The sequence below is a fragment of the Paralichthys olivaceus genome, chromosome 8 (genome assembly GCF_024713975.1).
Source record: "Paralichthys olivaceus isolate ysfri-2021 chromosome 8, ASM2471397v2, whole genome shotgun sequence".
Taxonomy (NCBI): domain Eukaryota; kingdom Metazoa; phylum Chordata; class Actinopteri; order Pleuronectiformes; family Paralichthyidae; genus Paralichthys; species Paralichthys olivaceus.
In genome coordinates, this window is record NC_091100.1 from 905,158 (window position 1) to 977,246 (window position 72,089).

At 44.4% G+C, this 72,089-nt stretch overlaps 3 protein-coding genes across 11 annotated transcripts in view; all 3 read right to left on the minus strand.

Annotated features, from left to right (window-relative positions):
* The window catches only part of LOC109644380 (UTP--glucose-1-phosphate uridylyltransferase-like), a 9,421-nt gene extending 4,002 nt beyond the window's left edge, over positions 1-5,419 (minus strand). Inside the window, exons 1-3 of one of the 7 annotated variants that reach the window (XM_069529397.1) lie at positions 5,284-5,419; positions 1,651-1,766; positions 600-707 (exon numbers count right to left, since the gene is read on the minus strand). In XM_069529397.1, coding sequence (XP_069385498.1) covers positions 600-707; positions 1,651-1,749 — 207 coding nt within the window. In that variant the 5' untranslated portion in view covers positions 1,750-1,766; positions 5,284-5,419. Of the gene's footprint in view, positions 1-599; positions 708-1,650; positions 1,767-3,124; positions 3,463-4,855 lie in introns of those variants that run through there. The other 6 variants (XM_069529399.1, XM_069529402.1, XM_069529403.1 and 3 more) reach the window with 6 other exon arrangements.
* Positions 5,420-6,955: 1,536 nt separating this feature from the next.
* LOC109644381 (malate dehydrogenase, cytoplasmic-like) lies at positions 6,956-18,293 on the minus strand. 2 transcript variants are annotated; one of them, XM_069529407.1, is made up of 9 exons: positions 18,053-18,293; positions 11,976-12,074; positions 11,429-11,525; positions 10,147-10,322; positions 9,100-9,222; positions 8,752-8,928; positions 8,385-8,498; positions 8,136-8,225; positions 6,956-7,399 (listed from the first exon to the last, which is right to left on the minus strand). In XM_069529407.1, the coding sequence occupies exons 1-9, from the start codon at positions 18,104-18,106 to the stop codon at positions 7,277-7,279; spliced, it is 1,053 nt and encodes a 350-aa protein (XP_069385508.1). In that variant the 5' UTR covers positions 18,107-18,293; the 3' UTR covers positions 6,956-7,276. The 2 variants fall into 2 exon arrangements, with proteins under 2 accessions (XP_069385508.1, XP_019965299.1); XM_020109740.2 differs by lacking the exon at positions 18,053-18,293 and adding an exon at positions 13,291-13,512.
* Positions 18,294-38,722: 20,429 nt separating this feature from the next.
* LOC109641730 (homeobox protein OTX1 B-like) lies at positions 38,723-47,511 on the minus strand. Of its 2 annotated transcripts, none has more exons than XM_069530759.1 (4): positions 47,133-47,511; positions 43,756-43,970; positions 41,991-42,142; positions 38,723-40,030 (listed from the first exon to the last, which is right to left on the minus strand). In XM_069530759.1, the coding sequence occupies exons 1-4, from the start codon at positions 47,150-47,152 to the stop codon at positions 39,248-39,250; spliced, it is 1,170 nt and encodes a 389-aa protein (XP_069386860.1). In that variant the 5' UTR covers positions 47,153-47,511; the 3' UTR covers positions 38,723-39,247. The 2 variants fall into 2 exon arrangements, with proteins under 2 accessions (XP_069386860.1, XP_069386861.1); XM_069530760.1 differs by lacking the exon at positions 47,133-47,511 and adding an exon at positions 45,558-45,778.
* Positions 47,512-72,089: the final 24,578 nt, after the last annotated feature.

Here is a 72,089-nt window from a genome sequence, read left to right on the forward strand (position 1 = left end):
GTCTGTGTGTGTGTGTGTGTGTGTGTGTGTGTCTGTGTGTGTGTGTGTGTGTCCAGCAGTGTCCAGAGTCCCACAGGATATAAATGTCACCTCCCTAAAACAAGACTTCGAATGCTGCTGCGGTCAAACTATTCTTAGTCCTTAACCTTCACTGAGCCTGAGAATGTGTGTGTGTGTGTGTGTGTGTGTGTGTTTTGTGTACGCGTGTGTGTGTGTGTGTGTGTGCGTACGTGTGTGTTGTGTACGTGCTGATAAATAGTTCTCTCTGACCTCAGGTCTGGTTACGTTGGCTTGTTTCTGTCGCTCGTCTCCGCAGCAGCTGATCATTTAAAGGAGCAGTCCGAGGAAACGCTCGTTTGAAAGTCACACGGCGACGGATCAGTTTCACCGCAGTGACGGTGCAGGGTGTGTTTACAAAGACTGGAATCCTGAGGAAACCTAGTGTTCAGCTACAAACTTGATTTCCATGTTTTACTTCCTGCAGTCAGCCGGGTCACGTCCTCGACGGAGAGGACTTAAGAGACGGTTGTTCTGAGGTTTGAACACAACGTCTTCATGAACCTCGGAGAAGCTCAGACAACTGCAACATGGCTTCTTACCGACTCCTCTGGCGGCCGGTTGATCTTGGCCCAGTCGACCCCGGGACCTTTGACCTGAAGGAATCTGTGGAAGAGCTTCTTGAATCCATCAAATTCTTTTCTGGAGATCTGCAACAGAAAAAAAAAAATCAGCTGCTTCTTCAGAAAACCTGCTGAGAAGATTATCTTATCTCCAGTTATTAAATACACACACTGAGACAACAGCATCAAAATATTATGTTGGTATCAGCCCCAAAAGATCTGTATCTGTAAAGTGTTCTTTTTAGAATCCATAAAATAATGAATCATCATTAATGTCACTTTGACTCAGTTATAAAATAAAGATGAACATGAGTCGGACGATTCGCAGAGAAGTTTGAAATCATGTGTGTGTGTGTGTGTGTGAGTGTTTCCCTGCAGGACCTCTGGGTCATTCACCTCATGTTCTACCAGCAAGATAATACTCTCCTCCAGCAGAGTGTGAGTCTGTGTGTGTGAGTGTGAGTCTGTGTGAGTGTGAGTCTGTGTGTGAGTGTGTGTGTGAGTGTGAGTCTGTGTGTGTGAGTCTGTGTGTGAGTGTGTGTGTTCAGATAACATGATGAACTCTGGTGACAAATATTTGTTGTACGGGTGAAAACAGTTTATCTGTGGAAAGTGACGAAAACAAAGCTTCTGCTGTGATGAATGTTCTGAGGCTGCGTCTCATTTCTAAACCAGAAGAATCTCCGTCAACACTTACGTTGGATATTTGCTCGCATGTTTGCGTAAACCATCGTGTGTATAATTCTACGTCCTGCGCGTGTTACTGCAGTATTCCACTAGGGGGCACACCAGAGGACTCAAACTGTAGCAAACGCTCAGATTTGCATTCTGTAAATAAAAAACATGGCGACCTTTAAATCGATGACAGTGGCGAGAACACGGCCCCCGCTGTTGAAGTGTTCATTTCTATAAACGTGCACGCCTGAAATCACGTCATGTGACCGTTAACGATTTGAACCACGTGGCTGAGACTTTGTTCAAATAGCTGATAAATGAGCTGAATGAATCTGTGGCGTCGCTGCTCTCTCACCTCCGCCTCCGTCTTATTGGCGGAGACGAGCAGCGCCTCCAGCTCACGGTGCATCAACTCCTCGTGCTGCTGCCGGAGCTTCTCCTGGAACTCCGTCATCACTCCTCTGGTCAGGACTGCAACACAGACGTTTGAACACAGACGTTTGAACACAGACGTCAACTCAGCGACGACGAAACAGCAAAACCAAGCCGATCAATTAAAACTGAATAAAATAAGCGGTTAAATCTACAACATTTAAATAAAAGCCAGATATAAAAAGTAAAATATTTATTTCAGTTCTTCTGTATCTGAGTAAAGTAAGTACTTAAAAGTATTACCAAAAACAGACAAACAAAAACCAGTACAACACACACCAGTTACTTTATTCTGAAATCCATAAATATCACTTCTAGATATTCGACAGTGACCTTGAACTGACCTTTAACGGCCTCGATCAGATGAAACTAACATGAAAACACACGCTGCGGTTTTTTGGGCTAAAATCTTAGTAGGTTTAAAATTTCAATCTCTCATGTAAACAGAACAACACGGAGGAAAACTACAGACAACGAACAACAGTCCAGTGAAAACTAAACTGATAAACCAGTTTCATTTATATTACATTATATTAATTATAGAATTTATTTTTTCTGCATATTTTCATTCTTTCGTTTCACAAATTCAAAACATTAGAATTTCTTTAAATTGAATCAGATCAAAGGATTTTCAAAGTACATTGTAAGGCTGAAGACATGACAACAAATGTTTGATTTAATTAATTTACACGCGAAGACGACATGTGGATGTATTTATTTATTGTGCAAGTTTAGCTTCGAGATTAGTTACGTTAGATTCTGTTTTTACTTCTTAGTGTTGTGTTACGTTTGTAAACGTTTGTTAACTGTCGTCAGTAAAGTGTTTGTCGTGTTTTGTCGATAAACACGGATTGAAAGCAACAACTGAACGACTCACGGATTTGACAATTTGCACGATAAATATCGATACTGACTGATTATTTTTGACATTAACATTTTTGGCCACTATCAGTTACATCATTATATTAAACGAAGGCGTCTCCGAGTTAGACGTTAGCGTAGCTGTTTGCACGCAGTCGACCTGGGTTCGTTTCCAGGCCAATGCAAATGTTTCCTACATTTGCCTTATGATCAGTTAAGTATCTCACGATCTATATCTATATATCTATATATATATATAATATATATAATATATTATAGATAGATATCTATATATCTACTTATCTATCGTTCTGATTAATCTGCATATTGAACACTTTCCTCATTTTCTGAAGACGGTGTCTTTCTTGTGTTGTATGATACATTTATTTTGATAGGTTTTTCGTAAAATGTCCGAATGTTTTGAAGTCGACGATCAACGCTAATCAGAAAATTACTTGTTAGCACTCGGGAGACGACAAATGCCGAAATCGAATAAATGTAAATATAACAGAAGTGTCATGAATCTGTTCACTTACCAGCTTCAAGTAAAGACATTTTATCGCAGTTAAAAAAAACCCTGAACAGTAAATTATAAGATCTGAGGACAGGAAGCGGCAGGCGGGCGATGGCGGCAGATTTGTCGTCTCACAGCGAGTGCACGAGTTTGAAATGAGAATAAAAAAGTTAAAATGGTCCCAAAGATAAAGACTAAAGTCGTCAAACCGTCAGAGAACAACAGACGTCCTCTTCATCCTCAGCTCAGAGGAAGGTCACAGATCTGCAGCTCCGAGTCGGAGCTCGACACAAGGCCTGCCACACACACACACACACACACACACACACACACACACACACACACACACACACACACACACACACTGAGGGCGTGTGTGATTGGTGTGTGTGACCTGTGTCAGTCCTGCCCACTCAGTGTTGTGACACTTCACTCCAGAGGTTTTTTTTAAACCACGAGACACAATTTAAAACATCAATCAATCAATCGATAACTTTTATCACAAAAAAGTTCCCAAACTTTAATTCAGAGCTGAAACTGAAACTATTCGATGTTTAATCAATTACATGTCACTTGTTCTTTCACTTTTTATTCCAAATTCTAACTTTCAGTTTAACCTCTTTATATACAGTCTATGAGTTTAACGCAGGCGCATCAGACGAAGGAGTTGACCTCGGGATCCAGCAGAGGGCGCTCAATATCAACCTGACCTGTTGCACGCCCCTCTGAACTTTAGGAGGTCGGTAAGTTTAGCAGGACGCTAGCAGGCAAAGTCCTCCTGAGCCAAATAACCACGACAACGAAAATGAGTTTGAGAAGCGGAGTGTGGACGAGTGTGAACAGTAAAGTTACGAACTAAGATGAGACTTCATGTAGCTCTGTCCGACTTCATCCTGATGCATGCTGGTCCGAACACTGTGCATGGTCACATGACCTTAAAGCACCATGTTCTCCAGAGACAGAACTACACAGTAAAACTAAATATCAAATATTCTCTTTAGTTTAAAACAACTACGATGAACAAAGAACTGGAATGAATGAAGATCATCAGAGACACAAAGAGACACACACAGACACACACAGAGACACACACAGACACACACAGAGACATACACAGAGAGACACACAGAGACACACACAGAGAGACACACAGAGACACACACAGACACAGAGAGACACACAGAGACACACACAGACACAGAGAGACACACAGAGACACACACACAGACACAGAGAGACACACAGAGACACACACACAGAGAGACACACAGAGACACACAGAGAGAGACACACACAGACACAGAGAGACACACACAGAGACACACAGAGACACACACCGAGACACACCGAGACACACACACACACACACAGTGATTCAATACTTTTATATTATATAGAGTAAAGTTTTCAAACCTCATTTTATTTATATATTCATATATAATATATATTATATTATATTATATTATATTATTTATTATATTATATTATATTATATTATATTATTTATTATATTATATTATATTGTATTATATTATATTATATTATTTATTATATTATATTATATTATATTATATTATATTGTATTGTATTGTATTATATTATATTATATTATATTATATTATATTATTTATTATATTATATTATATTATATTGTATTATATTATATTATATTATATTATATTATTTATTATATTATATTATATTATATTATATTATATTATATTATATTATATTATATTTTCTGGTCTCTCACCTCAAAGCTCCGGGACTCGACACATCGTCCACAGGGACACACTCCATCCGGGGACAGAGACACTCTTACTGGGGACATAGACAGACTCTTACCGGGGACAGACAGACTCTTACCGGGGACAGAGACACTCTTACCGGGGACAGAGACACTCTTACCGGGGACAGACAGACTCTTACCGGGGACAGAGACACTGTTACCGGGGACAGAGACACTCTTACCGGGGACAGACAGACTCTTACCGGGGACAGAGACACTCTTACCGGGGACAGAGACACTCTTACCGGGGACAGACAGACTCTTACCGGGGACAGAGACACTGTTACCGGGGACAGAGACACTCTTACCGGGGACAGACAGACTCTCACCGGGGACAGAGACACTCTCACCGGGGACAGAGACAGTCTTACCGGGGACAGAGACAGTCTTACCGGGGACAGCCTGTTACTGGGACAACCTCCCGTTCAGTTCAAACCGGAAGCTCAGGGACGTTGTGAGCGCGTGCTGCTGACGGACAGACGAACCTGCTGCCGCCCCGCCTCCAAACACTTGTGACGTAACGTATAATAAACCCAGCCGAGAACGATGATTGGTCTAAAGCACCTGTCAATCAACGTAGGACCCGCCCGCCTCACCTGTCGCTTCGTTTCAGTTTTTAGTTTAAAGTAAATTATTCTTATTTTATTTTCACCAAGTTTTTTATATTTCTTCATGTTTTGAGTTTTTCTTGATTTTACACCAGTTTTATGTCATTTTCAACATTTAGTTTAGTTCAGTTTTTATTAATTTAACTGATTTAATTCTTGGATAAATTATAAGTTTAAGTTATTATTAAGTAAAAGCTTTTGGCCCTTTAATCAAACTTTACACTGGAACACATTTGACATTTACTTTAGTTTATATTAGTCGCTTGTTTTAAATCTTATCCCTGTTAAAAGACATTTTAATTCATATCAATATTAATATTATGTGTCTCTGACATCTCTCAGTCGTCTCTGTTTAATAAAAGAATTTCAGTTTCCTTGTTGTTAAAACTTCCTATAGAATCATGAACTTTTCTTTCCAATAACCATATTCATATAATGACTGTTCAAAAAGTTTAAGCAGTTCTTATACAATAAGTTTTATAATGGCTGGATCTTTCATTTTATTTTAAATCGTTGAATTCTCTTGTTTATGTAAACATTTTAATACTCACACGAAATTCCGCTATATTGTACAGAATGTTAAATAAATATTATTCATGAGCCTTTGTATAAATATATATATATTTTATTTATATATATTTATGTGTGTGTGAGAATGATGTACTGTAGATTCTGTATAAACTTATTCTGAAAAGCACTACTGGTAACTATCAACAAATGTAGTGGAGTAGACATTTATATAAAAAGAACCTGTAAATTGTACTTAGGTAAAGTATTTGAGTAAATGTACTAAGTTACAGCACCACTGTTTGATATTTCATAAATAAATAACTGGACGAATAAGAATCCAACACAAAGCTTCTGGTTCAGACTGTTGCTGCCTCCATGTGGCTCAAATGATCCCAACAGAAACGAACCTGTCGAAATCTCATCATTCAGAATCTGACTTCAGGTTTAAAACGAAGATGATGAGCAAACTCCTTCATACTCTGTCTCCTTCACTTTAAAAGCTTGTGTTTCATCTTGTTTGTGATGGTTTTTCATCAAATATAAAAATCTGAGGACATTTAATCACATTTTTGAAAGACTGTTTTATTGCTCTGATTTGTTTTTATAATTTTTAGTGTGTTTTTACTCATGGTTTTTATTAGAGAATGTTTTGAATGTGCTATATTAATTATTATTGATTAGTTTTAACAGCTGATCATCTCTTCAGTTTAATCAAACATCCTGTAAAACCGTTGGTCAGATGTGGATAAATAATAAAACTGAAACTACACAAGAATATTTCAGACTGTGTCACAGCCTCTTCATCCTGTGAACCGGTCTGTGGTTCGACCGTGACGTGCTGTACGAGAACTTCACTGACCACTTCCTGTCGCCCTGTGTTGAACTGACGTACGATACCGACTATTCTGAACATGGGCACAGCACAGAAGAGACCCGATTCTGGTTCTGTCAGTTTCTGTGTGGTTTTATTGGTGACAACATATCGTTACAGTTCCTGGACGGCTAATGTGCGTTATCATCGTTATCATCTACAGACACAGACGTTCTCTCTCTGCGGTGCAGGCGGAGGAGGCCAGGGTGTGGTCATTAAAATGGTTTTCTGAAAACCCGGAGAAGTGGCCAACACACACAGACAAAAAGGAAACACACAGACAGCAGCTGGGACGGTTATAATGTCGGAGGGGCTTTGTCTTCAGAGCCGTGAACAGCAAGTCTTCAGGGGGCTGAAGTGCTGCTGCTGCTGCTGTTGACCAGCAGGGGGAGACAGTCACTGGGACAGGAAGTCCATGGCGGTGTCCCGCTCCTCCACAAGCTCGGCCGCTGTGGCGTCCATCTTGGCTCGGGAGAAGTCGTTGATGGAGAGACCGTCAACCACCTTCCAGGTCTTGTTCTGTGGAGGACGACACATCAAGCTTCTTCATTATTTCTGCACAAACACGTCCGTCATTGAACCACGTTTACGTTCTTCATTCAGATTATAAATAATAATGACAAACATAACAAACAACATGTGTTCACCACGAGGAGAGTGCAGACTCATTCCACAGATACTCCCTCTCTCAGGTTACAGATTAAGGACCAACCAGCCGTACATTGTGTCCACGCTCAGGGACGTTCATATCTAACTCAGATGCTCAGACAGAGACACCATCTCCAATCCTTTACTGTATTTCACCAGTGGCGAGACGTAAAGGACACGTGATTTAGGAATGTTTGAAAGGGTGACGCAGGTGAGGGAGATAAATTTGGAGACTGCTGCGGGAGAGACATCTTCCCACTTGAGGGTTGACGATTGCTCAGGTTACTCTGTTAACGTTTCTATTGTTTCATCCCGGGTCTCTGATGGACATCTCTTCTGTCTGAGACTCAGCTGCTGCCTGAGTTCTCCTTTCAGCAGCTTCCAGAAAACTTCCATCACAATGAGAAACTGTTTCCAGAAGAGAAACTGTCTCTGGCTGCAGGTCGACTTCATATTCAACAGGATCACTGACTTCAGTTTGTTGTCTGATCGTCTGCAGAGGTTTTTCATGGAGGAATGAAAACAAAATGGTGGACTAAAAAGGGTCTGATATAAAAAGAAAGGGGGCATATGAAGCCTGATTGGCTGAACACGATGACGGACTCACCTTGATCTGGATGGGGAAGGAGTAGATGAGGTCCTCTGGGATTCCGTAGGGGTTCCCAGCAGCGTAAACGCCCATGGAGATGAACTCGCCCTGTCGACAGGAAGCACGAGAAAAATAATGTGAGAGAAAAAACATTAAAAAAAAAAAACATGACCTGCAGAGAACTGAGAGGAAACCTGACCCCACATTCATTTTCATTGAATCACTGATAAAGATTCTCGTTCTCTAACGTCGGCCTTCACCACTGACCTCCTTGGTGCCGAACCAGATGTCCCTCATGTGGTCACAGATGGCCTTGGCAGCGGACATGGCGCTGGACAGCTTCCTGGCCTTGATGACAGCGGCACCGCGCTGCTGCACCGTCTGCAGTAGGAAGAGGGGGGGGGGTTGAAAGAGGAACAAGAATTAAAAAAAAAACTTTTAGAATTAGAAAAAGCAGAAACAGGGGGCGTGTGTGGTCAGCAGGGGGCGTGTGTGGCCAGCAGGGGGCGTGTGTGGCCAGCAGGGGGCGTGTGTGGCCAGCAGGGGGCGTGTGTGGTCAGCAGGGGGCGTGTGTGGCCAGCAGGGGGCGTGTGTGGCCAGCAGGGGGCGTGTGTGGCCAGCAGGGGGCGCTCACAGAGATGAAGTCTCCTCTGAGCCACGCTTCGTCCTTGATGGCGTCGTAGGCGCCAATCTCCGAACCGTGGACGTTGACCTTGGCGTGGTGGACGTCGGGGTACTGAGTGGAGGAGTGGTTCCCCCAGATGATGACGTTCTTCACGTTGTCAGAGGACACGCTGCAACGCATCGCCACCTACAGGTGAGGCAGGAACACAGCGAATTATTTAATGTGAAGGAATTCTGTCGGTGACGCATCAGAGAAAAAAACTGACTTTAATCTGCGCGTGTGTGTGTGTGTGTGTGTGTGTGTGTGTGTGTGTGCGTGTGTGTGTGTGTGTGTGTGTGTGTGTGTGTGTGTGTGTACCTGGGAGGAGGCTCTGTTGTGGTCCAGGCGTGTGAGGCAGGAGAAGTTCTCTTTGGGGATGGATGGAGCAGATTTGGAGGCGATCAGACAGTTGGTGTTTGCCGGATTTCCAACGACCAAAACCTGGAAAACAAGTTAAAAAAAAAAAAACCTCCATCAGGGTCGGGTTTATCGTGCAGTGACACAGTCGAGCAGCTACGTGACACTAAAGCTAGCTAGCAAGGTCGTTAGCTCCGACACAGCCGCACAATGAATCCCGGGATACGTTGTGCGGCAGAGTCGGAGCTAACGAGCTAGCTAGCTAGGTGGCTGAGCTGAAGTAGGTGGAACATTTCGAGCTGTATCTGCAGCTACAGATTTATTAAAATGGTGGTCGAGATAAACAATGAAGTACTCGACCAATTAGGCATCTTCTGAGGTCAGTATTTACTCAAAGTCTCACAGATTAGTTGCAGGTTAGACTTTGACCTTTGACCTCAGTAAACACTGAGGTTCTTTCGTCACGCTGACGTCCGCTGGGCCTCACTGACGACTTTTGGAGATTCCAGGTCGTGCACGGTTCAAACTACAAGTTACACTAAACAGAGGGATTTTGCCACCTCGTCCTCTGAGGCTTCATCAGAAACCTGAAGTTAACGAGACCCGAGACAGGAAAGAGTTTCGTCTGGAGAAAACAGGAAGTGCATAACCTCTAAAATTCATCATCTGAAGTCGACATCACTGATCGTCTGCAGCTTCTAAAAGTTCATGTGAGATTTGTCAATTTCTAAAACCACCAGGAATCAAACTTGATGTCTGTGTCACAGTCACTGTGACTAAAGTCTGAGAGACACCAGAACAGGATTATTTACAGAATGAGTTTCTCTGCTTCCCAGTAAGAATTATTCACGGCCTGGACACGTTGATGGATGAGTGATAATCATTGAAGGTCAGAGCTCTGGAACACCAGACAACCACTGGAAACGGAAGCTTGTTAAAGTGTTTTCAAGTGTGAAGTTCTGACTTCCCCGATAAATGAATGAATACATAAACAAACTGCAGCGTCACCTTGACCGTCTTCTTGGCGTACTTGTCCAACGCGCTGCCCTGCGTCTTGAAAATGGCGACGTTGGCCTTCAGCAGGTCCTTCCTCTCCATGCCCTCCTTCCTGGGCATGGATCCCACCAGGATGGCGGCATCCAGGTCCTTGAAGCCCACCTCCACTTTGTCAGTGGGGATCACCTCTGTCAGGGGGGAGAGAGGGGGGGGGGGGAGGTCAGCCTGTACTCAATGTACAATACATCGCCTCTAATGCTGTTCAGATACATATATATATAAATAAACAAGGGGGATCTGTTTCACTGGGTCACTGTAAAGAGTTCTAAGTAAACATGTATGAACAAAGTTAGAGTAACATGTTACTAATCATTGAGTCTAATCATTAACCTGTTATCGGTTCAGGACAAAGACCTGCGCTGCTCAACATATTGATAAGGACAACGTGATGCATTGTGTTTTAAACATTAACAGCGTCTCTGTTCACAGCTCCGTCATGTTGCTCACATGTTCGTTTACAGAACTCGTCGTGTTTTCAAATCAAATCAACTTCTTGATTTTTTCTTTCTCCTGCAGATTAAACATCTGGGAATCTTTCGGTGTCCCTCTTTGATTCGACGCGTCAGATAAATTCCTGCCGCTTCATCTGATCCTCACGATAAGATCAGACCCTGGTTATCACTGGACTTCAGTCAGCTCACGTCATTGTCGTCCCACCACAGCTCTGATTGGCTGCTGGTGGAGGCAGTGCAGCAGCCAATCAGAAGCCCTCTGTCTGACACTCCTTCCTCCTCCCCTGCAGCAGCAGCAACACTACACACACTACACACACTACACACACTACACACACTACACACACTACACACACTACACACAGGAGGTGCAGGGAATGTGTTCCAGACGGAGGAGAAGGTGAAGCTCAGGCTGCTTCAGGGGAAATGATGAAACACTGTGAATCAGCACTTTAACCATCATGGATTTATTAACCAATCAGACAACACTAACTGTATTATAACTAGTTCAGGGTTTGTTCATTTATTATTAGTTATCAGAGTTAAGATATAAACTTTGATTTGAATCAAAACCAGAACAAGAAGCAGAATTCATTTCTTGGCTGCTGAACTTTATCTGGTTGAAAAACCTGTTCTGTGTTTGACGTGGTCGTTAAATGACGACATGTGATTTAGTGTCATGTGAAGGAAACCACATGTTTTTAACCCAGTAAGAGAAAAAAACATGTGTGAGTCACTCAGTCTAAAGATATGAAATTAAAACAGACAGACAGAAGCCTCACCCCTCAGCAGTGGGAGGGCACAGTCCTGCAGCTCCATGACGACTCCGTCCAGCACCGGCAGCATGGGGGGGATGTCCAGCAGGACCAAGATGATTGGCTGATGAGACGACAGAAACAGAATTGAAAACATTGAATGAGAAGAGAACAAACAGTCGAGCAGCATAGCATGACTTTGCATATTAGCATGAACGACTACAACATTCAACCTGATGTTACTTTTACTTCAGAATTCGATGACAAGGTTTAATTTGACAAACATTACAAATAGAAAGCAGCAAATTTCATTCAAGGACACTTCCTGACAAACACAGCCGGATCTGTCAGTGGCGCCCCCTATGGACCAGTGGTTTCATAAGGAGACTGTTGGCCGTTGGTTGAGATGGTTTCATTTCCTCCATCCAAAACCAATCTGGACCAATAACGTGAAGGCGTCCCACCATTAAAACCATTATGTAACGAGCTGCAGAGCATGGTCCAGCTGTCGGTGCAGTAATCAGCCTGGGGAGGTGGGGGTGGTTATGTAACCAGAGCTCAGCCTCAGTCCTACCTGGTCCTGGCCGAACACATCTCCCTTGGCGATGCTGTAGAGCAGAGAGTAAGCGATCTGACCGGCAGCGCCAGTCACCAGAACACGGATTGGTTCAGGCTGCGGGGAAACAAAACAGAGGTCGTGTCAATCACTGAGATAAACAGCTGGATCAGATGCATCACACACAGACTTCAACATGGTGGAACTGTATTAAAAAGACTTCTCGCCAAACGCCATAAACAAAACTGGGAATTGTACAATGACCTTGTATTTTTATCGGCCGTAGCTATGACGATCATTCAAATGAAATTGTTTATGTCGCTCTTTAGCTCCTCCTCTGTGTAGAATGACCCTTCATTCTAAAAGATGGAGGCTGTGATCTCTTTAATTCTGCACATTTAACATCAACCAAACAAACATCCAGCTTTTCTGATCGGTTCACACTCTCCTCCTGTGGGAGGCTGCTGTCTATTTGAAGTCGTCTCACCAAACTCCTATAAGAAGATCGTGAGTTGTAGACTGACCTTGAATTTTAGCAATGGTGGCAATGACATCAAGTTTAATTTTGCATTTGTTCTTAAGTATTTTATGTCGCTGTGTAATTCGGCAGGTATAAAGATTTGCTGATGGCTTCAATCACTCCTCCTCTGGAACTCTGTCCTTGGCAAAAAAAAGACTTCTCACCAAACTCCATAGAGAATCCAGATAATTTTACGATGACTTTGCATTTTAACAACAGACGCTATGACGTTCACTTTCCTTTTTCACGTTTTCTGGAAAAGTTGATTTCACTCTTTAATTCGGCTTCTTTATAAACCCACCAAACAAACGTCCGGCTCCTATGGATGGTTCACACATCAACGTTGCTGACCACAGAATGAATGGACTCAGAGAGAGAACAGGACAGTTTTACAGACGCCGAAGTGGAGGTTGACTCCAGCTCAGTCAGAATCAACAGCTCCATCACATTCCGACCTGACTGTTTCTGTGCGTGCAGCGACGCATCGTTAAATCACAACGTTTCTGAACCGACATTCGTCCGGACGAGTCCCCTGCTCTGATTGGCTCCAGAGGATGAACAAGAGAAGCGCTGACGTCACGTGACGCTGATGTCGCGGGCCTCGTCTCTCGATGAATGAAAGAAAGAACTGCGCATTTTATTTTCACTCACATGCGTTAAAACTGCGCAACAAACTAGCGTCACGCACGAGCAACACGCGGGGAAGTTTAGACGCCGAGCGACTGTTCACGCAACGTTAACGCATCGGTGCGCGCACACAGAGATGAAGCAGATCTTTGAGTGTGCGGGGCCGCGCAGGACCCTCCATCTTACCATGTCGTCAGCGGCTGAGGATGCGGTGAAGCTGCGGGTCTGTGCGGGATGTGCGGGGCCTGATCTTCCTGCTCGGACTCGAACTAACGCGCAGGGTCACCTCTGTCCTCCTCCTTTACAGTCAGGCGGTGACACCACACGTCCCGCACGAACCACGGGACTTGTAGTTCTTTAAAACACACCGAAGCTGCCACCGCCGAGGAGGGGAACACGGTCTCCCATGATGCACCGCTCTGCTCAAACCGCGCCCACCTGTCCCACATTGTGTGAAAAAAAATCTCATTTTTGAAAAAAAAAAAGGAAGCGAGACTTTGGCGACACCTCGTGGCGAGTGGCAGAAGTGCAGCGGTCTGTTTCCAGAGGGATGTTCATTACAAAGAGAAACAGAGACACCAGAGAAACAACAACAGAACCAGACCTTCCCCCTTCACTCGTGTCTGAAGGTGAAGTCCAGTCAGGACCAGAGCGAGGACACCTGACCTGAGCCCTTCTGGACCCGTCAGAACCAGACATTCTCCTTAAGGCCCCTGGAGGCTCCACAACAACCACACACCCACTCTGGATCCACGTCATCGTCAATCCTGACAAACGTCTCTAGAGAAACAACCTCTGGAAACTTCTCAGAACCAGTAGAACCACTGTGACCCCCCTGAAACCCTCCGGAACATTGAGTCCAAACCTCTGAGGGAGCTGTGGTCGGCTGCGGCTCAGATCCTAGAGCAGCTTCTGATCAGACGGTTCAGAGGTTTTGAAAACCTGAAGCTCAAACATGTGAGTGAATGAGTGAATGTGACCTGTGGTGCAAAGTGAAGAGAAGAAGAAACTCATCAGTGAACCTTGGAATCTCTTCATGAACCAGTGGGACCTCGAAGTTCTGCTGGAACTCCAGAACAGAACGGAGAGAACTCGGATCCAAAAACCTTTAAAACACTTGAAGAGCCCCCCCCCCCCCCCCCCAAAACAACATACCGGATGCAACAGCGCCCTCTGCAGCTAACTTCTGTTGATTGAGTGATGAAGTGGTTGTCATGCAGAGAACAAAGTGTCAGTGTGTTGAGCAGAACTCTGGAAACCAAATCCACCGTCTGTTTAGAATTCTTAAACTTACACCTTCACTCTTTAACTAGCTGGACTCTGACAGAGGGAGCTGTGGTCATGTTCTAAAGAAGTGTTGACCTGGTCCAAGAGAAACCTTCAGTGATTCATCAAACCTCCTCACAGACTCTGGAAGCTCCACCACTGATATTCAGCATCTCAACCACACATAAGAAAAACCTGAACTCATGAAGGATCCGTGGAATCTCCTGAAGGTCTCTGCTGCTAGAACTCTTTCCAGAGCTGATGGAGCTGCAGCGTCCTTCAAGAACGCTGAAAGTCCTCAACACAAACACAACAGCTCGTTTCCTTTGTTTCGACCGAACAGTTTCAGTTGTTCATCACGACGTCGATCACGTGATCTTCGGTGATTGAATGAGAACAGTGAGAACATTCATCTGCAGGAACGTAATCAGCTTCACTTAACGATCCTTTAAGTCACTTAAAGGTCCCGTGAGATAGAGAGTGTTTGGTACATGTTGTTACCAAGTGTAATCCTGTATAACTGTATTCTATTCTATCCATATATATATATATCTATAGATAGATATATAGATGTAAATTGGAAAAAGAAAATACATATTTGTTCAAAAATATATAATAAAATGTTTTTCTGAAGGATCTTATGAAGTATTTAGGAATTTGGACTCATGAGCTCAGGTTTTTCTGAAACCCCCCGACCCTCCAGATTATAAAACTTGTGTAATGTTACACACATTACATCATAAGTATTTCATTTATTCATAACAACAGTAATATTTTCTGTGGCAGAGGAAGGTCAATAGAAACTGATCATTTATGGTATTTAAAGCAATAAAAACAAAGGTGGTGACAAACCAAACAAGAAAAATATTTTTTAAAACGCAGCAGGGTGCGAGGATTATTCTACGTGACCTCTTTTCAAATTAGGGTCGAATGTGAAAGGTCGGCTGAGGTCACGTTCACGGCCCAGACGACAGGAAGTCACTGGGTTCAGCTGCCAGCGTGTTATCTGCGACCTGGCAGGAGGTGAATCTGAGCAGAGCGGAGCCGTCTGAGCCGCTGACGCTTATAGACACGAACATCGCCACGGTTACAAACAACCGTCAGGAGGTGATGTCATCGCGTGTTCACATGTGCTGCAAAAAATAGTTGGATGAAGCCGTGGTACCGAGGTCTTAGTGATCCACACACGCCCGACCAATCAGGAGTCAGTCTCAGCTGTCAGTCATGTTTTAATATCTTGAACAAACACCAGAGAGATGAGAACGAGCTGAAACGACACAAACATGTTTAACCAATATTTATTTAACGTCTTGTTTGGTCCATGACTCATCTGCTAACATGGTGGAGGCGGGGTTGTATGCAGCCCCTAACCCTACACTGTTCGGTTTTTGACTGTTCATTATGGGATGTTGAGAGTAGATTAAAGATTTCATCATCAGGCTGCAGCAGAAGGACGACTGCGTCCTCATTCTTTGTCTCATCAGCTGCTTCCTGACGGATGAGAAGCAGAACGTACGGAGAGAAAACGCAGCGAGACGGTTTCAGCCTCTCCAGGTTTTTAGTTACAACCTTCAGCCGCTCAAGGACAGCAGCGGCCATGTTGGATCTCGGCAGCCATGTTGGATCTGGCTGCGGTTCGCTGGGTTCAGTTTGGTGAAGCTGCGGCTTCCTCTGAGCATGGTGCTGATAATCTGCTGCACCAAGGCAGCGGCAAGCAACCAGCGTTATTCACCTTTCAAAATAAAACCATTCAAACAACTGTCGCTCAGAGAAATACGAGAGTTAAATATTTCATGTTTCAAGCACATTAACAAAGGTGCTTTGTTTTTCAAAGTATACACACAGTACCTTATATTTCTATAATACTTTTTGTACTTTTTATCTGAAATGCATCACTATGGTGAATTTCTAGAGAAATGTTAGAGAACTTTTTTCAAGTCATTTAGTTTTTTCTGATAAAACATTCTGCATTTTTCATCAGACGTTTGTACATTAAGACATATGGATTCATTGATCCTCAACCCCCTGATCTTGTTGCCTCAGATCAGAGTTTTTAATGCTGTACTTTAACTTTATTAACTTGATTATTTTGTGTTTCTTTGGGAACATTGCATATTTTTTTATCAGTGTTGTTTGTCTTTGTTCAAAGTTATAGAACTAGAAGTAAACAATGAATGACTTACTGATTTATATGGACGCATCATTGGCCCCTCTGTGTAAATTGTGGCCCTTTTATGGCCCCTGATGTAGAAAAACCCCTGAGCTGCCACTGGCTTTTTCAAATAGGTCGACTTTTATTATTTATCATTTCATCGTACTGTTTCAATTTGAATGTCTTTTTTCTCGTGGTCCTTTTTGCTGCTTTCGTCACTGATACTGAATTTGATAAAAGAAACATTTCTCTCAAACAGAAGCAGATCAGTGTTGACCGCAGGTGTGTGGGTGTAAATGTTTGTCTGTGATTCGCTGGCGTCCGCTCCGTCGCTCTGTCAGACATTTTAATTTGTATATAAACTTTAAACACTGACACACACGAGTTACACGTGGTCTTTTGAGATCTTCACTCTGACTCTTCCTGAACTTTATGTCTTTTTTATTATTTTCTTCTCGTAGTCTTTAAGAACAGAGGATGTCGTTAACAACTTTGTAAATATATGTTGGGCTGTACAAATACAATTCGATCACTCGACTGATCGATTGATTGAATACGGTTTGAAAAAAACTAAATGAAATGATAAGTTGGAGCTTTTGTTTTGAAGAGTCGAGCAGGAAGTGGTGTTGTTGATTCCCTGTGGAATCCACTGGGGCTGAATTCATGATGACGTCATCGGAAAAAAGACGCAACCTGCGAATTATTTCACCAAAACGCTGCACGGGTTCTGGCGGCCATGTTTGTTTTTAAACATCAGAAATCTAACAGGAGCCGTCGAGTCACAGCTGAACACACTCTGCTGAGACAAGCCCGGGTAACCAACTAACCAGCTAACTAACCAACTAGCTGGCTAACCAGCTAACTAACCAACCAGCCAGCTGACTAACCAACTAACCAACCAGCTGGCTAACCAGCTAACTAACCAACCAGCCAGCTGACTAACCAACTAACCAGCTAACTAACCAGCCAGCTGACTAACCAGCCAACTAACCAACCAGCTGGCTAACCAGCTAACTAACTAGCCAACTAACCAACTAGCTGGCTAACCAGCTAACTAACCAACCAACCAGCTGACTAACCAGCCAACCAGCTAACTAACCAACTAACCAACCAGCTGGCTAACCAGCTAACTAACCAACCAGCTGACTAACCAACTACCCAGCTAACTAACCAACAAACCAGCTGACTAACCAGCTAACCGGCTTACTAACCAAATAACCAGCCAGCTGACTAACCAGCTAACTAACCAACTAACCAGCCAGCTGACTAACCAGCTAACAGGCTAACTAACCAGCCAGCTGACTAACCAGCCAGCTGACTAACCAGCTAACCAGCTAACTAACCAACCAGCTGAATACACTCTGCTGAGACACGCCTGGGTAACCAACTAACCAGCTAACCAGCTGACTAACTAACTGGTATTTAAACTAGTCTGACCAGTGATGGCGGGAAAAACGTGAAAATGTAATGGTCAAGCTCGTGTTGCGTTCAAGGACACTGCGGTGAAACCAAGCAACGAGTCCAACTCACCTGAGAGGAAAACGCCCGGACCACCAGATACATGGAGGACAGCAGGGTCAGCATGGTGAGACACCCGGTGCTCACCCACCGACAGAGGGACAGACAGGGGGACAGGAGAGAGACAGAGAGAGAGGTAGACAGGGACAGACAGGAGAGAGGGACAGAGACAGACAGGAGGACACGGTGGACAGACACAGAGGCTCCGCGGCACCAGAACCACCTCAGACCCGCAGCTCTGCGACTCTTCACGGCTTCTTGTTCCTCGTTCTCCCGCGACTCCCTCACACCTCCTGTTCCACACGCACACACACGCGCACACACACACACACACACACACACACACACACACACTCACACACACACACTCAGTCTAGTCCTCTAATCTGATTTATATAAATAGCCGCAGTCGGAGCTGCTCCTCTTCGATCTCAGGTTTAGATTCATTCAAACCTCTGAAGCTTCAATTCGAGAAAAAGTCAACGGACTTCTGAATGGAGGACGAGGTGACGTCACTGCAGAGCTGTGGGTCTGCATGATGGCAGAGTGCGTGCACGTGCGTGTGTGTGCGTGTGTGTGCTGCAGGGTCACACGAGGACACCGAGGACTGCTGCAGAGTCTTGACTGTGTGTGTGTGTGTGTGTGTGTGATGCGTTTACGTGTTTAAGCTTCGCACAGACATAGAAGGTGAAACATGGAGTGAGACGTTACAAGACATCCACAGTGAATACATAAATAAGATACACAAATAATTTAAGGGATTAATATTACTAAAGAATACACATGGCACAGATTTACGTATAAGAACGAGTCACAGACATGGACTGTGAGTCTCTGAGATCAAGTACGAGTCTCTGAGATCAAGTACGAGTCTCTGACATCAAGTACGAGTCTCTGAGATCAAGTACGAGTCTGTAAGAGATCAAGTACGAGTCTCTGAGATCAAGTACGAGTCTCTGAGATCAAGTACGAGTCTCTGAGATCAAGTACGAGTTCCTGAGATCAAGTACGAGTTCCTGAGATCAAGTACGAGTTTCTAAGATCAAGTACGAGTTCCTGAGATCAAGTACGAGTCTCTGAGATCAAGTACGAGTTCCTGAGATCAAGTACGAGTTCCTGAGATCAAGTACGAGTTCCTGAGATCAAGTACGAGTCTCTGAGATCAAGTACGAGTTTCTAAGATCAAGTACGAGTTCCTGAGATCAATTACGAGTCTCTGACATCAAGTACAAGTACGAGTACAATCTGACGTCACACAGATGAAGTACAAGTCAGTGGGGAACTTGTGCGAGTCACTGAGGAAATGTACGAGGTGAAGTACGAGTCCCACAGGTTCCAGTGAATACAGGAGCCCACAGTGGGTGTGTTGACTGTCCGTGTTGACGCTGTGGACTGATCCATGGTCGCGTGTTTATTGTGTCACTACCGACCAGCATCGAGATGAGGACATGAAAACATGAGCAGGAACACGTTCTGTCAAATCTACACGGATGAGCGAGTGGCGGCGCCAAACATCTGATCCAGTTCGGTCATGTGGTGCGTCCCTGCAGGTTCCGATTAAAGATACGTTTCATTTTCATGATCACCTTAACACCGAGTTTTGGTTAAGATGTGTTATCAGAGTCAGACCTGCTGAAACTGGTCAGGTGACATAACGGTGCAACTGCTCACAGACGACGTCAAACTGTTCATCTGTTAAACGCCACGAAATATAGGTTTGTTCAGTAAAATGTCCCAAGACAAAGAAATAAAGTAGAAAACAGAAAAGAAAGACCAAGTTGAGGAAGTTTGAATTCAAAGCTACATATAATACACATATTGTGTATATGACAAAAAAACATCCTGAATACTTGTGAACATTTGTCTTATTTATTTTATAGTCTTACTCAATTCTTTCTGGAGTCGTATAAAATATTTGAGTCATTAGTTCTATAATAAATAAATGTTGAAATCTTTTTTAAATTTCTTAAAATGTCTTCGATCTTTATCATCATTGTATTAACCAGCTTGTTTTTATGTGTGAAGAACTTTGTAACGGTGATGTTCAAATAAAGTTATGATGATGAATATTGAATACGTCAGTTGTGTGTGTTTGACCTTTGACCTCCTGTGGCTGATCTGTAAAGATCCTGTGCTCGAGTTAGGATCTCGCAAACAGAGTCTGGTTCGAGTTAACCTCAGTTTGTCTGCAGATGCATGTGAGCGTGTCACTGCTGCGTTCTGCCAGCAGAGGTCCTCACGTGCACGATGAATGGATGTGAGGTGGGGTGGGGGTGTTGGATGTGTGTTTAGTCGTTGGATGATTATTTTCTCTCGAAGTTAAAGTCTTTGTATTTTCTTCTCATAGAAACATGAGATACTTGCTGGTTGGTTCAGTTTCTTCCGTCTCTACATTTGTGGACATGCGTCAGTGCAGAGTGTTAGATCATCAGAGACATGTCAGTCACATATCATCACACACGTTTCAACCAATGTTCTGATGTGAGGCATGAAGACAATAAGACACGTGTCATGTAAACATCATGAACAAACTCACCCTCAGAATAATCAATAATCAGATGTGTGGAGGATTCTGACTTTAGTCTCATTGTGTGAATGATTGATGAGTTATAATAAGACTCTGGAACATGTCAACAGAAACATGAACAAATATTTATTATAAACTCACGTAAATCCATAAAAGGCCTCAAACCTCCAGAGCACTTTTCCTCAGATTTAAACATAAAATGTGCAGTTTCAAACTTTGCAAACTTTTCTGGCTGGTAAACTTGTTTCATTTGTTCGATCGCAGCCGTTTCCTGTTGCTCAAAAATAAAAATAAAAAACGTTATTTAACAGCAGCCTGAGTTAAGATCACAAACTTATGTGGCACTAAAATAAACCAGTGAACTTAAAACAAGATTTTATTGAATAATAATGCGGTCACCTGACGTCTCGTCAAATCAAACCGAACTTTATTTGTTCAGAAACTTTCACACAAATCAAACAGTTTAACAGGAGAAATATAAAGTATAATTATATATAATATAAAGTCAAACAAAAAGAAAAAAAAACATCTATTGCAGGTGCAGATGATGATTCATCTTTAAATGTGATTACGAGCAGCAGGTTTGAACCCCAAAGAAACAGCAGAGCCTTACCACAAGGGGGCGACAGTTTCAGCGTTGTCTGTAATCTTAATGGACCAAGCAAGAGGCGGTATTCACGTTTTCCCGTCTGATGTTTTCAGATGATGGTTTTTAAATATTATATTCGTAATCAGGGAAAACATCTCGTTAAGGTACGGACACTAAACTTGCGTCCCGAGCTGCACTGTAGTGAACCGGTGCTACTGTTAGTGAGCTAAAACTAAGACGTGTTGACAAACACACAAATAAACAGGATATTAAAGCTGCTCAGACAAGCTAGCAGTTCGCTGCTGTTTGGTTTGTAACAATATCAAGTAGCAGCCGGTGTCGTGGAGGAACTTCAGCTCAAGTTCTTATTCAGCCGATTGCAAACAGCCAATCAGATCGCAGCCGGGAAACTTTGTTTTCTCACTAGGGGGCACTGGACATCGTAAGCGCTGGGCTGCCTCCACATAACAGCTTCTTCAGATGAAGAAACATAAACCACAGAAGTTTTTTAATCTGCAGAATGAATTCAGAATTACATTCATATTGAAGCTGTAGCACTGCTGAGCGTCAGCGCCTGACTCTGCCACTTTAACCTCAATGCGATGACAGGGACGAGTCGTGACCCCCGCCCGACCAGACGGCCTGTCCCTGCCGGCGACTCCTGTGTCAAGTTTCTTTTTGCAGACATTGTCGCCACAGACGAAGCAAGATGCGACCGCCTCCGTCCTACTGTGCCGAACAACTCTCAGTCAGTCAGTGAGTCTGTTGGTCAATGACACATCCTGTGAAGCTCAAACACACTCGGAGCTGATTCAGGAGCTGTGATTACATGTGGAGGCAGAAATCTTTCCACGGGTGGAGTTAAAGCTGAAGGAGCCAGAGAACCAGTTTTTCATGTTGCCGTCATGTCGCAGGTTGTCGGCGTGAGAACCACGTGGATGTAAAAAGCAATTTGAGAGTGAAAAGATGTCAAGTTGAGTCACGGTGGATTCCTGTGGTGACACTTCAACAGCATTTAGAAAAGGTTGTAGCAGCTGTGAACTTCACGGACCGTAGAAACTCAGCTCGTTTCCATGTTGATAGTTTTAAATAGTTTAATGACTGAAAAATATTTTCATGCTCAGAATCGCTGCAGCTCTTCTTTTCAGCCTCAAACACGTCCTGTCTCTTTAAGACCCCCAGTCTGCTGTGAATGGCCAGCTGCTCCACTCCGTTGTGATTGGTCAACACCTTCCATCACGTGTAGGAAATGTCGGCCTCCGCTCTCGCTTTGTTAGGGGGCGTGTCAGACTGGCGGCTGGACGTGCGTCATGAACTGACCCTTTAAGGTGTTTTTACATGTCAGCTGCTTGGATCAAGTAAAAATCTAACATGCAAACACGACGGCCGATGATTCATGTGGCTGCATTTCCCCCTTTGATCGTGTTAATCTGCTTGAATCCACGTTTCAGGTCTGATGAATCATTCTCTTTGTGCGATGTCACCTTATCAGCTCACACGGCAAAAGACTAACTGGTGCTTGTATGTTTTTATATATATATATACAAATATATAAATGAGGTCCATTCCCCTCAGTGCCACCACAGAAAACACTTTGTTCTTGAACACTCGACACACATTGGAAATATGAATCATCTCCCCGGGTCTGACAGGTCACGCTTCCAACATGTCACGTTATCTGCGGAGGCATGGCCGAGCCTGTTTACCACGTCTCTCATTACTCCGTATTGTCTGTCCTCCCGCCCTCCGCTTTAGCTGTCAGTCACCTACAAACGCCTGAGGAAGAGGACGACTGAGGCACTCACCTGGACACGCCAGCAAATAACATGCACCTGACACATACATGTACAAAACACCTTTTTTAATTACGTTCTCCTCCGACCAGAACTTTCCGATGGAGATCATTGGATAAGAAGCTCTGAAGAGCAAATCACAGAACTCAACTGCAAACAAGAAGAGAACTGTTCGCTGAAGAGTCAAACTGTCTGCATGTAGAAAAACACGTCTTTCAAACCGCCCGTCAGCGGCTGTGTACTTCTCATGTGTGCCGTCAAAAGGCTCGAGGACGTCCAGTGCAGCCAATCAGAACAGGCGAAACGTTCCATGTGAATAAAGACTGAAAAATCAGGCCACCGGCGCTCTGTGCCCGTCAGTGGGGGGGGCAGTGTGTCTTCAGTCGGTGGAGCGAGTTGAACATGTCTCCATGTATTTATTTTTATTTCAACATATTGGACTGAGACACAGGTCGCAGGTGCTGATCACCAATGACCAGGAATAAAAGAATCAGCACAACATTACAAACACACGTTCACGGCTGAAGCGGCTGAGCTCGTTCAGCAGCAGGTCCTCGCTCACGCTCAGCTTGTTGATGATAATGTTTCTCGTGGGCAGTGATTCCAGCTCTGGGTCTTTCAGCAGCTCAGGTTGGAATGTTGGGAATGTAGTTTTCTGACCGCTGAGCTGAACGTGGGCTCCAGCTTTCATCGCTCCTCTGCGGAACTTAAAGGAACTTAAAGGAACTTAAAGGGACACACGTTGGCTGTGACCGTCTCCGGGCTGCGCTGGCGTCAGCGCCGCAGCTCCTCGTTTGTTTGTTATGTCTCGCGAACCAACAATGTGGGGATTATGAATATTTTCTGAGACCTTGTCGCGCCACAACAACAACACAGACGGTTGAGCGGAGACGCGATTGCATCGGAGACGGTTTTCTAGGTGGCGTGGCCCATGCTGGCGTGTTCTGTGAAAACAAAGGGCATTGTGGGAGCTTCTCCTGACCTCGGTTTGAACTGGGTGTTGGAGATCTGACCTACGATGGCTGGTTATCTCCTGACGTGACTCAGACAGCAGAGGTGGGACCGGCTGCCCGGTGCCTTCATGCCGAGACCACCTTCCCCTCCGCCCCTATAAATCCAACACCTGTCCGCCATTTTGGTGCCTCTCGAGGCGGTTACGCTGCACCTGCGGTATCTCGACTCGGAGGCGGTTGGCTTTGTTCATCTGCTCCACGAGGCCGCTCTGCAGGCCGCATCAGTCAATACGTATCTCAGTGCGGGCGACATGCGCACGGTTGCATTCCAGTGGGGATTTGCAGAGTGGATCGGAGAAACTCATCTAAACCAGGGATTAAAACTCCGAGGCTGTTCAGATGCTCTGATAAACTTCTCTTCGCTGCGGTTTCTTGTTTCAGGGGAGCGGCCGTCAGGACGACTCACGGTAACAAACACACACACATTAGTCATTCACATTTTCATACTGAAAACCAACCAAACCTAAACTCATCTATGAACTCCTCAGTGAATCCTTGTCGGGGCGCCAACACTTGGCAACCCTTTGGGATAATTAAGACTGGTCACGCCCCCTCCTTGTTCGCCGCACCCTCTTATCCCCGTCCCCACGCTCCCTGGCAACTGTATCCGCTTCATCGCTGCTCTTCCACTTCTCCTGCCAATCACACTTACTCCACCATCTGCCTGGAATGGCGCTGATAGAAAAAAAGCCCTAAAGTGCTGGTGCAGGGCCAGAGCCGTCTGTGTGTACGCTGATTAATGGTTAATGGTGAATGTGGCGGAGCGACGGTGTGGAGTCCTCCTCTCTCTGGAGGCCGCGGCGACGCCTCTCCTCCTCAGACTCAGTTTGACCTCAGATGCACAGAACAATGTGAGGAATTCTCAGCGTGTCACCTCGGATCACGTCAGAGTGTCAGTGTGGGTCAGAGCATCAACTTCAACACCTTCATCCACATCAGTTATTTCTTGTTCTGCACAAATCTGACTTTAACGCCGCCGCCGCCGCCGCGTGATGCATCTCTGAGCTGTGTGATCGGCGATATGGATCAATGATGATGGGATGGATCCAGTCTCAGAGAACTGACGCCTGCAGGTTTAAACGTGTTGTTGGAACGTGTTTCTGAAAGTGATTAACTAGAGGAAGAAATCATAGTTCTCACATATCAGCGTCTCTGCTTTAGCTACAAAAACCTTAAAAACTAGTTTCGTATTTAGCAAAGATTCACTTGCTGCTCGACCCGGGCTCCCCCTACAGGTGGGGAAGTGCAATTCACTGTCGCAGGAGTTGCGTTCTGAGCCTCCACGTGCACGCAGCGGAGAGGTTGGGACAGACTGATCACTTCCTCTGTGTGAGGAAAAATCTATGTAATCTATTATGTCATGTGGTCTCCGGTTGAAATTCCGTGAGCGTGCACCAGGCCTCACAGTCTGCTCATTTGTTTTCAAGCCAACTTCCTGTTTTCAAGCCAACTTCCTGTGGCAGACGAGGCATTCGGTCGGCCAAGAGAAAAAAAATTAAATTATCGTTTGAATGAAAATTTAAAGCAGACCAAAAAAAAACCCGGGAGGAGGAGTTTAAACATCTCAGAGATCACGTAGGTTTCCGTGTGAATTAATGGACGTCTGGTCGCCTCATGAACTCTTTGTGTTTGTGAGTACGACACTCTTTCATGAAGTGTAGCTTGTGTTGTGGAAGCAGTAAAACCCGAAGCTGAAGAACTACGTCCGTGTTCTGAACATGAGCCGTCACTGATCGTCCATGTTGTGTTGAGCGTTCAGTGACGTCCAGACTGAAACGCAGCTCCGCAGTTTTCAAACCAGAACGAAGTCAGCAGCGTTTACAAACTTCTCAGTTTCTGCATTAAAGGTTCAGTGAGTAAGATTTAGGTGAAAGAGATTCTTGGCAGAAACAGAATATAAAATAATCCTCGTGATGTTTTCACTTGTGTGTTTCATCTAAATTGTATGAATTGTAGTTTTCTTTACCATAGAACTGGACCTTTATATTTAAATACCTTATATTTACATGGAGGGGGTTTACTGAAGGTTTCCATACTGAAGGTTCTGTTTCATGTTTGGAGGGAGAGCGTGAGATGAGGGGAGTCCAGCTGCAACGTGACACTTCACCTCTAGATGTCACTAAATTCTACACACTGAACCTTTAAGTTTCTAAATATTTCAGAAAAGTCGTCGGGGTTGGAGATAATTACTCAGCCCACCAACATGACCCGTCTCAGTTTACGCTGTAAAACACTGACTTTTCTGCTCTCTATTATTCGTCCTGTGTCACCTTAGCCCCGGTTAATCCAGCCCCCCCCCCCCCCCCCCCCCCACGTCTTGTCTTCATGTCAGAGGTTTGCGTGACTGCCTCGCTCACCTTTCTGTGGATGAACTTTTCAACCCTTCAACCCTGCCCTCGTCCTCGGGGACCGGAGGCGGCGTCCCGAAGGGGCTTCACGTCTTCAATGTCAGCATGTGACCTTTTTTTTTTTTTTTGGGAAAGTCTGTTGTCTCACATACTCACCAACACGCCCACGCCGTCATGTCACCTCTTGCCCGGCTGCGAGTCCCGCGGCCATGTTGGCTGGATGCACCTCGAGGAGCGGGAGTCTGACGAGGCCACCGCCAGACGTGCTCTCTCCCACCGACGAGTCTGCACACAGGAGAAGCAGATGTTGAGGAGTTCAACCAGCTGCTGATTGAAAATATTCCAGACACGTGCACCGACACAGACCTGTCATCTGCGGACACTTTCATCCAAAACACGGCTGTGAACTGTAGCGGAATAAATTCAGTGGACGCCGACATTTTATCCCAGTTAAGTTTCACGGAGCTTCCCTCTGATAATAACGATAATACAACTACTCATCATGTTTTTCATTGTACTGGTGAAGAATCAGCTTGTTTCAATGGTAACGAGCAGAACTACAAACCTGAAACTGCCGCTAACGTGCAGCTGAAACGACATCATGTGACCTCAGCTGTGATTGACGTGACTGAAGGATCTCTATTCTTTAAAAAGATTTTCGTGCAGGTTCAGATAATTTGTCGTTCGGTCGTCACATTGTTGTGACGGTGACTCGCTGGATTTAGTCAAACGCTCTCGTCGGAGTCTTTTCTCTCATTGTTTAAAAGATAACACGTCAAAATAAAGGAGGGGCCTGAGATATCACATGAAGCCACAAATATCCACATGTTAACGAAACGACTACGAGATGATCGTCCGACATTCGAGTGATTTCATCCTTTTATTTTTCTTTCAACATTTTATGGAAAAATAATGAATCGTTAAAAAAATTCAGGAACAAACTGAATCTGCAGCATTCGTCCAAAAATACCAGCGTCAGCGATGACACCTGATCATGGGTCAGACTGCGGTTACCTGACGTGTCACATGTCTCCGAGGAAGTCACATGGATCATGGCTGTGTGTGTGTGTGTGTGTGTGTGTGTGTGTGTGTGAGGACTGGCGCCGCTCTGTCCGCCCTACACCACGTCACCTCCTCAGGCTGCTCGCTCCTTTATGTCGCTTTTTATTTTGCCTTTTCTTCTCCGCAAGAAATGAGAGAGAGAGAGAGAGAGAGAGAGAGACAGAGAGAGAGACAGAGAGAGAGAGAGAGAGGGGTAACTTAAAACGTGGAATTAGTTTGACACCAATTGGGGTTAGATGTCAGGAGGACAACATGTGTTAATGTGTTGTCATGTAAATTTTTCCACATGGTTTTTTGGGCATTGTTCAGTCAATGGATTCCACTGTAGTGTGTGTGTGTGTGTGTGTGTGTGTGTGTGTGTGTGTGTGTGTGTGAGAGTGTGTGTGTGTGTTGGTTGTCCACACTACTACGTTTACTTTACTCATCACCTGAAACACTTTCTCTCCAGACGAGTGTTTTTCTCTCCAGCTCCACACAACTCACCTGGAAACACACGTCACATGACCGCTCACCTACACTGGTCATGTGATGTGAACAGGAAGTAGATTGTCTCTGCAGTTGGTTGCTTAGTTACATAAAAATCCTCTGGTGGAGGAACTGATAAGAACCAAACAGGAAGAGACATACAGAGACGCACAAGTGAAATGAAATGGACTCAAATATCTCAGGATGTGAACAAAACCACGAGATCTCCAGAGGAGGATGAATTCTCCCAGCACCCCTCGCTTCAACGCTGAGTCTCTGGGTTGAACGGAGAATCTCCGGCTGCGTAGTTTACGAGACAAACATGTTCATCTGAAATCTTCTTCACAGTGAAGATGGAAAAAGCCGACGTCCTTTATGTTTCAGTTTCAAACCTAAAATCTCTCGTCAGCCACGGGAGAGAATCCGTCGAGTTCCACCGCCGATGCTCGACGGTGACAGAAACATCAGAGCGTCTCCACAAATCACCGAGTCCAGCTCGACACTCGCAGCTAAGATAAGAGTGTGCGTGTCGGCATCAGCACGACGCAACGCGCACTGTACATGTGCTCCGACCGCTCGACCAGAGGAAGAAATTAACCCTGTTTAAATGGAGGCCAGATGGATGGATGAAAAGAGGAGGAGAAGAAAGGCGGGCGGCCGGGGGAGGCGTGTATGATCTCACTGCTCATCCTAATGAATACATAAAGGCGTCTTTCGGAGCCCTCGGTGTCCCACCAGAGCCGGAGCATTATGGTGGCAGCGGCGGTGCGTCTTTGTTCTCGGGCGCAGACGAGCAACAGTGAAAGCAATCTGTCCTGTAGCGGAGCTGCATCCAGCAGCCCAGCGCTGATAAGAAGACCCCCCCCCCCCCCCCCCCCGCCCGGCCTCCCCCTCGGTGTCTGGTCCAGCGGGCTAAGCTTCGTCTTTCTAATCCCCTCCAGACGAAGAGAAGAAGTGCTTTGATTGTTCGCTGACCAATAAAGACCAACGTGAGCAGAGGTGGCGTTTGTTTTCGGGGGTTTTGGAGACAGGGGCCTTGATTGGCCCGTTTATCGGACGCTATGTTTTATCGTTTCTGATCTGTCCGAACCCTAAAGGACGTCAACTGCAAACGGGTTGTGCTTTTCGTTCGGCTCTTTTTGATTCTCTTTCTCCTCATCTGCGTGAACACAGCTCCTCGCAGAGACTCGGCGAGAGGAGCTAGTGTCGCAGAGGGGTTCGGTTCACAGGGCGACAAGGTGCCACTCAGGCGGCGGCTCCACAGGCCTGGTTCACTGTCCGGTCCGAAACCCCCCCCCCCCCCCCTCCCCAGCTCCTCCAGCCTCACAGACCTCCTGCACAAACCATCGACCATGCAAATGAACCGCGTAGTTTCGGGCGAGATAGCACATGAGCTTTAAGCTATGCAAAAATATTCACAATCCGGAGCTGGAGAATGAACAGAAAAATAATAAGATATGAAAAGTACGGAGGAAAATTATTATATTTGGCTTTGCTGGCTGTGTATTTAGGCCGTCTGGAGGGTGCTGGGGATTTGTTACCGTCTATCACCTTCTCCTCTCTCCCCGTCCCTGCATCATCTTCCTCTAATTAAAGTGTTTGTTGTCACCCTCAGATCCGGGGTGTGAAATCAAGTTAGCAGTTTATGTAAGAGCCGTGGTGAAAATCAAACACTTTGTTCAGGAGAAAGACAGCGACTTCAATCACTCCGAGCTGGGATATATGTTCCCATTGTTGACTCTGCTATCTGCATGCTAAGCCAATTTTCTACTTAAGTCTCCCAGCTTTTAAAAAGTGTTATTTGGTTCCCTATGTGGTCTTAATTCTTACCCCTCGCTGATAAGCACAGCCGCCGCATTCCGGGGAAATATAGGCCCAATTATAGACGACTTTAAAATCCAGACCGTTCTCGGTAAAATGGAGGGAGAAATATATTGAATGAAAAAGTAGAGGACGAGATGCGACGGTCCGACTGTCTCCTCACCCCTCCCCCCCCCCCCACCTCTCCAAAAGAGACTCATCTAACTGGGTTTTATACTTTGAACCAAAACGAGCCGAGGGAGGAAATGTGAGGATTTATAATGACAGTGTTTTAGTATTTGGGTGTTTTGGTGTCATGAAGCTACTTCCCCTCTCTCCGTTTCTAACAAACTAATATTCGTATCAGCAGAGACGTTTCCTCGCCGATCTCTGAGATTGATTTCTGTCTCCTCCGCTCATCACTGCGCAGTCGAAACATCTTTTTGGTAGATTTGCTAAAATACCACACGAGGTTTGAGAATCCTTGTTGGGTGTTTCTGTCTTCAGCTCAGAAAGTCTGTTGGGATCATCCTCTGGGGAACACGAACGTCTGGTGGTCGTCGAGGTGTTTGAGTGCAGGAGCGGGAGGTCTGGAGGAAACACGACTAACGAGAAACCCTGAAGGTTTTCTCATGAAACGTAGAATCAATGGAACAATCATCTCGTAGGAAATAAAATAAAAATCCGTCCCGGCCGCTCTCCTGCAGCTCAGATATTTCGGAGCCCAGCGGAGTCACGGTAACTTGGCACCATCCCTGATTTCCGTTACCCAGGATGCCGTGCACGCTGCACATTATTCTCACACAGCGAGCTCCTCCATCACGGTGCCCGCTGCGGTTGCTAGGAGGTTTGTGATGAAACTCCAAAGCTTGTATTGATATCAGTCAGCAGTGTTACTGTCCAGCTGGGCGGGGCTCTGCCAGGTGTTGCATCCTGGGAAGATAAATAAGCCGACGTGACGCGGAGAAGACCTCGGGCTGGTCTGGAGACCCGGACCCCCGCCCCGGCTGCAGCTGCTGCTCCACGCAGTCTGGGTTTGTGGGGGGGGGGCGGCAGGTGATGGAGTGACAGTGACCTGGCAGAGATCTCACCCCGTCGTACCTCACCCCTCCCACCACCCCACCGTCTCCACTCACCCCATGCCCCCCTCCCCTCGGGGGGAAACAGGATCTGGTCCAGAGGGATAAAGAGGAAGAGAATCCAATTCCTTATCCAGCCTGGCAACTGACTTAATTCCATTTTTGGCAGCCGACGACCAGACTGCTGCTGCTGCTGCTCGGCCGCCTGCAGCCTGGCTGAGCCGAGCACAACACAGTATGTCACTGTCTGGAAACAAGGACGGAGGGAAGGAGGGAAGGAGGGAAGGAGGGAAGGAAGGAAAGAAGGAAGGGCCTTTTTTTCCCCATTGGAATTTCTCAGATAAATCTTTCTGGTTTTTGTTTCTCCAACAACGCAATTAAAAGTTCCTTAATGACGTTGGAAGTTTTTACCAGATGAACGTGGGAGTTTTCAGAAATATAACGTGAACATAATGTTTCGCGTTAACTCATTCGAACTGATCCATGAATCATGAGTCAATTATTTCTTTCACCTGAATTAAAGTTACAGTTTGGAGTTATTGGAAAGAGAGAATTAAGAAAGGAGAGAAGTAAGAAGGTGATGGGTGGAACTTTAAAAACCGGAGAGGAGGGTAGACATTTTCAAAATAGACTTTTTCAACTGCAGATTTAATTTAAAGTCTGTCGACAAAACGTTTTTTATTCCTCAAACTACAAAAGTCAAGAATGAACTTTGATTCTTAAATAATCAGTTGCACTGATGAAGGAGAATCAGTGACGGACGGAAGGAGAAGGGAAGAGAGAGTTTATATAGAAATATGAAGCGTGTGAGTGAGAGGAGGAAGAAACCGATGAAGAGGTAAACAGACTTTGATTTAAAAACTTTTCCACATGATCTTTGTAGGAAAGTTGCATTAAAGCAGTTTGGTCTTTAAGAGTCAACGAATTAAATAAGATGAGGAAAATAAAAAAAACGTTTAAAGACTGAACTCATAAATAACAAGAATGAGATTTCTTTAAATATTATAATGAGCTGAAACAATAGAACGTCACGCTAATGATTTCAAATAACACACACACACACACACACACACACACACACACACACACACACACACACACACACACACACACACGGATTGAGCAGCAACAGTTTCAGTGGGTTCGACGAGTCGACCACTGAGCCGAGCAGATTGAAAAGGAGGAGCTGAGGCCGCAGAGCATGAAAGAGGATAGAAGAAGAAGAAGAAGAAGAAGAAGAAGAAGAAGAAGAAGAGAGAATGAGAAGAAAGAAGAGGGGGGGGGGGGGTTAAGAAACAAGAGGGGAGGGTCAGTCTTCAAACGACCCCCCCCATACCCCTCCCCTTCACTTAAGAGACACTTCAGGGGGGGGGGGGTCATATTATTAACACTCCTACGAGCACTTTAAAGAGAGAGAGAGAGAGAGAGAGAGAGAGAGAGAGAGAGAGAGAGAGAGAGAGTCCGACGTTTCACCCAGTCACTTTAATGAGTCACTGAACTCACACACACTCACACACACACACACACACACACACACAAAGACTCACACACACACACACACACCCCGAGCCTCAGGTTCCGTCTCGTCTCTGGGGATCGAACCTGTGATGTCAGTTGAAGCTTCAGGTCGATCGACCCGCTCTCAGTGAACCATCATGGAGTCCTGGACTCGGCCTGAAGTCTCTGCTCTGTAAAGCTTCGCTGGTTGTTTACGCTCGGCCGACTCGGATCCCAGGTTCCTCGTGTTGCCGGCCTGTCAGTCAGAGAGACAGCTGCACCGAAGGGCTCCTCAAAGCTGCAGCCGCACACATGCAGCGACTCGCTGCTGCCGCAGAGTCGACCACGAACAAACTGAGAAGATCCAGTGAAGCTGAACCAGTGAAGCTGCACCAGTGAAGCTGCTGCAGAGTGATCGATGAGCTGTGACTTCAACACATCATTCACACTTCGGTTTTATATCTTCAACATATTCTAACAGACGTAATCTTCTCATTAGTCAGACGTGAGTTTGATTCACTTTCTTCACTGGTTCAAACAGAAGATAAGTGTGATTCATCTCAACACTTTGTTTCCCTCCATCCTCTCGGCTTTTCAGATATTTACTTTTACTGAATCCATTTAGATCCTGGTTTCTGGTTTCCACCCGGTCGTCCCCGCGCACATTCCAAAGGTGGACCGGACGCCATCTTTCCTTTCCAGTGGCGTCACGACTTCGCAATCTGAAACATGGACGACCCGAAGGGACAGAAGTATCTGAGAGTGTGACCTCACAGATCTTCTTCACACAGAGGACTGTAGTGACAGCATCCAGACACCAGGAGGGGACGTCACAGACGTGATGTCCTCCTCTGTCTCAGTCCAGCTTCACTGTGGTTCTGGTGTTGATGGAATGACCTGGATCCTCGTGGGTCGCTCAGAGTTCCTCCGTTTCCTCTGAGGTGGAATGAAACCACTTGTTTTGTGAGAAGTCACGGATCAAACGTGCGACGCCACTTTTCCATTGGAGCTGAAACAGACGTGATCCCAGCTCAGCACAGACATTCCTCTGTGGCACTCCCAGGCTCGACTTAATGGGGATTCCCTGTCTCTCTTTTCTCTTTTCCCTCTGCTGCTTCTTTAAGTGTTAATCCTTGAGAAACTTCCACCCGGAGCGGCTCGTTTGAAGTGAGCCAGTGGCTATCAGGCTAAGTACGGCCCCCGGTCATCTGAATCATTAGATTAGGCTCAGCCTCGGCCTCGACAAAGAGATTCCCCATCGGCGATTGTTTCAAGGAGAGGCCTCGACTCAGCCGGAGCGGCCTCCGCACCGAGAGCCACTCTGAAGAAAATACATCAAACATCTGAACCTGAAGACAACATGCACTCCAGCCCTACACACACACACACACACTCACACACACACACACACACACACACACACACACACTCAGCTGATCACTGTCATCCACCAATTCACATTTGAACGTTACAGAGGAATTAACTGAGTGCTTAATAACCATTGATTAGTTTATAGAGTGAATATATATATTGATATATATATAAATCAGTTTCAGTGGTTTAATATATGAAGAGACGAGGAACTGAAGAAGATGATGAGGACGAGATGCTTCCTCACGTCTTCCATCGACTCACAAATTAAACAATTAAACTGCTGAATGAATAACTGATCACTTATCAGGTTTATTAGAGTGTTTTGAATCTTTTCTTTATGATTAATAACTCACAGAATTTATTTCTGTGTCTGATAAAAATGAATTTAGCTGGAAAATGTCCGGAGACACTGACTGAGACATTTGTTCTCACGTCCAGAACCTTCAGAACACGTGAGGACACTTACACAGCGTGATTTCATTTAAAAACTACAAACAAACTTTGACTTTAAACTGCACATGACGGAATAAAAACACAAAAACACAAATACACCGAATCCAGATGTTTGTGTTTCAGTCGAGTATCACAATTAGATCAGTTTCATCATTTCTTCAACAATGATATTGATCATTCAGAGGTTTTCAACTAAATATTTTATGGCCCGTTAATTAATGAATCGTGGTTTTTGTTTATTCTGGAAGATAAAAAAACTGGCCTCAAAAAATTTAAAATAAACAAACATTCAGAAGATATTGGAACACGATTCACGATACTGAATTAAACATCATTCATCCTAAAAACGAAGTAAAAGAACCAAAGAGTCGAGTGTTTCATAAACTCACTGTTTCAATCTGACGGAACTTTTTCAAACACACAAACTTTTGTTCGTGTTCGGCTCCAAAGTTTCTGGAATTTGAAGCGAAATCACTTCAAAGAGTCGGATTTTGTCTCGTGCAGCATCTAATCTTCCTCCTTTGAAGACAAACGTCATTGTTTCTCCGACGCTGACAGTCGTGATGGGAATATTCATGGCGGCTTGTGTGTGTGTGTGTGTGTGTGTGTGTGTAGATTGGCTTCTTAAACAACCGAGGAGCCATTTTGTGCAGGCGGAGTCCCGGACATGTCAGGGCTGTTGACAGTCTGTGCTCAGGATTAGTGGGCCGGCGGCGAGGCAATCCCTAATCCCTGACTGTATCGTAATCTATTTACCCGCCGAGCTGAAGGATTTCCATATGAAAATATCCACAGAGACGCTGGAAGTGTTAAAAGCTCAACTCATCATTTGGCTTTTTACCACTTCCACTCTCTCTCTTTAAATTCTACCACCGTCACAAATACAGAGGAGGACGAGTCTACGAGCAAAATATCTACGTTCACAGAAAGAACAGGAAGTAAAACGTTGCTGTGGTTTATGTTTTAAAACAAAAAACTCTTTATCTCAATAAAAACTTTATGTAACTGGAATATTAAGGAACGGTGTTATCACTGAATGTATATAATTACAATTAATGACTGTATATAAAGATGATCACTGACTGTATATAAAGACCATCACTGACTGTATATAAAGATGATCACTGACTGTATATAAAGATGATCACTGACTGTATATAAAGATGATCACTGACTGTATATAAAGACACTGACTGTATATAAAGACGATCACTGACTGTATATAAAGACACTGACTGTATATAAAGACGATCACTGACTGTATATAAAGACACTGACTGTATATAAAGACGATCACTGACTGTATATAAAGACGATCACTGACTGTATATAAAGACACTGACTGTATATAAAGATGATCACTGACTGTATATAAAGACGATCACTGACTGTATATAAAGACACTAACTGTATATAAAGACGATCACTGACTGTATATAAAGATGATGATCACTGACTGTATATAAAGACCATCACTGACTGTATATAAAGACGATCACTGACTGTATATAAAGACCATCACTGACTGTATATAAAGACCATCACTGACTGTATATAAAGACGATCACTGACTGTATATAAAGACACTGACTGTATATAAAGACCATCACTGACTGTATATAAAGATGATCACTGACTGTATATAAAGACACTGACTGTATATAAAGACACTGACTGTATATAAAGACGATCACTGACTGTATATAAAGACGATCACTGACTGTATATAAAGATGATCACTGACTGTATATAAAGACACTGACTGTATATAAAGACACTGACTGTATATAAAGACGATCACTGACTGTATATAAAGACGATCACTGACTGTATATAAAGATGATCACTGACTGTATATAAAGACGATCACTGACTGTATATAAAGACGATCACTGACTGTATATAAAGACGATCACTGACTGTATATAAAGACATTTTTAGGTTTAATTCGTACGTACGGAGCAAACATCGGAACAGATCCAGAGGTGAACAGCCAGGAAACTACTCTGATTACGAACGACTTCAAAATAAAGCTGAAGCAGGTGAAACAGCTTAATGAACCAACGAGACTCGGCTGAGGAAGTAAAACACGTCAGAGCAGACATTTCAAAATAAAGCAGGAGTCCAAGCAGTAATTTCACAATAAGAGGCAGATCATGGTCACTGTGGGCTCCCGCCTGCTCTGAGGTCGTAGCGCCGCTCACAGGACGTGTTACAACTTCCTGTCGTGGAAATGTAATGACGGCTGAAGCGAGCGACCTTTGACCTTCATCAACACCGACGGTCTGTGAAATAGTTCGGTTCAACTCGTCTTTAACTGAACTTCTGGTGTTCAGGGTTTTCTCACCTTTGTTTCTGAGCTTCAGGTTCTTAGTTCAGTCTGAACTTCAGTCTGAGCTTCAGGTTCTTAGTTCAGTCTGAGCTTCAGGTTCTGGTTCTGGATCAAACTGAACTTGGTTCTGTTCGTTTGCTGAAAAGTTCTTTCTCTTGGAATTTCTGTCCAATCACAGGAAGTAGAGACATTAAACCACAGAAGAAGAAACAGAAGAGGAAGCAGCTGCCGTCTTCACCTCCGATGATATGAGCCACGAGGACGTTCATGTGGTGCATCTGAACTACTGTAGTACTGTGGTACTGTGGAGTACTGTGGTACTGTGGAGTACTGTGGAGTACTGTAGTACTGTGGTACTGTGGAGTACTGTGGTACTGTGGTAGTGTGGAGTACTGTAGTACTGTGGAGTACTGTTGTACTGTGGACTAGTGTAGTACTGTGGAGTACTGTGGTACTGTGGAGTACTGTTGTACTGTGGTACTGTGGAGTACTGTGGAGTACTGTAGTACTGTGGAGTACTGTGGTACTGTGGAGTACTGTTGTACTGTGGAGTACTGTTGTACTGTGGTGGAGTACTGTGGAGTACTGTGGAGTACTGTAGTACTGTGGAGTACTGTAGTACTGTGGTACTGTGGTACTGTGGAGTACTGTTGTACTGTGGACTAGTGTAGTACTGTGGAGTACTGTGGTACTGTGGAGTACTGTGGTGCTGTGGAGCACTGTTGTACTGTAGAGTACTGTGGAGTACTGTAGTACTGTGGTATGATGTTACCATGGCAACCAAATCAATCAATCATTTTATTTTATTTTCACAAATCACAGTTTGTCTGTTTGGACTTCGATGAAGCTTCATTCGTCCATTCAAACAGAAAAACTACCGCCCCCCACGACACGCCCACGTGGGTGATGAGGACAGGACGGACGTGAGACAGAATTCTTTAGAGTTGTTCGATGTCAAAGAGTTTTTTAACTGAAAGTGTAAAAATCAGACACTCGGTCACGACAAAGACGAGGAGTAGAAGTTCACGCCCCCCGGGGGAGCGGCCTGCTGGATGAAAAGACGTCCACAGCAGCTGCTCAGAGAGGACGTCCCTGTCTCTAAACCTGACGTGCTCTACAGATTACTTTGTCCTGGTTCGGTAAATCCCGGCTCGTGTTTGCACGAGGCAGCGCACGCCGGTAAAACCCAGCAGGACGCCGAGCGGGCAAACACACGCAGCACGAACGCCATGTTTACCGAAAACTGTTTGTCCAGCTGCTGGAGGGACGGCGCCAGGCAGAGGGACGGCTGTTAATTAAAATCGTGATTTGTCCCTTTTTTCCTCGGATCAAATGAGTCGAACATTAGCGGCGACACGGCCAAACAAACAGCGGGGGTGCCGGCGGACATGTTTGCTCACCTAGCGAGTCCACCTCTGCAGCGGGGGGTGGGGGGAGGGGTGGGATTATGGACATTATTCCTCCGGGAGTCGTAGAGAGCGTCAGAGCCTCCACATGTGGAAACAGCTGATTGTTTTAAAAGCTCAACCTGAAGAAGCTGTTTCTAATGTTCACTGAGCGCAGGTCGATCAAAGTGGTGTCACGTTTCTACGCGTGATGAAGCGGTGGAGACGCTCGGACGTTAAACATCGACGTGAGGATAAAAAAAAAACCTTTACCGCCCAAATCAACTTGAGTCTGTCGACGCCTGAAGGAGCCCGAAGAAGAATTCTCAGGACGTTCATTGACAACACGCTGACGTTCGATCCTGCTGCTCTGGAACCGAGTCAAGAAGAAAATATCTCGTCAATTAATATTTCGTTTTTCTGTTTCACGACACTTGAACCAAGAAAAACAGCAAAAGAATCTTTTAGTCATTAATCCAGTTTAATAAACGTCTCCCTCATTGCCACCACGACTCTGCCCTCGAGCAAGGCACTCAAAGATCCACTCAGATCCACCCGCCTCTCAGGATTCTTTCATATTTACCCGGAATATGTTTAATATAAATAAATTTCATTATTATGATTGACGTCTCCGACTCGTGTGACAGAGGAGATCCTCCGTCCTGCGACTCCAGAGAAGACGTGAAACTCCGGAGTCGTGTGGTCACGGACGTAAACGGAGCAAAGTGGGTTTCAAAACTAAAAAACGTGTTCGTGAGGACGGACGCTCATGTCGACCGAAAGATTCCGGAAAGTTTAAAACGGCCACATGCTACATGCTACATGCTACACCCACAAATGTGAAAACGACAATCAGAGAGCTTTCTGGAACCTCCTCCCTGGGCAGTGTCATGTATCTGAGGCGTGTGAGTGTGGACGGATGTTGTGTCCTCATCGTGTCGTCGTCGCTGCAGAAGAAAACAAACTTGTCTTTTATTGGTCGACTCATGTTTTAACAACTTTATTATAAAGACACAAACGTGTACATCTTTCAAATTTCAGTGGAATACTCTCATTCACTTTTTTTATTTTCTCTGTTTCTGCAAAGAACAAACAGCAAAAGATCTTTCACGTCACAAACAAGTGCTGTGACTCAGTCTCCAGGAGACGACGAGACAGAAACAACGGGGACGTGAGAATCGCAGCAGCATCGTGTGTTTTGGAAAAAGAAATTTAGTCCGAACGAGTCTCATTTCTGATTCTTTTGTTTCCTGGATTAAAATCGATGCTTTTTATTTTTTTTTCTTTGGGCCAAACTGAGATGATCCGTCTGGTTCCACTGACGATCAGAAGTTCTACGTGTGTCTCGAGTTCTGGAATAGAAAAATAATCCTGGTCGAGAACGTCTCCGCTCGCTCACAAATAAACTGTTTAAAAATGCCTCTAGTGTTAGTTTGAAGAATCTCCAAAAACAAGAAGAGCACTTCTTTAAAAGCGTAGAAGAAGAAACGTCACAGCACTTGGAAACGCCATGAGGCCTGGTCTTTGTAGTCCAAACAGTCGGAGGCGTTGAAGTTGAGTTTCCAGGCCGAGGTCGCCGTCTGCTCTTTGTAATCCAGACAGTCTGTGGAGTTGAAGGCGAGGCTGGGCGCGCTGTACGCCTGGTGGTGTGGCGGGTGGTGGTGATGGTGGTGGTGCCCTGACGTCTGGCCGATGTGGTGGTGCGGGTGTCCTGACATGGAGCTGCCCGTCATGGGGCTGAGCTGGTGAGGGTGGTGCGGATGGTGGTGGTGGGAGTGCATGGGCGACAGGTACGAGCCGCACTCCACGCCGCCGAAGTAGGAGCCCGACGCAGAGGCCGGGTAGCCCTGGCTGTACGCCGCCGCCGTCTGGCCGTAGGACACGGGGTAGGAGGGCGTCCCCCCTGCGGCGGAGGACGTCACGGAGCGCTGCATGCAGGAGGCGCTGGTGGGGGGGGCTGGGTCGGGTAGCGTGGCCAGGGCTGGGGCCGGGGAGATGGGCGCCGGGCTCCAGATGGACGACACCGGGGCGGTGACGGAGGTAGAGGTGCTGATGAGACTGGGACCGCTGAGACCGGAGGAGACGGACGAGGAGGAGGAGGCAGAAGAGGCGGAGGAGGTGGTGGACACCGGCGGCGGCGTGAACTGTCCGCTGCTCTCAGAACCAGTGCTCTCTCTGGTCGGAGACGACTTCTTCTTCAGGGGTTTGACCTTGGCGCTGTTGCTGCTCTGCTGCTGCTGCCGACACTTGGCTCGTCTGTTCTTGAACCACACCTGAGGACGGAGGACAGAGGTCAGACAAACTGTACCCCCCCCCGAGGAGCCGGGGCTCCGACCTTTGACCTTTGACCACTACACTCACGCCTGCTCTGGACAGAATCTGCTGAACGGATAAAAACTCTCAGAACGCGTTTTTCTTTCATCTCGTCACGTTAAAAACGTCAGAATCTTCTTTAAAGGGTCAATTCACCCAAATGTTCCAGAAGAAAGTATTTCTGAGAGGACAGAGTACTTCTTTTCAAAGTAAAGTTCAACGACCAAAACTACTTATTATTAAGTATCGTAACATTTTATTTTGAAGGGGATCTTGTTTCCTTCTACTTTTGCTGCTTTTTGAAAAATGATTTTCTTAGTTTGATTATTTTTCATTTGATCATTTAAAGAACATTTCTGCTCAAACATTTTATTCAGTGAATCAAATGAAGCCAACACACATTTAGTTTTTCAGTCTGTAGATTGAAATTAAAAACAAACCTCTCTGTTCAGATTCACTGTCAGATTTATTTCTGTTTATATCCTGAAGCTTTTTACAGAAGAACTGGAGAATGGATCATTCACAGTCTGATTTATATATAAAACATCTGATTCACATCAATCATAACAAATGTCAGATTTATTTATTCATCAGGTTTATTTCCTGGAATTAAGCACATTTATAATTTAAAAACACAACTTGCATTAAATGAATCATAAAAGCTGAGAAACGTTATAAAACTAGTTGTTTTAATGTCGGTGATGAACTGAGGAAGTTTTATGGTTAAATCTTTTTTAGTGTCTCGAGTTTCGACGAAAAACTAAATGAGCACAAGAGCATTTTGAATAGAATTCATAGTATTGAAGAATAATAATATAATAAAAATCTGAACATTCATAAGTGTCATAATTATATTAAAGTGATGATTATTAGTATATAAAAAACAGCAACATACAGTACTGCAACTACTACATACTACTACAACCACTACTCCTACTGCTGCTGCTTCTGTGGGCAGCGGCTCTGCAGCGTCAGTGGAAGCTGACGTGTCTCAGCTGGATTCTACTTCATTTATTTCCCCTGAAGTGAATCCAGAGGTGAAGAGCAGCAGAGACGTCTCGAACCTGCAGCCTCAGACGAGTCGATTCTGTCTCCTCGTTAAAGGTTGTTTGAACTGTGTGTAATCACGTGTGCAATGTTTTCTATTCTACTGTCTCTGGTTCTACACCTGTAGCACTTGTTTTCAATTGTCTCAGTAGAAACTTGAAACTCTCTGAGCTGAGAGGAAACTGAACTTCCTGCTTAACTTATTCTTTATAACAAACTATATAAACGCTCACAAACTTATTTTCCAACGCTTCTTTATTTTGGCATTTTCTTATGTCGTCGTGCACTTTGACGTGTCTTTGACGTGTCTTTGACGTGTCTTTGACGTGTCCAACACGAATGCACCTCAGTAATGCGGAGCCACGAGATGATATTCTTATTTATCAAAGTGAAGATGTTGGTGTCAGGGATCATCCTCTGGAGAACCTGCTCGCGTGATGGAAGAACTTACTTCGATCATGATACTTGAGGGATTAAAAAAAAACTCTGGAAAACTACAAATGCAACTTGTCTCCGTGACCAGACATGTTTTTACACCACAGACTCTGTACGCAGAGCCAACTCGTTAAGAAGATGAAGAACCTCCTCTTCTTCTTCAGGGCCTCTGTACCATCCTCATCATCATCATCATCATCATCATCATCCTCATCATCACCATCACCATCATCATCATCATCATCATCATCATCATCATCATCACTTCTTTTCACTCCAGAAGTTTAGAAATAAACTAAACTCAAGTGAAATGAATCCTGGAGTTAAATTTGTATTTAGAGAGAGCGATTTAAATGTATATTATAATTACAGATAATTACTCACACACACACACACACACACACACACACACACACACACACACACACACACACACACCTGCACTCTGGACTCGGGCAGGTTGATCTTCAGCGCCACCTCCTCCCTCATGAAAATGTCCGGATAACGAGTCTTTGCGAACAGAGACTCCAGGATGTCCAGCTGCGTGCGCGTGAACGTGGTGCGCTCCCGCCGCTGCTTGCGCGGGTGCCCTGAGAGTTTCAACAAACAAACAGACAAATTAATAAATTAGTAAAAACATCCGGTCACTGAGAGTTTCAACAAACAAACAAACAAATGAATAAGTTAATAAAAACATCCGGTCACTGAAAGTTTCAACAAACAAACAAACAAATGAATAAATTAGTAAAAACATCCGGTCACTGAAAGTTTCAACAAACAAACAAACAAATGAATAAGTTAATAAAAACATCCGGTCACTGAAAGTTTCAACAAACAAACAAACAAACAAACAGTTAAATCAAAACATCCGGTCACCGACGAGGATGAACTCAGCTTCAGTCTTTGATTTGATCGATTTGATCGTTTTATTCTCTTCACTGTTGAAAACACGAGGAGACGTTAAATGAACGTTTTGTGCAGAGCAGCAGAAAAGACACAGGGTCGAGACCACGCGGTTTGTTTTTCCACCTGTGACACGAAGAGCGAACTTCCCACTTTTGATTCAGTGGATTGATGACAGGAGAGGATTCTCTTCTCCATCCTCCTGTTTCTCTCTCTCGGGTGTTTTAGTTCAATCAATGAACGAATAAGAAAATAAATGAGATCAATGATGATGAGTCTGACTCCACATTTTATTTTGCACCTGATGTAGAAGTTTTTTTAACTCTTTTATTTTGTAGGGTGCGAACGTCCTGCAGGATAATAAAATAAAAAAGTTCAGTTTCTCATCTCGTGAAAACAAAACTGAAGAAAAGTTTAAATCGTCTGCTCGTTTTATCTTTTAGTGAATCTGTAACTGAAGTTTTTATTTTTAGTGAATCTGTAACTGAAGTTTTTATTTTTAGTGAATCTGTAACTGAAGTTTTTATTTTTAGTGAATCTGTAACTGAGGTTTTTATTTTTAGTGAATCTGTAACTGAGGTTTTTAATTTAATCTGTATTTAAAGTTTTTATATTTTAATGAATCTGTAACAGGTTTTTAATTTAATCTGTATTTAAAGTTTTTATCTTTTAATGAATCTGTATTTAAAGTTTTTATTGAATCTGTATTTAAAGTTTTTATCTTTTAATGAATCTGTATTTAAAGTTTTTATTGAATCTGTATTTAAAGTTTTTATCTTTTAATGAATATGTAACTGTAGTTTTTATTTATAATGCATCTGTATTTGAAGTTTTTATTTTTAAAGATTCTGTATTTGAAGTTTTAAATTTTAATGAATCTGTATTTGAAGTTTTTATTTTTATTGAATCTGTATTTGAAGTTTTTAATTTTATTGAATCTGTATTTGAAGTTTTCAATTTTATTGAATCTGTATTTGAAGTTTTAAATTTTATTGAATCTGTATTTGAAGTTTTTAATTTTATTGAATCTGTATTTGAAGTTTTCAATTTTATTGAATCTGTATTTGAAGTTTTAAATTTTAATGAATCTGTATTTGAAGTTTTTAATTATAATGAATTTGTATTTGAAGTTTTTATTGAATCTGTATTTGAAGTTTTTATTGAATCTGTATTTGAAGTTTTTATTGAATCTGTATTTGAAGTTTTTATTTTTAAAGATTCTGTATTTGAAGTTTTTATTGAATCTGTATTTGAAGTTTTTATTTTGGTGGGTGCGCTTGTTTCGTGCTCGGGCTCGTACCGGGGTAGCCCACGGACGGGTGCAGCAGGTCCATGGCGGCTCCGCTCAGGCCCAGTCCGTTGATCCCGTACGGGGCCTGTTTGAGATAAGACATCATGCTACCGGAGGAGGAGGCGGGGGGCGGAGAGGGGAGGCCGGGGGAGGCCGGGGGAGGCCGCGGGACCGACGGACAGAAGAGGAGGAAGACCCCGGTGTTCAGGTGAGAGCTCCGGTACCTGGAGAGAAAAACACATTTATTATAGAAGATAAAACGTATATACTTAAATAATATAATCAAATATACTGTCAAATAAATATGAGATACTATAGTTAAATACTTTAAATACTCAGCAACAGTAAATATAACACAGGTTATTCTTACAAATACACTTTAAAACACATTATTATATATATTATAATATTATATACTTATATTAAACTCAGAGTAAATTCACTGTTCAGTAAAATATCCTGCTGCTTCTCAGAAAAGTTAAACTAAAAAAGAACATTTTAAATATTTTCCTCTTGAGTCTTTTTCCACTTTTATTTGCTTTGTTTTATTTCATGTGTGTATTTATTGAATTTTAGTTTAAGAGACAGAACAAACTCTGACGGAAGAACGTTTTAATCTGGAGAAGAGTTTTGTGGAATCGAACGAATCATGAGAAGAATAAAATAAAAAAAGCTTCGAGTGTTTTCTAGTCTTTACATTTTAAACAGCTCAGGTCGTCGTTAGGTTTTAATTCATTCAGCAGCTCAGATTAAATCGATCCGTTTAAATTACAAACCACAGGAGACTTCCCTCACACACACACACACACACACAGAACTTTAAATATATACTGCATGTAAAATAAACTTTGGATTTAAATTATCTAACCTGATTTTTATTCTTTCACCACATTTTCCATTGGGCTTATATGATCAGTTCTTTATTTAATTTGACACTGATGTTTTAAATCAAACTCCCGAGCCTCACTTCCGTGTGTCTGTGTTCCCTCAGGATAATTAACATGTTTAATTTGGTCTTTAGGCTCCTGAAGTTGGAAACATGAACTAAAATGACTGAATTCATAAACGAACGTTTGAAGCTGAAGAAGAGTTTGAACATTTCAATGAAACTAAATTAAAGATGAGAAATGATGTTTAATGACGCAGGGATCAAATGTTCAGAATATTTATTATAAGAAGAAGAAATGAAATGTGAACTGTTTCCTGTTGAAGCGTCTTCAGATCTCGTTTGGTTTCAGCGGCTCCTCTCAGAAGCTCAGTCCGACAAACAGCGGCTGTGTTCGGTCAGAGGAGGCTGCGGCCTCCCGCTGCATCTGAGCAACTCTCAGGCAACAATCAGAGAAGGAAAATAAAGTTCGGCTGATAATGAGTCGAATGAAAGTTCGTTACCTGAAGATTCTAATGTTTTATAATAACTTTATTCATGGAGAAGCTTTAAACTGTGCAGCAAACACGTGATGAGAACACAGAAGAAGTTTGATTCACTTCAAGTGGCCTGTGTTTCATTTGAAGAGGGAAATTAAATGTTAAATGTTCCTGAACATTTAATTAAATGTTCATTTAATTAAATGTGCAGGAGACATGAATGTTGTTGTAATTCAAATGTTAGGATGACATTAAGCCTGTGTAAAAAAGGCTGAGCTCATTATTATAAAAGTACAAACACAGGAATGAGCAGAACAAATTACCAAGAGAAATAAAATAAAGTTAAATAAAGTAAAGTAAAATGTATATCAGTCAAATAAGATAAAACAAGTTGAAGAAAAGAAAAGAGAGAAAAGTAAAACGTCATGTCTAAGACGGTGTCTCACCTTCTTCTGTCCCCTTCAGAAGTGATTTAAACAGAAATCCAGTGAAAAGTCAGATCCAGAGTTTGTAAAGATCCACATGAGGAGAAAGTTTGTGTTCACTTTTAAAAATGTCAAAATTCAACTTTCACTGTTTCTGACGCTGCTCTGCTTTCACGCGCACACGCAGAGAAACGACCGAAATAAAACCAGCGCGTTATATCCTCTCTCTCTCCCTCCCTCTCTCTCTCCCTCTCTCTCTCTCTCTGTTCCTCTCTCTCTCTCTGTTTCTCCCTCTCTCTCTCGACCAATCACAGCGCTCGAAGTCCTCCCCCTCCTCCTCCTCTCCAGGGACGGCCCCGCCCACTTAGCTGAAAAAGTTCGTAAAAAGTTGGAGGAAGGAAAACATGGCGGCTCCGAGTGGAACTGATGAAACCAACCACTGAAAAAATTCACAAAACCACTGTCATAAAGTCCTTTCACTTGATCCGTTCCTTCTAATCTTTTACTGTGGAATTAATCCTAATTAATTAAACGCTTTATTTCTATTTCTGTGACTCTTGTTCTTTATTTTCAATTATTAAAGCAGGAGAAAATATTAAAACAGTTCAAACATTGAGCTTTGCAAAGTGAGAAACGTCACCAGCTTTAAAATGACTCTATTTTATTATTCTATTTGCAGATTATATTTATTTTCACTTTAAAAGTTCCTGATATTTATGAATTAATTTGAAAGATAATCCGCAGGTTGTTAAATGTTAAATCATTTCCTTCGCTGGTCAACGTATAATAGACGGAGTCATTGTTGTGGTTTTTTATGTGGAGGGGTCTAATCCCACATTGCAGAAGTATGTTCATAATACTAAGCCTTTAAGTCCAAGTGGTGTGTGTGTGTGTGTGTGTGAGAGTGTGAGAGTGTGTGTGTGTGAGAGTGTGTGTGGAGAGGCCTCTCATCCACTCTTATTAAAAACATAATGCATATAATCCCAGGTCCACACACACACACACACACACACACACAGAGCATGTTGTGCAGGTAAAGAAACACGTGTAGCAGGAGAACACGTCTAAAACACGTCTAATGTGACATGTGTCAGATCTGACTCCTGCTGCAGAGAAGATAATCTTCTGTTGTTAGCTTCGTGTGTTTCTGATTGAGTTTGTGTTTGGTGATAAACTGATGAACGTCTTTTTGTAAAGGTTTTTTTAAAAAACGTCCGATTGTTGATTTCATAAATTCTCACATTCGTGGAGATCGGATTAGTTTAAAGAGGCCACAGCGTGTTTTAGAGAAAACACGGATCTTTGTCGTGTGCGTCAGGTAAAATTAGACTCGAACACGTCTGCAGCACGTTAACAGCTCAGGTTCGGAGTCTGAGATCTAACAGAGCAGACGTCAGAGTTCACGTCATCATGAAGCAGAAACGTGAGTTTAAACTCAGGCCCTCGAATGTCCCGTTCATTTACCAGACACACGTTAATATGAGGAATCAAACATGTGACGTCCTGGGTCTCTCCACGCTCATGGCTCTGAGTTGTAGCCGAGGATCGTGGGTATTTAATAATGTAAACGCCAATCAACACCACCCCCCCCCTAACCTCAAACTCCTCTTCTTCATCCTGAGATATTTGAGTTCTTCCAGTTTCACGTCCGTCACGTGTTAGAAACCTCAGCCGCACGTCCGCTCGCTCACTGGGACGTTTTCCTCTCGACGCCGGGACTTCAGTCTGTACGGCGGTGCGATCGCAGCCTCAGGCCTGAACACGTCAGCGAGGCCTTGAACTCTGCTGCCGCCATGTCTCTACCTGAAGATCAGAACACCACCGGGAACTCTGGGAGTCAGAGAAGTTTCTCCTCCGGTCGCTTCCTGTTTCACAACGATCGTTAATAATCTGCAGCAGAGAAACGATGACTCAGCAGCCGTGACAGTGACGGACGGACGGACGGACACCTGAGGAGCCGCAGCCGACAGGAAATGAGAAACAATTCATCGCTCGGTGTCAAGTACAGGAGGGACAGAGAGAGGAGCATGTAGCTGTCAATCACACGCCCTGTGGCCCCGCCCCTCTCATTAAGAAGTCAGACACCACAAAACCAACTGACCTGTGTGTGTGTGTGTGTGTGTGTGTGTCTGTGTGTGTGTGTGTGTGTGTGTGTGTGGAGGGGGGGGTAGTAGCTTCCAATCCTTTTAGGATTATGCCCCCCCCCCCCCCTCTTCTCCTCTCTCCGCCTCTGTTCTTCATTCTTTCTCTCCGCCCCTGCTGCCCCTCCGGCAATCACGTTAAAACTTGCACGGCCAGCGCTCATTCAGATTTCTCCAACAATGCGTAGCAGCGGTAACCATGTGAGCAGGAATGCACAGGCTCCTCCCCCCACACCCCCCACACTAACATTACATATAAAATATTGAGGTCGACGTCCTGGAGGAAAATACGTAAAACACAAAACATAAAAAAAAAAATGTCTTTGTGACGATTTTTATTTTGAGACTAAACATTCCTGGTCCCCAGACGATGTTAAAGTGAATCTCACTGTTCTTTAATCAAACACGTTGATTCTGGTTTTTTATTTATTTATTCTTCTCTATACACTTATTATATTTATTCATTTTTAAAATCTACGTTTTGAAAAGGGCTCATGACGCCACCTAGTGTTTCAAACAGTCTTTGACCAACGCTCACGAGGGGACGAATGTTTGGGACGTCTCTACGTCAGGACATTTAAATGTGGGCGGAAACCAACTGGAAGTAAACCTGTAACCAACCACACCCTCGACCATTCGGAGAGACGTCCTCCATCCTGTCCCGACGTCCATGTCCACAGACCTGGTTCAGCCCCGACCATCGTCACGGAGGAGGAAGAGCCGCACGTTTGATCGAATCCTTACAAATCAAATGTTGGTGACTTTGGACGAAACACTAGAAACATGTAGTTCATCACACGTGTGATGGCCTCTGCTCCGCGTTGAGTTGAGCCACCTGTCGAAGGTGTAACGCTGAGACACGACACGCCCCCCTGTCGTTCACATGGCGACGTCAGCAGAAAGGAAACGACTTCTGGGGACGAAGACGAATTTGAAATGTGACGTTTCCTGACTGACGAAGAACTAATGAAAGAAATGAACCACAACCAGCCGCACAGCGTCGGGTTCTTGGGCGTCACGTGTGGAATCAAATGAAGTTGATCGTCTCATTTTTCTTCATGTGAGAAGTTAACGTGTCAGGTGGTTGCCATGGTGACGAGGATCCTGATGACGGACGATGATAAAGGAAGAGCAGTTTTCTTTCTAGAGCGTCTTTGACTGAAGATGACAAACCAGTTTATTGTTTGTCGTCCTGGAGAAAGTCTGAGACGTTGCTCCTCGGCCACACCTCCCGATGCTGCTCCGGGCCGCAGAGGAGCAGGGGGCAGAAACGAGCGCCCCCTCCCTGCCCCTCGGAGCGCGGGACGGAGGGAGGGAATTGCCATCCGGCCTTATCTCCGGGTCCAGTCAACTAGAGGCGCTGAGAGAGTTTGCTCCATCATCAGAGCTGGCCGTTTGATAGGATTCTGGCACTGCAGCTAATCAATGTGCAGCTCGGAGCAGCGAGAAGACCTGTAACAAAGCTCAAAGACCCTCACGAATGGCCCAGTCCCGGGGATAAGCCCCTGCACAGGATTACATATTGATTTTGAACATCTAAAAAAAGCTTATCATATAAAACCACCGCGGACGACAAAAGTAGCAGAGTCTATGCATGAATTGGTCTTTTAGAGAGCAGCGTCAACTTTCAAATACAGAGGAACCAAAACAGAAATAACCGGTGGAGAAATCGATGTCAGGGATGAGGCGCGGCGGCAACATTGTTAACTGAGGAATCGCAGCTCGGCGGTGTCTCCGTGTTCGTGTGTCTGCCTGCGTTTGCAGCTCGGCGTTGATTTGTTCAGGTTCATCTGTCCCGATGAATCTGTCTTTAGTTTCTGTGTTGGTTCGTAAACGTGCAGCCATTTGACCAGGACGGACTGAAACGTGAGATTTACGGGTTTTAAATCAAATAAATGTCAAATAGAAAATATAGAACAGTATAGACGATGAAGATAAAGACGGACCAGGCGTCTCCACTTCCTTCCACATTTGAAAACGCTTCAGCTCTGTTACAGATTCGTCCGACGTCCACGTGACTCTGGACTTTCAGAGACAACGAAACACAGAAGTGTGTAAATGCTGCCGATCGCGTTTTAGTTTGAAAACTAAACGGAGGCTGAGTTCTGGTGGAAGAGCAGAAACGGAGATGTTTGGAAACGGTGACGTAGACGCTGACTGGGTCTGATCCGTCAGCCTCCTGTCACATGACTCAGAAACAACATGGAGAATCAGTCACACGTGTTACCGAGCCTCTTAGCTAACAGCTGTTTACATGTGGAAGTCAAACTGTGGCTCAGACCCGACGCCCTTCACATGGACGTCACCTCAGACACTGGACGCTTCACCTGCTCGTCCTCCTCGTCTCTCCTGACTCAACGTCAGCTGATGAAACGTCCTGCGGAACGGACGACCCGCGGCTGCAACAAGATTTCATCGCTCCAACGTGTTTAATTCAGGAAACTTTTTATCAGAAGTTTGAGGACAAAACCGAACAGAGGAAACAAAACCTGCGTGTCCTTGATACAAGAGGCAGCGACGGGTACAGACGCTTCCCCGCCATCAATAATCCGCTCTTAATAATCAGCAGATTAACTGATATCCGGTGCGCAGATGACTGGTGGCTGAAAACAACTGAGTGTGATGGGAGGAGCCCCCCCCCCCCTCTAAACATAAAACTAATTAGAATTGATTTATTATGGATCAGGTACCTTATCAGGTGAGAGAGGGAATTACCATGGCGAGCCACAGGCTGCAGCAGGTCGCCGCTGAACGGGAAAATCAATCGGAGTCGACTGCTCCTCATCTCAAGGAGAAGAGAAAAATAAGATTCTCAACGACTCGTAATCACGTAATAAATCACAGTCTAACGTTATTTAGTTCATATTAACGTGTCTCCACATGTTCGGGACCAGACGTGTCGGGGGGTCTGATGTCGTCCGCGGGGAATCGCAGCTTCTTCTTCTCCTTCTTCTTCGTCTGCCTCTTGTTTTTTAGCGGCCTGCCGTCACTTCGCCTCAGCTGCTCGTCAAACCGCTCTCCAGCTCCGACTCCTTTTCTCTCCGTGGGCAACTTGGAAAACTTCATCAATATGTTAATGACTTAATCTTTAAACACTTAGAGAAACCATTAATAAACATTGATTTGAACACTTGCCACCAGTGACTCACATTAATCCAGTGCAAACAGCTGATACACAAACTGCGGCGGAGGGCAATTTGTGGAGGATTACCGACAGAAAATGGACGCGGGAGACATTGATCACGTTTCTTCTGTGGCGATGATGAAACGAGGCCGATTCACGCCGCCGCACGATGAGTCGCCCTTTTCTTCTTCTCTTGTTGTTCAGGTCAACAAGCGTTTTAAAAAAGGAAAAACTCCCTGAAATAGAATCGTATTATTTAGGTTTGATTCTCAGTGAGGCCACACAGACATGTTGAGGAATCAAACAGTAATTAAACTGTGACGGAGCAGAAACATGTAAACTCTGCAGGAGATCGTACAAATACACGATCGTACAAATACACGATCGTACAAATACATAAACAAATGACACAGCCGCTGCGACTTCGGTTACAACTTTCAAGGTTAGCTATAGCTAGTTGTGTGAACTCGCATGTTGTTTCCAGCAACTCAACCCCGCGTACAAAGACTGGAAATAAAGATGGACGACAAGACAGCTCCCGAAAAAGTGAAGCCAAAACATCGGGAGTAGCTTCCTGTTGGTACAGTGGGAGGAAGTGGAGAGGCGTCGTCCATCTTTATTTCCAATCTCCATGACGATGGGACACTGAACGTCACGGTAGGTTTCACACTGTGGATCAAATGGATGTGAAAATCTTTCAGGATGAAATTCTACATATATCGTGTCAAAGACATCATAAGAAATAAAATAAAATAAATTTAATATAATATATTATAATATAATATAATACAATATAATATAATATAATATAATACAAACAGGAGCAACATTAAAAGCTTAATAACATTTATGAGCTTTTCCAGAGTCAAACTGTGAGATAAAGATTTCAACAAATATAAATGTGTTCAGAAAATGATCGACATCCACGTCTGATTACTGCCGATAATTCAGAGCGTCTGTGATCGGTCACTTTACCAAACCAGAGAAACTAAAGATATTTTTACACGTGAAGTTTTGACAGAATCTTATTTTATCAGATGTTTTCCAGAGCGACGCTGCTGCATGAAGAAACACGAGCGAGCGAGCGGAAACAAAGACGGGAACGGACGACCGGCCGAGAGACTGAGGCCGCTCGGCTCTGAGGCCGCTCGGCTCGGCCACATGAATCACGACCCCGAGGATCAAACCCGGGAGACATCACAGACAACAAGGCGCTGATTTATTTTTTCCCTTTTTGTGTGGAGGCTCCGGATTTGTTCCCCGAAGGTCTTTGTGCTTGTCGGAGTGAGCGAAGCCTCCATAACCAAATAAGATTAAGATCCCAATCTGAGCCGGTGCTACATTATAAAGATAAGACTAATGAGAGTGGCCCGCTCGCTGAGCACCGCTCATCACCCGCTGATCAGAAACTAAACATTTTCTCAGTGAAGGAAAAGGAGAATATTTGTTTTTCCTGCTCTCTTCTTTTATCAAGATCACAGGTTTCACTAAATCTTGATTTACGTTCAAACCTTCCCAGGGAAATCTGTCAGTTCATTGTAAGTAAGAAAATTAGGGAACAGCTACAGAACGGCAGTGATTTGGTGAAATTATTATATTTTTTTTTTACCTGCTCAAATAAATATCTCAGGGGAAACTAAAAACTAAAATCTCCCAGAAGCCCCACGGACGTGGATTTAAAGCCCTTGTTGTGTTGTTATAGTAAATTTTTTCCTGTTTGCTTTAGATAACAAATCTCTGGTTGACCCCGAGGGTTAGGGGAGCATTACAAATTAATCCCAGTTTTAATAAGTCTGTCTTAAGCCTGGGATCTTTACCCCAAAAGAAAGAAAGAAAAAGGGGGAGGGAAAGAAGAAAAGGGATCGCGGAGGAAAAGAAATATATTAAACCCTGTGATCACAGGCAGCTTTTCTTGTTTGTTATCCGTCCGTTTTACCTTTAATCCAATACTTGCTAATCCAATTTGTCTTTCGGGCTGCGACCCTAACTTCTCCTCGTCTTGCGGCTTTTCTCTTAAACGTGGCCGAGCCTCCGGATCGCACCGGCTGCTCTTCCGCTTCCCGCGTGCGGATTCCGGGAAACACGGCGTATGAAAGTTTATAAAGTAAAATGATCAAATAAAGAGGGAATCGGTGGATGTTGGCTGCGACCATAAAAAGTAAGAGGTTGTTTTAGACAAGTTGTGGCTCCGGCCTGAATATGCATGAAGAGCCATAATCAGATCTTGGGCAGTCACCCACTGAAGGGGAATATTGGGGAACACAAAGGGATTGATTTAATTACTTGGAGTGGGCCTGTGCTTGTTAGGAGCGAGTGAAAAGGCTGGCAGTATCCTTGTGCTATTTTTGTGAGGGGGGATCGGAGGGTGTGTGGGGGGGGGGGGTGCGGGTGCAGATGGTGGGGGTACGGAGGTAGTCTAGCTTCTTAAGTCACCAAAACTAATCCCCAGTATAAAGCTCTCCTGATTGAAAGGACCTGCATTGATTGCAAAAAAATGGACATAGTGCGTTCTCTGTTCGACGTCAATCTGGTCAACGTTCACGCTGCTCAGTCGCCTTCACTCCGAGCTGAACCCGCGGCGACGCCACAACATGCTGCCTCGCTGCAAACGTGAACAGAGGCGGTTTCAGGCGTTGTTCCGGGGAGATTGCGTCAAACCCGACAGAAAAGTCGTCAGCGTGTTGAGATGAGAAGTCTTTATTCTCTACAGTCTCCAGCAAATCCACTTCCTGTTAATGAGAGGAGTCAGAAGCAAATCCAGGTGAGAGAGAGGGGAATCTGAAAATCTGAAAATCTGATGCGTTCAGTTTTTCAATTTGTTCCAAAAAAAAGAGAGAATAAAATGAATTCCGATGACACGTCTCTGGGATGACTCGGACTCGGACCCGTTGGATGAAACTTTCTGAGACACAACGTGAGCTCATACTTATTTTTAAATGTGGCTGAAAAACATGGACGGTGGCGTGCACCGACCTCTAGAGGGAGTTTTACATTTGAATAAATGCCGCTTACGATTATTTGTTATCACTGCACATCCTCCACAAACAGTGCAGATCCTACGAGGCAAATTAATTACAAAAAAAAAAAAAAACCCCATCATCAGCAAACTTTCATCTCTCTGCCGCGCCCCTCGGTGGCGTTTGTCTTTGTGGGGGAGCGATGACAGATTTGAGGGTCTTTAGAGGAAAACAAAGCTCTTGAGATATTTTGAAGATGTGAGACTCCAAAGCAGAGCTCACCTGATGGATCCCTGAGAGGTGTTTTCATCAAAAGGCTCCTTTCCACCACACAGACTCAGACAATAAGCCCAGCAGAGTGGATTCTAGAGCCTTGTGCTCAACAGGCAGCGGTGACAACGAAGCCCTTAATCATCTCATGACAAAAGCCAAAAGGCATCATCCTATTGAGCCGTGTGCTTCGCCGCTAATATGAGCTACTGCCCAGGAACCTTTCACGGGGCGCTGTGCTATTAAAGTGCTTCTGAACTAGTCAGCGGGAACCTACGCCCATTCACCTTTCATCTGGGAGCCTGTTGTTTGGCAGCTCTAGTGGAGGCCGGCTCGAGATGTTAGTGATCTCATTACAGCGCTTGTGAGAAACAGCTTCCAGATTCGAGCGTCTCCCTTCAGCTTCTCTTTCCTCCTTTTCAATCTCCCGACCCACGACTCTTCCCGCGCCAAAGGCTTCGCCCCTTGCGCGACCATAAATTGATTATTACTTCAGGTTCGCAAATATTCCTTTTTCCCTGAGAAGTTTGCTCATCCACGTCCCCTGTAGCACTCGCCTTCTTATCTTTTCTTCTCGGGGGTGGGGGGGGGGGGGGGTGTTAGCTGAATGGGCGGCCAGGTTGAAAAGCGAAGAGGCCCCCGGCGTCACAAAAAAACGTTCAGATTTCTCATTTAGTTGTCTTTATGCTGCGAGCGCCATGTGGTCCTTGAAGGTGTTGAAAACATGGGAAGCACCGGAGGGATCAGAGCAATCTCATTAGCATTCGCTCAGAATTGGAGTGGCCCGGCTGTATGGCGAGGCCGAGTCCTCTGTCGGGCCCGAGACGGCAGCCTCCGCCGCTGCGCCCTCCGCCTCTTTGTGCCTTTGTGTCCTTTCAAGATTTTTTTTGGGACATGTCGGGGTTGCTTTTCGAGGCGGGACGTTGCCAAGAGGATCATGGGAAAAGACAATATCGTCGCCATCCTAGACTTTGTCAGCGGCCGAACAAGTTGAAAACAGAAGTGAAATCACACAAAGAAACTCCGTGAAGTCGAGTTCGGTTTGTGTTCGAAACCTCGTGTGAAATTTAAACAATCAAAACAGGGACCGAACTTTGTTTCCCGAACTCAAACCGAAATTCATCTGGTTTTTGTTGTTCTTAAAAACATGAATGTTAGTTTCACCAGAACAAATTTTTAATAAATTAAAAGCACAAGAAATGTTATTAAACCGTGGACGGAATAAAGATGGACGACGTGTCCCCACTGTCCCCGGATGGAAAAGCTGCCATCTTTCACCTCTGAGTCTGTTCGTGGAGACCCAAAAGTCTCAATCGCCCCCTGGTGGCTGGTTCAAAAATCCTCCTCCTCCATGTTAGCAGCTGGGACATGGAGTATCTCGCTGGTGTTTGCTCAAGTGTTTCTCATCAGTTTGGTTTGAATCAGTTATTTGATATAAAAACAGGCGGAGACGTGATGATTGACAGCTGACACTGCCTGAACAGCGAGACGTCATCGGTGCAAGATGACAGCGTTTGTATGAGATCACTCGGCTTCATTAGTGGATAGAGGACGGAGGTGGAGACGCGTCATCCATCTTTGTTCACAGTTTATGAATTAAACTCTGTCGCCTCGACCTCAGTCGGCTGCATGAAGGATTTTTATTTCTCGCTGAGCTCGACAGGCCTGTTGTCGTCTCCACATCCAGCAGAGACGCCTCGGACCCGCACGGAACAACCGCCGCCCTCAAGGTCACCTCCACAGGAGCCGCTGAGCGACGGGACGCCACCGTCACCACCTCCCCCCCCCCCCCCCCCGCCCTCGTCTCCCTGTCAGGACGAGTTTAAACGTCCAGATTTAAAATTTTCACACAAAACAAACGTCACCAGATGTTTCCTCATGTGAATCTTCAGACCAACATGAAGTGATGTTGGCGTCAGTGGGAGAATGATCTGCTAACTCCCAGCAGCTGGTGTGTGTGTGTGTGTGTGTGTGTGTGTGTGTGTGTGTGTGTGTGTGTGTGTGTGTGTGTGTGTGTGTGTCTGTGTGTGTGTGTGTGTGTGTAAGCTGCTGCAGGTTGATGTGATTGATATGAGGCCCTTTCTGTTCCACTCACACATCACGTCAGCTCCAGATTTGATTTGAAGATGCTGAGTCAAGGATTTTCTCTGTTAATCTAATCTGAGTTAAAGCTTCACACAAACTTTATTTTACTAAATAAAACCCCGGCACGTTTAAAGACTAAAATAATGATAGAGTAAAATGATTCCTTCAGATTCTATTGTACGTTTGGTTTAATGTATGATTAGAATGTCGTCTCATGTTCTTCACAAACAGAAACCATTTGCTGAGAATTAATCAGCAGCTGCTTTAATTTCCTGCGACGAGGACGTTTCCGTGTTTGTTTGTAAGATTACATCAAATCTACAGGACGAATTATCATCGAACCTGATGGAGGACGTGAAACGTTCCAGGACAGAACTCATTTAATATAAAATACCATAAAATCACTTTCTTTAACATTATGAGATCGAACGTTAGTTTTGATGTTTTCACTCGTTCACCAGCAAATAATTCATCTATTCATTAATTCATCCTGAGCACTTTAATTTCAAAGATCCTGAACAGCAAATCAAACATTTCACTCAAGTGTTGACTGAGGGAGGAACGTTAACGTTTGGAAACAACGTGAGGTCATATGAATTATTTTAAATGACTTGGTTTTCAAAGACCTTCAGAGCTTTAATTCAAATAATCCTTTGAAATCTCAAAAAAACAAAACCAGACATCAACAAGAAAACATCTGACGACTGAAATCTGACGTCACGAGCGCTTCATGCTTCAACTGTTTTTTCATTTCTTCAAGAAAAATGCCAGAAAAGAAAGATGACGACGATTCTGAGGTTCTGCAGGTTTGTCTTTGTGTTGGATCGAGGAAACAAGCGAAACGAAACATTTTGGTGCAGATCCAGGATTTTCCACACTGTGGGATTTCTCTCCTGGTTTCTCAGAGGATGTTTTAAGGATCTTGATTAAACATACGAGACGTGTTTGGAGGACTTTGAGCTGTTGGTGGAGGTTCATCTTGATTCGTCTTGATTTGTCTTCTCTGTTGGTTTGTGGTTTTTTTTCCCCTCTCAACTATTAAACAAAGTCAATCAGTGAATCATACATATTTTCTTTTTTTGAATAATTTGTTGAAAATGCTTAAATCTGGGCTTCTCATCCCCCCAGCCCCCACCTGACCCCCCAGATTAACGTCGAGCTTGCGCCGAGAACAGAGAGTGAGCAAATCCAACACACTTCAAAATTTGTCATTAGCGCGGCGCTACATTCTTTCATTACCGGGTTTATCGGAGCAACCAGCCATAAGGCTCAGGTTCATGCACCCTTGAGCACAAAGACTCAAGTTGTTCTACATTTACAGAATCATTTAACTTCTTTAATTATTCTTTAAATTACAATTGCAAATAAAGGCGCTGCCCGTCGTGGTTATGCATGGCCTGCAAAAAGAGCAACATTTTTAATGATTACTTTTCACATCGCACCACACTAATCTCCCACGGACGAGAAGTGAAGGAAAAAGGGACGATTTTCCCTCCGTCACTCTGCGTTAATGGAGGGAGCATCAGTCGTCAGGCGGAGGGGCTGTTCTGGACCAGATGTTGCAGAACTAACCAACAATTGGGCTGAAAATAGAAAAGGAGCAGGGGCGGGGAGGTTGGAATAAATTAATTGCTAATTTCTCAGTCTTTGATGGAATTAGGCTCACTTCTTTCCCCCGATGTGCTGTGTGAATGTCCATGCGTTAAACGTTTTTTCTTCTCCCGCCGCCCCCCCCCCCCTCTCCCCTCTTTGCTTTCCTGACGGTTAAGGGCCACCCAGAGGAGAGTGAGTGATGCAAAACCGAGGAGTAATCCCTCTGTTTATTTCGGCTTCGAGGCTCGGCCCCAACCTCTGCCTCCATTATCCTGAGGATTTAAGGCAAACTTTCATTTATTGGCCGGCCTCCGTTCTCTATCCCGGCTCCCGAGCTCAGGATACCCCCTCCCCGAGCCTCTGTCCCAGTGTGAGCGGATTTGCATAGAGCAACAATGCATGTTGCCGGGGCAGTGTCCAGTCAGCGGTGGGACAGGCCTGCTCAGAAGCACAGTTTGCTCAGGCAGCGCAGGCCTATAGAAGAATGTGGCCTTCAGGGGGGAAGGAGCAGCACCTGCGCGGCCGGGCCGAGCCACCGCGTCCTAAAGCAGCAGATGCACTGCAATCTGTTTGCTTCTTCTGCGCTCATTCACAGAAATGAGCAAACACGGCAGGAAACGCTCGACCAAGAATTCTCCAATGGGCTCCGAGAAAAGGGAGGAGCCTCGGAGATCAGAGGTCACCTGATGAGCTGGTTCACCTGCAGATCATCGTGCTCGTCTCAAAAAAAATCAAAGAATTCACATCAAGGCTCAAAACAAAAACTTTCAGAGGTGAAAGAAGAAGAGATGAAACTGCTCGTTCATGGATTCATCAGTTAAATCCAGGTTTTCTTTAAACGTGTCCTTGTTCTACTTTCGACAATTTGTTAAAGGTTTTATCAAACTTAACAAAGAGTCCAATCAGTATCGATCTTTAATAATACTAAGAGCAGGAATAATAATGCTCATCACTTCCTGCTTTAATATAACAATATTAAACAACTGCAAAATTAAACGCATTAAATTTATAAAACTTTGTATTTACTGAGATGAATCTGCTTTTTAAACTCACATTTGATTTTCATACTTCAAACAAATGAATAGATGCCAATGAAGGACAGAGATATTAACAGATATTAATGAGTTATGTTTTCCACACTCTTTTCTCTTTCTTGGATTAGTTTAGTTTCATTAAATTGATTATTTTTAGTTTTTAGTAACAGCCCAGCTTGTTCAACGGTTACACACGCACACGCACACACACACACACGCACACACACACACACACACACGCACACGCACACAGCCAACTGCTCCAAACACCCACTAACACAAAATGTGGTTTAATCTGCCGTTAACACACTAATTTGTTTTAAAATTAATTTTCTTCAGTAAGAATCAATCAGCTCGGGGGGGGCACAGAAAATATCTGGATATATAAGATCTATAAGATATATGTACGATCATACGTGATGACAGACAGTAAAACACAACACACGCATGTTGTCAACATGAGTGTTGACGGAGCAGCGGGGGGGGCGGGGCTGGGAGGTCATGATGTAAAGCAGCGGCCCCGGGGAGTCGAAAGCTCCTTCAGCTCCAGGTAAATAAGACCACCCACCCCCACATCCACCACAACAACAACAACAGACCTTATCTCCACCCGCCACAGACGCCGCCTCCCTGCTCTCTGCTCACCAGCGCACCCTCAGATGGCAGATAAACCAGGAGAGGTGGGATGAATAAACTGGAGGGTGGTTTCCTCTCGTAATGTCACAGCTCGCTCACAGAGTCCGACACTAATATCAGATGTTTTTATTTCACCTGATGGAAACGAGCAGCAGCCTCCAGCCGGACTCGTGTACATGTCGCCTGAAGCTGGTTCAGACACTTTAAATCCACCTGTTCTTACGTCAACACGTCAAAACATGTGATCGACTCACACATCAACGGAGAACCGATGGAATCGAACCTCAGGCGGTCAGATGATCAGACCACAGCCTGTAAATAAAGATGGACCACACGTCTCTTCCTTCCGCTATCAACAAATGAAGCCAAAACATCTCGAATACAATCGCTGCCATGTCGCACCGATGACTACAACTGGAGCCACAGGTACACATGCTCGACCAATCAGGAGCCGGTGTCAGCTGTCAATCATCGTCTCCGCCTGTTTTCATATCATTAAATAACGGATTAAACCAAACTGATTAAAACAAACAGTGAGATGAGAACGAGCTGAGACGACAGAAACATCTTTGACAAACATTTATTTAACGTCTACTTTATGTTTTTAGTTTGGTTCATGTCCCATCTGCTGACGTGGAGGAGGTTTATGATCTATACTGCAGCCAGACACCAGGGGGCGAATCAAGATGATTTGGCTTCACTTTTGGGAGCTTGCGTGACGTCTCTGACACGAGCTTAAGCCGAACGCGTCAACTTGGGAAGACGAGGAGATTCCAACGCTGACGCCGGTGCCGATGATTTGATCTCCGCAGCAGGGTTAACACGTTACTTCCTGTCTGCTGCTCCGCCCCTGATCTGGACCCAATCGTACGAACAGAGTTCACATCTTAAAACGGCTTCATTGCTCTTTTCTAAAACACAAAGATGTTAGTTTGTATTTGTTGTAACCTGAAGAACAAGTGAACTAGCGTCAGAACAGAAGGAAGGAAGAGACGGTTTTAATGAATGAAGTCTCTTAATGAGGAGTAGAAGACGTTTCCCTGAGGGACACCAGGAAGTTTCCTCTCACACTCTAACCCTGTGGTTGTTTTCTTCACAGAGCAGCTTTAAGAGCTGGTTTGCGTGGGCGGAGCAGCTGATAACGCCACAGCGCTGATATTCTGCTAATATCTGTTGACAGTCGGCTCTTCTCTGCATAATTGGCTCCACCTCCCCCATTAGCAGCGGCTCTGTGAGGCTCCCCGGGGCATGTGTTAGAACAAATTTGAGGAGTGTCATATTGAACGCATTTCAACAGGGCCAACAGGGTTAGACTCACATTAGCGTAATGAATCAATCTGCTCGGGTAATGTCTGAACCAACGCCACGAGGACGCCAGGCGTCTGAGGAGCTTCCGGAGCTCAGGATCAACAGAACAGAATTCTTCAAGAAGTTTCAGATTGTAAAATGAAGAAAAGACAAATATAATGTAAACGTTACTGGATGTTTTTAATATCAGCGGCATCACTTGTGGCAGTTTCATGGTGAATCATTTTAAGTGGTTTCTTACGGATGTGTGTGATGCAAATGTATTTCACTGTGTTTCCAGTATTGGGGAGAATGTTTTCCTCCTGTTGGGTTAAATAATTAAAGTCTGTTTCATATAAACAGGAAATAGTGTCAATGTTATTTTCTTCTTTCGGTCTGAATTAAAATGAAAGAAGATTTTCTCTGATGAGTGAAACCTCCGATTGTTTTCCTGCAGTTTGTCGGATGCATCAGAATCTGTGACATGTGGATGTTTTGAGAGCTCGAGTCATTAAACACAAAAGGAAAAAAGTCGTGAAGTGAAGGGACGAGTTTAACATGTGAATGGAGGCAGATTATTGAGAGAGATTCAATCTGTGCTAATTAACTGATATGAGCATGTGAATGGAGCTGAAACAGGTTAATGACGAGCTGCTGATAACCACCCACTGATCCAGCACACACACACACACACACACACACACACACACACACACACACACGCACACACACACACACACACACACGCAAAATAAAAGAATAAATCATTCGTCTCTGATTCTTCTTTTTTGAAGATAAAATGGACCAACACTGAAATGTAATGATCTCATGATGTGTTAATCAGTGGACAGAACAAGGCTAGCAGTTTCCACCTGTTTTTAGTTTTTATGCTAAGCTAACTGACGGGTGGCTTTGGACCACCAATGTTAAACACATCTTCTTCTTCTCTCTTCGGTTTATTGTCGGGTGGCAACCAACGTCAAGGTGCATTACGACCGTCTACGACATCTCCTTCTTCTTTGTTCTGCCACAAAACGTTAAACACGGGAGGAGACGCTGAAAGTGATCACGCTGGAGTTGCCTTTGAATCAAAGCAAAGTACAAGAGGAAAAAAAAAAAAAACGAGAAGGAAGCAGAGATTCAGCGCCGAGCTCCGTCCATCGTGTCCAAATATCAGGATCCTTTTATTGTGAAAACTCCAAACAGACCAACAGGCCGACCAACGACACCACCTGCTAACCCCACCCCTCCCCCTCCCGCCAAATCAAAACCAAACCAGTGTCTTTTTTTTATCTGCGGGTTCTCAGACAATGCCCGGAGGATCCCGTTGCCTAATCTCCCCCAATCCCTCCCCTCCCTCCCCTTTATCCCACTGTTCAAGAATGTTTGAAAGGGCGACACCGAAAACCTAAAAAAAGAGAGCGAGAGGGTGAGAGGGCGGGGGGTGGGGGGTGGGGGGTGGCTAACATCTGGGATCGTATATGGAGTAGGGGGGGGGGGAGTAGTGAAAGGAATAAATAGTATCAACATAGGCCTGTATATATATATATATATATATATGTATATATATATGTATATATTCATGTTATTTTTATTCACAATAATAATAAATAAGCATATGAATGTGAAGCTTTTTGAATTTTAAGACGTTTGAACACATTTTGAAATGTTTTTTAAATTAATACAAATTCTTTAAAGATAATTTTGTTGCCTTTAAGGTGACAATCTACTGTGTGTGTGTGTGTGTGTGTGTGTGTGTTAAACATGTACATTATCTGATTTTACAATTTTACACATAATTAAAATCAACATATAAACATTAAATACACACTTTTTATTTTAAATAAGGTTTCTATAAGAAATATTAAGTGTTTATTAATGAATATTAACTTTTTTAATAGACTCATTATTATTTGTTCAAACAGTAAGAAAAGAAATGCTCGTATCTGCATATAACTTGTTTAAATGTTTGTTTCCTGCTGACTCAGTCTTGAATGGACAGATGTAAATCATGTGATTCTTTAATAATCTGAGAACTCGTGTTTGTAGTGAATTTATATGAATCTGAAAATCATCCCAAGTTGCTTGAAGGTTTTATTAAAAACGTCTTTTCTTGGATTTTGATTTATCTGCACCGTTTCTCACCTAAAGGCCGAAGAATCGTCTCTGATGAACGAAAACAAAGAGAAAAGTCAGGGTTGATAAAACGACACCGTTGCTGAGTCAGTGCGGCACTTGAGCGTCACACAGGCCCACTCAGAGTATTATGGTTAAAACACTTTATTCCGCCCGTCCCTGTGAAAGATTATACGAGTTATCCCATCAAAGTTGAGTAAAAACTCCATTCTTGTGTCTTTAAGCTCTTGCATGGGAGGTCAATAAGACTCTGCCTCTGCTTACAAGGCCGGGCCGCGGTGTAATCTCGCCAAAGTTACATTAATTAAATGGTAAGCTCCTTTAGCAATACGTTCCTAAAAGAACTTGGCTGATAATATACTTAAAGCGTTCGCGGGCCCGTTTGTTTCAAAGCCAGCAGATGTTTAGCCATGCGGCTCACGTACGGCAGCTTAAAACCTTCGGCTGGTGTCACAATGAGCGAGCGGCGGCTGGCAGCACGAGTGAAATTCAACTTATCAAAGCAAAACATATTTGTCTCGGTGTGCTCCACTTCCACGTTACTGCTCAGATCCCTGCTCCTGAAAATTCGAAAAGTTTTGGTTGGTTTGGATTTTTCAGTTTGATTCTGAGTTATGAAGTTTATGATCCTCATTCTTTTATTTTTAATCAACAGTCACAGAAGAGAAATTCTACAACTTTGTCTTTTTAGTTATATCATTATTATTTTTTGATTTGAATTAATCCCTGAATGTTAATCTCTTAAAATGTTGACAGGACATCAGTGATGACAGGACAGATCCCAGAAGTGAAGTGAAAACCCCCTGATCGCCCCCTGGTGTCTGTCTGCAGTACAGGTCATAAACTGTCTCCTCCATGTTAGCAGATGGGACATGGACCAAAGATTCTGTCATTTCAGGTCGTTCTTATCACACTGATGTTTGTTCAAGTGTTTTAATTATCTCCACCAAGGAAGTTATGTTGTCACCTCTGTCTGTTTGCTCATGAGCAAGTTTAGAAAGTACAGGATGGATTTCCACAGAACTTGTTGGAAGGATGTTGATGCACTAACCACAGACAGAGGTGAAAACATAACCTGCCTGGAGTTAACGCTCTCATCTTTTATCAATCAGATAAATCATAGATTGAGTCATAACTTCGACACAGTCAATATAAACTGAACACATTTCTCTCTCTCTCTCTCCCTGTGGTCGAGCTTTAATCAACCAAACTCGATCGACGGATTCCTTCATCATCTGGCAAATTGATCTGTTGACCATAACTAATTCATACGAGTGAGAACCGACTGAAACCACGAGTGTGAATGTTCTACTTAATGACGCAGAGTGGGATTAATTCATGTGTCAAAACCTAAATGAGAATCCTCCTCTGGCTCTTCGTCCTGACAAATATGTTCATTCTGAAAATCCATCGAGAAACGAAGAAGTTGTTTCTTCAGGAGGAAAAGTTTGCTCCGACAAGCCCCCCCCCCTCCCCCCGCCTGAGGACCCGCCCCCCTGCTGTCCATCAAATATCAGCCCTCACAAATCAATTTTACACATGATCGCAACCCCGCGCCCTCCCGCCCTCTGGCCCCTCCCCTCCAATTAAGCAGCCGCATTAGCATATATATGATATCAGTGGTAAACATCACTCGGCTGGTAATTCACAAACGCTCCTGGATAATGGGAGGGCTGAACACCTATTAACCCCCGGGCCAGCAGCACAGAGGCAGGCTGGGAAATTCCCCCAACCTTCTCCCCCGAGGAGCTCCGCCATGAGAGTGGGGGGGGGGGGGGGGGGGGTGCTTTGATGGTGATGGAGAGACTGTTGACGGAGGAAGTGAAGAAACTGTTAGCTGCCATGTTGGAGCCACAAAAATGCTAAGTGAGGAAACTGAGATAGGCTGACACAGCTGTCAATCAAGCAGCTCCGACCTCTCATGTTAGTATTGTGACCAAATCATCAATGTTTATAATCAAAGTTCTCTTTGTCTTATACATATACTTACATTTACATTAAAATCAGTTTATATTTCTACATTTTTATGGAGTAAAGTCTCCGACAGATGCAACAGGTTTTGTTTTCAGCCTCTGACGATGGTGTGAGCTGATCACGGATCAGTCTGAGCCGCACTGAAGAGCAGGATTAGACGTGTTCGTGGGCTTTACTGAGCTTTAATCTTTAATCCAGGACCATCATCCACGACACTTCCAGAGGCCGTCGCTCATCCAAACATGAGATAAAACCATCGCATTAAAATCACCTCGGTGTCAGAGGCCACTCAAACAACAGCTGTTTGTTTTACCAGAGCCGAGTGTGTGTGAGTGTGTGTGTGTGTGTGTGAGACAAGAACACACACATGTACGAAGCCTGGATTTTATATGAAGTCTTTGTAAAAAATTGCTGAGTCACAACCTTTTCCATGACATCAGCATAAACACTGTGACTGATGTGTAGTAAACATTAACGATACGAGGAATCAAACATCTGCACTGTACGACATGATGATGAGTTTTAGTGGCTGATCGGATCTTTACGACAGAGCCTTCGCTGACATGTCAAGCTGTCCGTCACATTCTGGAGGTTTCTTGATGTCAACAGGTAAACAACAACAACAATAAAGTATTCTATTGCTGCTGGATTCCCAGCATGCACTGCAGAGCTGCTGCCACGGGGCGTCATGGAGGCAGAGCCCAGAGCAATTTAACCCCAATCTTTATTCTGCTTAACAATACCAGCCGAGAAAACTAATTAGGTACATCTCACCCATTTCCATGTTAATGTTTTGTTTGTTGCTATTGTTTGAGGAGACAATGGGCCGAGATGCTAATGAAGGAGTCACACACACACACACACACACACACACACACACACACACACACACACACACACACCTCGGGGCTGGACCTGTTCTCTGGTCGGTCTGAAGGTTTGGTTACAACACATGAAGTAAACACAACTTCTTTCTCACAGAGTTCAACCAGAGGAGATTGAGCTTCTGAGATCTGGATTCTACATTTTTCCCTGTAGCCGCTTTCAGCCCTGAACTGAATCCTGACATGTTCCTGACATGTTCTGGAGGTTCTGTATGTGAGAACACAAAGTGTCCTCAAGCTATTTTACAGAGGTAAGGTCTGAAAAGCTCATGCCCGCAGATTTTTCAGTTGTGTGTTATATGCAACTTCACCACTAGATGTCACTTGATATCTCACATGACGTCTCCAGGAGCCGTACATGTGAACGTGAACGACGTTGTCTACGTTCACATGTACGACACCTGGAGACGTCCTTCACACTGAACATAATGGAGATACATGTTTTGGCGCCACCTCTGGTTGGAATGTCCCGAACCGGGACCACCCCACCCCCTCTGCTTCTTTATATGTGAAATTAACTCGACCACAGTTTTCAACCTTTGTGAAATATAGAATATTGTCAGCTTTATTCTTCAGCTGTAAAAAGAAAGTGGCGCCGTGAGAAGTGATTTAAAGTCTTTGGCTGCAGCAGGTTCTCACGGTAAAAGAAGAAAACTACAAAAGCACAAAGACGTGCAGACGTCTTTGTCGTGACCTCTGAACCTCTGAGAACAGGATCACTGAGGTCCGGCGCTGAAGTCACCACGAAAATCCACGTTTTCTAAAGTTGTGAAAACCAGCTGACACATCTGCTTCCATGTAAAACCCCAACTGAGGAACTTCTGGTTTAGAATCCACTTGTTGAGAGTGAACGTTTCAGTCATTAGCTCGTTATTCAAAAGTCAAGTCATTACCAAATGTACATACTGTAAACAAACAGCATGTCGCCGTCAAGTCTGGCTTCTGTGTTTACTGAAGCTGTTGACTTTTGTCATTAGGATGAAGGACCAGCAGGTTCACATGGTACCTGGCTGCAGCTCCGTAACCTGATATATCGGAACGTGACATTGGTTGTTGGGATCTGGATTCAGCCTTTGGTGGTTTTCTCTGCGCCTCTTTACTGAAGGTTCAGTGTTGGACCGATAATAGAATTAGTGGGAGGTAAAAAAAACAAGTTGCCAGTGAGTCAACACAGAGAATTGTTCCCTAAAGTCGTTGCAACATCTGCGCTTCATGTCAACATTCATCAGCAGTCATCACACACTGATGAAGATCATGTTGCATGGGTGAGAGCTGCAGAAATGTTCGTAGACTCTGGGTTTGGAAAGTGAAGCCACTGAAGAGCCTGAAACCTGTCTTCTGTGTACTGACCAGCAGGGGGCGACTCCACTGATGGTTTCTATAGAAGTCTATGGAAAATAACCCCACTGGTCATTTCTGTAAACAAAGACATGAGATCTCCGTGGCAGAGTTTATACACTCACTGTGAACCAACAGAACCGTGGTTCAGTTTGATCCAGACCCAGAACTCCTCTTCTGGTCGGAGGAACCGTTCACACCTGATGTTCAGCTTCAGACTGAACTGACGAGTCTGAAGCTCTGAAACGAACCAGGGCTGAGAATGAAGTGACATGAACGGTGTCAGAAACGTCATCTGTTTCTGAAGTGGTGCAGCTCTTGAGTTTTGTTCCTGTTTGAATGTTGGTTGCGTTTCCTCTTTCGCACCAAAACTCTTCTTCTGAAGTGTTTATTGCTCTTTAGCCTGTCGAGCTGTTAGCTGTGTTGAAAAAGGCTGAAGCTGCAGAGCTAATAAGGTGCTAATCCTGAGCTGCTGCACGCAAACACACACACTCACACACACACACACACACTTATAGGCCGAACACACGGGGCGAGCTGCAGAGAGAGACACATGCACGTGTCTTATCGCCGCTCTCCAGACAGCCGCCCCGTATCAGTCGACGCGCCGCACGATCGATGCATCTGATAAGGAATTAAGACAGAGACTAAACTGTACGCGCTATCGGGGAACTCGGTACACGGCCTAATTATGATGCGGAGTGTGTGTGAGAGGATGATACGGCACGACTGGAATGATGCGAGGCTGCACGAGAGAGAGAGGGAGAGAGAGAGAGGGAGGGAGGGAGGGAGGGAGGGAGGATTCCTGACACCGCCGCATGACAGCAAGAGGGCGCAGTTTGATGGTTCCTCAGCTCTCATCTCACTGATGCTTGAATCAAGTGTTTCTGATCAGTTTGGTTTGACTCAGTTATTTGATGAAATAAAAACGGGACGTGATGATTGACAGCTGACACTGACTCCTGATTGGCAGGTCACAGATCTAGATACCTCGGCTCCAAAACACGTCACTGGCACAAGATGGCAGCCGAGATATATCGGCTTCGTTTCTGGAGAGAGGGAGGAAATAATGGATCTGCCCCTTTGTCTAGATCGCAGCGTTCCGTCCTCACGTTTCATGAAAATAAGTTCTGTTGTTTTTACATGATCCTTTATCTTCTTATTTCCAGCGCTGAAAAGAAGAAGAAATAATTGTGTCTAATATGTAATGAAACAGAAATGTTATATTTTAAACCCATGAACAAACATGAACCGGCTGTTCTCTCGTGTTCTTCTTTATATCCACACTTTATTTCTTATTTGTGTTTATTTTCTCTTTGTTCTTGTATTTTTTTGATCACACAGTTATGAAGTTATGTTCTCATGATGTTTGTCCGTCGATCAGTTGGACAAAACTCCCAAAACTGAAACTTGGTGGAAGGATGAGAAACGAGTCCAGAAAGAACTTTAGAGGGGATTTGTTTAAGGGGGCGGATCCAGGAGTTTTAATTTCTCTTACTTTAACATTGTGAGTCGGGATTTTTGTGAATTTTCCCAAGAAGTAACGTGGAGATCTTTAAGCTCTGAGGGTCAAACACTTGAGGTGATGAATCCCAGGACACAAACAAAATCATGTGTCCGAACATACGGTCGCTGTATGTTTACGTCCAGCTGTCGCCCGCCACGAGGAAAAGGTCAAAGTGAGAGACTAAACCTTTCCCACGTCCGTGTCCAGCGGTCAACCCGGCGGAGCGGCGGACAGACGGGACGTTCGATCATCAGCTGAGGCAAAGGAGTCCGTCTGTCCAAGCCGCCAGACTCCAGGTCTCCAGGAGAGAAACCCTTTTGATCTGCCGTCAAACCGCTTCATGAACACCAACTGACGGGGCGGCACGAAACACCCCGGTGCCCGGCCAGCGTGGCCCCCAGGTCCCCCGGCACAAGTATGTGCTTTCATTTAGGGCAGATTCCACAACACAGAGGGGGGGAACCTGAAATTCCCTCAAAATAACTTTGTGCCTCGATGGTTTCCTGCGTCCGATGTCTCATGTCCATCAGATTCAGGGTCAGGGTTGGAGGGGACAGCGTGTCTCTGCAGGAGGTATGTGCTTCCCGTAACACTTGAGTCTGAGTTCAAAGTAGAAAGTCCGAGGGAAGTAATGATGACGACCGAAAGACGACGCCATCTGGAGACGGGGCATTAAGCTGTAGTGCAGGAAAATGTTCATGAAGCACAGTTCAGACCAGAGGACACGTCAGCAGCAGGTTTGTTAGGTCAGGGGTTCGACCCCATGGGGGAGGAGCCATCATGCACGTGACTGAGGCGACATTCACACGACGACGTTTTCAATTTAAAACTTAGAAACGCTAAAACTTCGTAAACGCTGCTGGTTCCATTTGAGTCTGAAAACTCTGAGGCTGCGTTTTAGTCTGGACGAGCAGAAACGGAGATGTTTGGAAACAGAGACGCTCACAGACTCGTTCATTTTGATCTCTGGGTCGTCCGGCTCCTGTCACATGACGACCTGAATGAAGAAAACAACCAGCATCGAACTCAGCTGCCAGAGTAGAAACAACACGGAGGATCAACTGACCCTGTCGTCTTTGCTAACAGCTGCTGTTCAGTTAAATTCTGTCTTTGAGAAAGACACAAAACTGTTTACATGGAGGAGACCAGATGTTATTCAAACATCCTGTGCACAGCAGCATGGTCACGCCCCCATGTACGAGGGTGGTCACATGGTTTGTTTTGAGTTTTCAGGGGGATTAAAACTGACACGCAACCAAAACGCTCGTCGTAAAAGCGTCTTTCACCATATTTTAGAAGTGATGGAGCTGAGGCCGGAGTCGGACGTGTGTCACATAATTTAAAACGGTTTTTAGAGCCGTGTCGTGAACCTGGAGGGTCTGATCATCCACAGATTTTGGGTGGAGTGTCGCTTTAAGGGCACACATTGCTTCAGTGCCTGTGAAGAGTGCAGGAGGATAATAGGGTCCTGGGTGTGTTTGTTTGTGCCCTGGACCCGATCGGCATGTGATGAGTGGGGAGGTCTGAGGCTCTAATTGGCCTCTTTAAATGGAAAAATGTCCAGTGAGCGTAACGCATCAATGAGTTGGTAGCACTCCGCCGCCGCCCCACGCCTCTTTTTATCATCACTTTATGGAAACAAACCACTCCAATTAGCAGCAGAGCAACCGTGGAAATAATAATGACCATAAATTGGATGGTCACTGGACGGATTTAATATGTGATGGACTTAAAAACTAATTTGCATCTCCACGGCTTCCGCACTTTGTTGCTGTTTCTGTGAGAGTTTAAAAGATGGAAACTTATTATTGCAGAGATTATGCTGACGACTTTACAAAGACAGATGACTCGAGAAGAAACCATACGTTCTTATAAATACAAAAAATATATCTGGAACCACGGAAGAGTATTCCTGCCGTGCTGGAGAAGTGGGAGCAGTGTTACAACGATCATTTAATAAATAGATATTTTAACGTTATTACGACAGAAAAACGTATCGAGAGTCGTCTGCTGACCTGCAGCTGATCGGACAGACATGACGTCACCTCAGAGGGACGGATGAAACCTCAACGATGGAGGATGTAATGTGATAACGACGCACAGTGTTGATATAATGTGAGGTCGGAATACTCCTCGTCTTTATTAGATGGTTTATTTAGAGTATGAATCAGAAAATGCTGACTTCTTCTATTGACTGAGTCAGTAAAGTGATGTCCATGTTAACGTGGTCACTGTGGAGTTCACTGTAGTGCATCACACTATTCAGAGTTTCCTTCTCGAGAAAGAACCCGACCGAGTGAAGCAGAGGAGGCTGCAGGTGTCAATTTATTTTGAAGCCGTTCGTCCAGAAAGACAAAAAAGTGGCTCTTTAAAGAAGGAGACCAAAGGGGAGTCGCTGACACTTCAAAGGAGTTTCTGAGCCGCTCGCCTCCCTCCGACAGCGAGGTCACAGTCAACTCTGACGAGCCGCCGCTCCGCCATTAGGTGTGGGGGAGGTGGAGAACTTTTCTCTCTCTGTTTGGAGGTGATGGTGAAGGGGCGCCGCGGCTGTCGTCGGTGAAAATCAAACAGAGCCCAATTAAACTGATTCTAACATGCCAGTGACCACGAGCTCACCTGGACTCTCGTGTCCTCCGGGACATGCGGCGCTAAGTCCCGGAGCAGGAGCCTCGAGGACGGGCTAACAGTCTGTCGAGCACCGGCAGCGAATCCTGTTTCCGTCTGTTCGCAATTCAAAGCGTCAGCGTTTTTGAACGGAGGCAATGAAAACAGTAAATGAACCCTGTGGGTTTTTTAGAATAACGATCATGTTTATGTTCACTCGTTCATCTTTTCATCCTTTTTATTCTTTTGGTTTTTAGATTAAAAAGCAGCTTCTCCACATAATGTCCAGACGTCAGGTTCAAACACACGTAGGGTCGAACCGCTGACTTAACAAAAAGCAGGACTCCATGCTACGCCACTGTCCGCACAGCAAACCAAAAAAATAAATAAACTGCATCGTTAGAAAACTCAAATCAAGAAGATAAAGCTGGAAAAAGTGAGCTATCAACTATTTAAACCATTTTTACATTTCTTACATCAACAGCGTTACAAAGATCAGAGTCCCGACAGCAGACGTGAGAGAACTGAAACTGAAATAAGAGTCAGTCCCCTAATTATCAATTTTCTCAGAGCGGGGGGGCCTTGACATCACAGAGTCTATCTCTGGTGTCGGTATAGATTATGGAGCCCACCTACAGGGAGTGGCCGCCAAACAGTACAAAACAATTAACGCCACTGCTCGGCTATCAAAGGCTCGCAGGGAAAACAGCGAGCCACGCATGGCTGGAGCCGCAGGGAGAGAAATGAGGGTAGTCACTTCAAAAAAGCAGCGGAGCAGGAGTCCGATCGAGCACAAAGGGCTGCAATTAGCACGACACACCAGGAGCACATGACGGGATCTCCCTCAACGCACCTGTTTGGTCCCACGAGGCCCGACTCCGTCCGGAATCCTGACCCAGAGTTTATTTACAGAAACACAGATGTCATCAGTCGTCAAGCTCAGAACACAAATAAATCGATCCAGGAACAAATAAAGTTATGAT

Excerpts from the sequence above, each read along its gene's own strand:
- LOC109644381 (XM_069529407.1), bottom strand. The coding sequence starts at position 18,106 with ATGCTGACCCTGCTGTCCTCCATGTATCTGGTGGTCCGGGCGTTTTCC. Across the intron at positions 10,323-11,428 it reads TGCCCTCCCACTGCTGAGGG|AGGTGATCCCCACTGACAAA; the intron begins GTGAGGCTTCTG and ends CCCCCCTGACAG. Across the intron at positions 8,226-8,384 it reads TCTGGTTCGGCACCAAGGAG|GGCGAGTTCATCTCCATGGG; the intron begins GTCAGTGGTGAA and ends TCCTGTCGACAG.
- LOC109641730 (XM_069530759.1), bottom strand. The coding sequence starts at position 47,152 with ATGAAGAAGAGGAGTTTGAG. Across the intron at positions 43,971-47,132 it reads ATGAAGAAGAGGAGTTTGAG|GTACCGGAGCTCTCACCTGA; the intron begins GTTAGGGGGGGG and ends TTTTCTCTCCAG. Across the intron at positions 42,143-43,755 it reads CCCGTCCGTGGGCTACCCCG|GGCACCCGCGCAAGCAGCGG; the intron begins GTACGAGCCCGA and ends TGAAACTCTCAG.